General features: G+C 41.6%; 1 non-coding gene and 2 pseudogenes across 1 annotated transcript; 1 reads left to right on the forward strand and 2 right to left on the reverse strand.

The window, feature by feature from the left end:
- Nucleotides 1-37,279: 37,279 nt before the first annotated feature.
- Nucleotides 37,280-37,398, reverse strand: LOC149582474 (5S ribosomal RNA; annotated as a pseudogene).
- A 361-nt stretch (nt 37,399-37,759) lies between these two features.
- On the reverse strand, nt 37,760-37,877 carry LOC149582475 (5S ribosomal RNA; annotated as a pseudogene).
- Nucleotides 37,878-39,681: 1,804 nt separating this feature from the next.
- Nucleotides 39,682-39,754, forward strand: TRNAS-GCU (transfer RNA serine (anticodon GCU)). The gene has a single exon. It is a non-coding gene; the product is annotated as a tRNA-Ser (tRNA).
- The last annotated feature ends 32,335 nt before the right edge of the window (nt 39,755-72,089 follow it).

Raw genomic sequence — 72,089 nt, forward strand, 5'->3', positions numbered from 1 at the left:
TGGACTATAACATATCCTAAGGACATCCCGGTATCTCTAGTAGACACAGAGTTATGGGCCTTGCAAAGTAAAGTCTAATGCATTTTCTATGGAGGGGTTTGTTTGTTCACGTATTGCTTAATTACTTGACCCTGTTCTTTCGATTAAAAATAATAACATATCTTTAGTGTAGCGGTTATCGCATCCGCCTCACTTCCGGAAGGCCACAGGTTCGAAACCGCGAAGCTTTTTTTTTTGCTTGGAACATGCAAAGACCTTTATAATTATCCGAACATTTGTGTCAAGGTCACATTATTTACATCCCCGTATCTCTGGTAGAACCAGAGTTACGAGCCTCCAGAATTTAGTCTAATGTATTTCCTATGGAGGGGTTTGTTTGTTTACGATTAGCTTAATTACTCGACTACTGTTTGTCGTAGCCCTAATTCTTAGTGTGGCTAGATGGGGGACAAATTGGTCTATAACATACTCTAAGGACATCCCCGTATCTCTGGTAGAACCAGAGTTACAAGCCTGCAAAGTATATTTTCAAAAATCAAAAGTAACCTTCTAACAATAAGTGAGACAAAAAGTAAGTTGACGACGATATTGAGGTAGCCTCAAGTTTAAAGTATCCTTGTATGGGGAGCAAAGAGTACTATAACATTTCCAAAGGAGATCCCAGTATCTCTTGTAGAACAAGAGTTATGAGCCTCCAAAGTTTAGTGCAAAAATCATAAGTAACATAATAAAAATAAGTGAGACGATACCAAAGTTGACGAACATTTTGCTTAATATCTCGGCCCTTGTTTGTCGTAGCTCAATGTTTTTAGTATGGTTAGATGGGGGACAATTTGGACTATAACATATCCTAAGGACATCCCCGTATCTCTAGTAGACACAGAGTTATGGGCCTGCAAAGTATAGTCTAATGCATTTCCTATGCAGGGGTTTGTTTGTTTACGATTAGCTTAATTACTCGACTACTGTTTGTCGTAGCTCAATGTTTTTAGTATGGTTAGATGGGGGACAAATTGGACTATAACATACTCAAAGGACATCCCCGTATCTCCAGTGGAAACAGAGTTACGAGCCTGCAAAGTATAGTCTAACTCATTTCCTATGGAGGGGGTTTGTTTCTTTACGTTTCGCTTAAGTACTCGGCCCCTGTTTGTCGTAGCCCAAAGTTTTTAGTATGGTTAGATGAATGACAAATTGGACTATAACATATCCTAAGGACATCCCGGTATCTCTAGTAGACACAGAGTTATGGGCCTTGCAAAGTATAGTCTAATGCATTTTCTATGGAGGGGTTTGTTTGTTCACGTATTGCTTAATTACTTGACCCTGTTCTTTCGATTAAAAATAATAACATATCTTTAGTGTAGCGGTTATCGCATCCGCCTCACTTCCGGAAGGCCACAGGTTCGAAACCGCGAAGCTTTTTTTTTTGCTTGGAACATGCAAAGACCTTTATAATTATCCGAACATTTGTGTCAAGGTCACATTATTTACATCCCCGTATCTCTGGTAGAACCAGAGTTACGAGCCTGCAAAGTTTATTTTCAAAAATCAAAAGTAACCTTCTAACAATAAGTGAGACAAAAAATAAGTTGACGACGATATTGAGGTAGCCTCAAGTTTAAAGTATCCTTGTATGGGGAGCAAAGAGTACTATAACATATCCAAAGGAGATCCCAGTATCTCTTGTAGAACAAGAGTTATGAGCCTCCAAAGTTTAGTGCAAAAATCATAAGTAACATAATAAAAATAAGTGAGACGATACCAAAGTTGACGAACATTTTGCTTAATATCTCGGCCCTTGTTTGTCGTAGCTCAATGTTTTTAATATAATTAGATGGGCACAATTTGGACTATAACATATCCTAAGGACATCCCCGTATCTCTAGTAGACACAGAGTTATGGGCCTGCAAAGTATAGTCTAATGCATTTCCTAAGGACGGGTGTTTGTTTACGTTTGGCTTAATTATTCGGCCCCTGTTTGTCGTAGCTCAATGTTTTTAGTATAATTAGATGGGTTACAAATTGCACTATAACATACTCAAAGGACATCCCCGTATCTTCAGTGGAAACAGAGTTACGAGCCTGCAAAGTATAGTCTAACTCATTTCCTATGGAGGGGGTTTGTTTCTTTACGTTTTGCTTAAGTACTCGGCCCCTGTTTGTCGTAGCCCAAAGTTTTTAGTATGGTTAGATGAAGGACAAATTGGACCATAACATATCCTAAGGACATCCCGGTATCTCTAGTAGACACAGAGTTATGGGCCTTGCAAAGTATAGTCTAATGCATTTTCTATGGAGGGGTTGTTTGTTTACGTTTAGCTTAATTTTTTCGGCCCCTGTTTGTCGTAGCTCAATGTTTTTAGTATGGTTGGATGGGGGACAAATTGGACTATAACATACTCAAAGAACATCCCCGTATCTCCAGTAGAAACAGAGTTACGAGCCTGCAAAGTATAGTCTAATGCATTTTCTATGGAGGGGTTTGTTTGTTCACGTATTGCTTAATTACTTGACCCTGTTCTTTCGATTAAAAATAATAACATATCTTTAGTGTAGCGGTTATCGCATCCGCCTCACTCTCGGAAGGCCACACGTTCGAAACCGCGAAGTTTTTTTTTGCTTGGAACATGCAAAGACCTTTATAATTATCCGAACATTTGTGTCAAGGTCACATTATTTACATCCCCGTATCTCTGGTAGAACCAGAGTTACGAGCCTCCAGAATTTAGTCTAATGTATTTCCTATGGAGGGGTTTGTTTGTTTACGATTAGCTTAATTACTCGACTACTGTTTGTCGTAGCCCTAATTCTTAGTATGGCTAGATGGGGGACAAATTGGTCTATAACATACTCAAAGGACATCCCCGTATCTCCAGTAGAACCAGAGTTACGAGCCTGCAAAGTTTATTTTCAAAAATCAAAAGTAACCTTCTAACAATAAGTGAGACAAAATATAAGTTGACGACGATATTGAGGTAGCCTCAAGTTTAAAGTATCCTTGTATGGGAAGCAAAGAGTACTATAACCATAAGTGGATCATATTACAGCTCCCCATAAGTACTGGACGTAGGTTGTGCTTTTGTAAACAGCGTTTTCTTCCAAGACATCCAAGCCCGCCATCTATAGCTCAGTTTTACAAGTTTAGTTTGCCCGTTAACCCGGATCTGGAGTTACGTTAGCCTACGGAAGTTCCGGTTGATGGTAATGGCTGTCAGACCGCCGCCAGTGTCGTGATTAGTGTGAAGCTTGTTATCGCGTTATAATTTTGTTTAGAATGGCTTGCTAATTAGGAAAACGCCTAGGATCAATGTAACTAATTACAATCGTCGCATGCCCAAATGAAAGACACATCTGAACACGATTTGTATGATATTAAAAACTACTAAAACGTTTTGTAAAACTGAATAATATTGACCAGCGTCTTTCACAAACGGAAAACATTAAAGCATTGAAAAAAATTGTCAGACTTAAATCAAATTTCTATGTCGACGCACATAACCTATTATTAGTAATAAGACGGTCCAACTATCCCCGCTAAAACCTTTAAATCGGTGGAAACTCAGTGCTGTATAGGATGCTTTAAAAATGTTCTAGCATGATGAAGGCTATTAATATTGAAATAAAAACTACTTTCATTACGCAATAAATATTTTAAAACGTTTTTTATTTAAAAACGGAGACGACTAGTTTCGCTACTTTGTTACAAAGGCATCATCAGGTCTGATCTGTCGCTCGCTAAAATTCAATTTAGGAAACCGCATGATTCGGGTCACGTGTCGTCCGTTGCGGGAACTTTGTATTCACCCCTATGCCACAATTCAGCTAAAAAACTCGCGGGGCCGTTATCTCGATTTAGACATTTTTTAGTTTTTCTTTTTTTAAGGATATTCATAGATTCATGAAGGTTAAGTTTAAAATATTGGTCTAACATTATTAGGTTTTTAGCATTGTTAAACAGTATAGAATGGCCAGGGTTTAAGTCGATGTGTTCTGCCAGTGCTGACGAATCACATCTTTTGTTTTTTATATCATTTTTATGTTCATTGAACCTAAATTTAAAATTACGGATAGATTGGCCGATATAAACCATTCCACATGAACATGGGATTTCATATACTCCAAATTTTTCTAACGTTTTGATTTTGTCCTTTAAGGGGGTGATTGTAGATTGGATTTTGTTTAGAGGTCGAAAGATGGGTTTTATCCCATTGGTACTAAAAAGATTACCTATACTTTCACTTATACCTTTGATATACGGTAACACTACTATTGGTTTATCTTTAAATTCGTTAATTAATTTTGTGTTATTCCTAATTTGGTGTCTGTTGACAATTTTATCAAAACCTCGTTTTAGTATATTGGGATGAAATCCCCTGTTCATGGCTATTGTTTTTATCATATTAATTTCGTTCTCTAAATCCGATTTTTCTGTACAGATATTCAGTGCTCTTGTGAGGAAGGCATAGAATGCCGAATATCTGTACAGAAAAATCGGATTTAGAGAACGAAATTAATATGATAAAAACAATAGCCATGAACAGGGGATTTCATCCCAATATACTAAAACGAGGTTTTGATAAAATTGTCAACAGACACCAAATTAGGAATAACACAAAATTAATTAACGAATTTAAAGATAAACCAATAGTAGTGTTACCGTATATCAAAGGTATAAGTGAAAGTATAGGTAATCTTTTTAGTACCAATGGGATAAAACCCATCTTTCGACCTCTAAACAAAATCCAATCTACAATCACCCCCTTAAAGGACAAAATCAAAACGTTAGAAAAATTTGGAGTATATGAAATCCCATGTTCATGTGGAATGGTTTATATCGGCCAATCTATCCGTAATTTTAAATTTAGGTTCAATGAACATAAAAATGATATAAAAAACAAAAGATGTGATTCGTCAGCACTGGCAGAACACATCGACTTAAACCCTGGCCATTCTATACTGTTTAACAATGCTAAAAACCTAATAATGTTAGACCAATATTTTAAACTTAACCTTCATGAATCTATGAATATCCTTAAAAAAAGAAAAACTAAAAAATGTCTAAATCGAGATAACGGCCCCGCGAGTTTTTTAGCTGAATTGTGGCATAGGGGTGAATACAAAGTTCCCGCAACGGACGACACGTGACCCGAATCATGCGGTTTCCTAAATTGAATTTTAGCGAGCGACAGATCAGACCTGATGATGCCTTTGTAACAAAGTAGCGAAACTAGTCGTCTCCGTTTTTAAATAAAAAACGTTTTAAAATATTTATTGCGTAATGAAAGTAGTTTTTATTTCAATATTAATAGCCTTCATCATGCTAGAACATTTTTAAAGCATCCTATACAGCACTGAGTTTCCACCGATTTAAAGGTTTTAGCGGGGATAGTTGGACCGTCTTATTACTAATAATAGGTTATGTGCGTCGACATAGAAATTTGATTTAAGTCTGACAACTTTTTTCAATGCTTTAATGTTTTCCGTTTGTGAAAGACGCTGGTCAATATTATTCAGTTTTACAAAACGTTTTAGTAGTTTTTAATATCATACAAATCGTGTTCAGATGTGTCTTTCATTTGGGCATGCGACGATTGTAATTAGTTACATTGATCCTAGGCGTTTTCCTAATTAGCAAGCCATTCTAAACAAAATTATAACGCGATAACAAGCTTCACACTAATCACGACACTGGCGGCGGTCTGACAGCCATTACCATCAACCGGAACTTCCGTAGGCTAACGTAACTCCAGATCCGGGTTAACGGGCAAACTAAACTTGTAAAACTGAGCTATAGATGGCGGGCTTGGATGTCTTGGAAGAAAACGCTGTTTACAAAAGCACAACCTACGTCCAGTACTTATGGGGAGCTGTAATATGATCCACTTATGGTTATAGTACTCTTTGCTTCCCATACAAGGATACTTTAAACTTGAGGCTACCTCAATATCGTCGTCAACTTATATTTTGTCTCACTTATTGTTAGAAGGTTACTTTTGATTTTTGAAAATAAACTTTGCAGGCTCGTAACTCTGGTTCTACTGGAGATACGGGGATGTCCTTTGAGTATGTTATAGACCAATTTGTCCCCCATCTAGCCATACTAAGAATTAGGGCTACGACAAACAGTAGTCGAGTAATTAAGCTAATCGTAAACAAACAAACCCCTCCATAGGAAATACATTAGACTAAATTCTGGAGGCTCGTAACTCTGGTTCTACCAGAGATACGGGGATGTAAATAATGTGACCTTGACACAAATGTTCGGATAATTATAAAGGTCTTTGCATGTTCCAAGCAAAAAAAAACTTCGCGGTTTCGAACGTGTGGCCTTCCGAGAGTGAGGCGGATGCGATAACCGCTACACTAAAGATATGTTATTATTTTTAATCGAAAGAACAGGGTCAAGTAATTAAGCAATACGTGAACAAACAAACCCCTCCATAGAAAATGCATTAGACTATACTTTGCAGGCTCGTAACTCTGTTTCTACTGGAGATACGGGGATGTTCTTTGAGTATGTTGTAGTCCAATTTGTCCCCCATCCAACCATACTAAAAACATTGAGCTACGACAAACAGGGGCCGAAAAAATTAAGCTAAACGTAAACAAACAACCCCTCCATAGAAAATGCATTAGACTATACTTTGCAAGGCCAATAACTCTGTGTCTACTAGAGATACCGGGATGTCCTTAGGATATGTTATGGTCCAATTTGTCCTTCATCTAACCATACTAAAAACTTTGGGCTACGACAAACAGGGGCCGAGTACTTAAGCAAAACGTAAAGAAACAAACCCCCTCCATAGGAAATGAGTTAGACTATACTTTGCAGGCTCGTAACTCTGTTTCCACTGAAGATACGGGGATGTCCTTTGAGTATGTTATAGTGCAATTTGTCACCCATCTAATTATACTAAAAACATTGAGCTACGACAAACAGGGGCCGAATAATTAAGCCAAACGTAAACAAACACCCGTCCTTAGGAAATGCATTAGACTATACTTTGCAGGCCCATAACTCTGTGTCTACTAGAGATACGGGGATGTCCTTAGGAAATGTTATAGTCCAAATTGTCCCCCATCTAATTATATTAAAAACATTGAGCTACGACAAACAAGGGCCGAGATATTAAGCAAAATGTTCGTCAACTTTGGTATCGTCTCACTTATTTTTATTATGTTACTTATGATTTTTGCACTAAACTTTGGAGGCTCATAACTCTTGTTCTACAAGAGATACTGGGATCTCCTTTGGATATGTTATAGTACTCTTTGCTCCCCATACAAGGATACTTTAAACTTGAGGCTACCTCAATATCGTCGTCAACTTATTTTTTGTCTCACTTATTGTTAGAAGGTTACTTTTGATTTTTGAAAATAAACTTTGCAGGCTCGTAACTCTGGTTCTACCAGAGATACGGGGATGTAAATAATGTGACCTTGACACAAATGTTCGGATAATTATAAAGGTCTTTGCATGTTCCAAGCAAAAAAAAAAGCTTCGCGGTTTCGAACCTGTGGCCTTCCGGAAGTGAGGCGGATGCGATAACCGCTACACTAAAGATATGTTATTATTTTTAATCGAAAGAACAGGGTCAAGTAATTAAGCAATACGTGAACAAACAAACCCCTCCATAGAAAATGCATTAGACTATACTTTGCAAGGCCCATAACTCTGTGTCTACTAGAGATACCGGGATGTCCTTAGGATATGTTATAGTCCAATTTGTCATTCATCTAACCATACTAAAAACTTTGGGCTACGACAAACAGGGGCCGAGTACTTAAGCGAAACGTAAAGAAACAAACCCCCTCCATAGGAAATGAGTTAGACTATACTTTGCAGGCTCGTAACTCTGTTTCCACTGGAGATACGGGGATGTCCTTTGAGTATGTTATAGTCCAATTTGTCCCCCATCTAACCATACTAAAAACATTGAGCTACGACAAACAGTAGTCGAGTAATTAAGCTAATCGTAAACAAACAAACCCCTGCATAGGAAATGCATTAGACTATACTTTGCAGGCCCATAACTCTGTGTCTACTAGAGATACGGGGATGTCCTTAGGATATGTTATAGTCCAAATTGTCCCCCATCTAACCATACTAAAAACATTGAGCTACGACAAACAAGGGCCGAGATATTAAGCAAAATGTTCGTCAACTTTGGTATCGTCTCACTTATTTTTATTATGTTACTTATGATTTTTGCACTAAACTTTGGAGGCTCATAACTCTTGTTCTACAAGAGATACTGGGATCTCCTTTGGAAATGTTATAGTACTCTTTGCTCCCCATACAAGGATACTTTAAACTTGAGGCTACCTCAATATCGTCGTCAACTTACTTTTTGTCTCACTTATTGTTAGAAGGTTACTTTTGATTTTTGAAAATATACTTTGCAGGCTTGTAACTCTGGTTCTACCAGAGATACGGGGATGTCCTTAGAGTATGTTATAGACCAATTTGTCCCCCATCTAGCCACACTAAGAATTAGGGCTACGACAAACAGTAGTCGAGTAATTAAGCTAATCGTAAACAAACAAACCCCTCCATAGGAAATACATTAGACTAAATTCTGGAGGCTCGTAACTCTGGTTCTACCAGAGATACGGGGATGTAAATAATGTGACCTTGACACAAATGTTCGGATAATTATAAAGGTCTTTGCATGTTCCAAGCAAAAAAAAACTTCGCGGTTTCGAACCTGTGGCCTTCCGAGAGTGAGGCGGATGAAATAACCGCTACACTAAAGATATGTTATCATTTTTAATCGAAAGAACAGGGTCAAGTAATTAAGCAATACGTGAACAAACAAACCCCTCCATAGAAAATGCATTAGACTATACTTTGCAGGCTCGTAACTCTGTATCTACTGGAGATACGGGGATGTCCTTTGAGTATGTTATAGTCCAATTTGTCCCCCATCTAACCATACTAAAAACATTGAGCTACGACAAACAGTAGTCGAGTAATTAAGCTAATCGTAAACAAACAAACCCCTGCATAGGAAATGCATTAGACTATAATTTGCAGGCCCATAACTCTGTGTCTACTAGAGATACGGGGATGTCCTTAGGATATGTTATAGTCCAAATTGTCCCCCATCTAATCATACTAAAAACATTGAGCTACGACAAACAAGGGCCGAGATATTAAGCAAAATGTTCGTCAACTTTGGTATCGTCTTACTTATTTTTATTATGTTACTTATGATTTTTGCACTAAACTTTGGAGGCTCATAACTCTTGTTCTACAAGAGATACTGGGATCTCCTTTGGATATGTTATAGTACTCTTTGCTCCCCATACAAGGATACTTTAAACTTGAGGCTACCTCAATATCGTCGTCAACTTATTTTTTGTCTCACTTATTGTTAGAAGGTTACTTTTGATTTTTGAAAATAAACTTTGCAGGCTCGTAACTCTGGTTCTACCAGAGATACGGGGATGTAAATAATGTGACCTTGACACAAATGTTCGGATAATTATAAAGGTCTTTGCATGTTCCAAGCAAAAAAAAAAGCTTCGCGGTTTCGAACCTGTGGCCTTCCGGAAGTGAGGCGGATGCGATAACCGCTACACTAAAGATATGTTATTATTTTTAATCGAAAGAACAGGGTCAAGTAATTAAGCAATACGTGAACAAACAAACCCCTCCATAGAAAATGCATTAGACTATACTTTGCAAGGCCCATAACTCTGTGTCTACTAGAGATACCGGGATGTCCTTAGGATATGTTATAGTCCAATTTGTCATTCATCTAACCATACTAAAAACTTTGGGCTACGACAAACAGGGGCCGAGTACTTAAGCGAAACGTAAAGAAACAAACCCCCTCCATAGGAAATGAGTTAGACTATACTTTGCAGGCTCGTAACTCTGTTTCCACTGGAGATACGGGGATGTCCTTTGAGTATGTTATAGTCCAATTTGTCCCCCATCTAACCATACTAAAAACATTGAGCTACGACAAACAGTAGTCGAGTAATTAAGCTAATCGTAAACAATCAAACCCCTCCATAGGAAATGCATTAGACTATACTTTGCAGGCCCATAACTCTGTGTGTACTAGAGATACGGGGATGTCCTTAGGATATGTTATAGTCCAAATTGTCCCCCATCTAACCATACTAAAACTTTGAGCTACGACAAACAGGGGCCGAGTAATTAAGCTAAACGTAAACAAACAACCCGTCCTTAGGAAATGCATTAGACTATACTTTGCAGGCCCATAACTCTGTGTCTACTAGAGATACGGGGATGTCCTTAGGATATGTTATAGTGCAAATTGTCCCCCATCTAACCATACTAAAAACATTGAGCTACGAAAAACAGGGGCCGAGTAATTAAGCTAAACGTAAACAAACAAACCGTCCATAGGAAATGCATTAGACTATACTTTGCAGGCCCATAACTCTGTGTCTATTAGAGATACGGGGATGTCCTTAGGATATGATATAGTCCAAATTGTCCCCCATCTAACCATACTAAAAACTTTGGGCTACGACAAACAGGGGCCGAATAATTAAGCTAAACGTAAACAAACAACCCGTCCATAGGAAATGCATTAGACTATATTTTGCAGGCCCATAACTCTGTGTCTACTAGAGATACGGAGATGTCCTTAGGATATGATATAGTCCAAATTGTGCCCCATCTAACCATACTAAAAACATTGAGCTACGACAAACAGATGCCGAGATATTAAGCAAAATGTTCGTCAACTTTGGTATCGTCTCACTTATTTTTATTATGTTACTTATGATTTTTGCACTAAACTTTGGAGGCTCATAACTCTTGTTCTACAAGAGATACTGGGATCTCCTTTGGATATGTTATAGTACTCTTTGCTCCCCATACAAGGACACTTTAAACTTGAGGCTACCTCAATATCGTCGTCAACTTATTTTTTGTCTCACTTATTGTTAGAAGGTTACTTTTGATTTTTGAAAATAAAGTTTGCAGGCTCGTAACTCTGGTTCAACCAGAGATACGGGGATGTAAATAATGTGACCTTGACACAAATGTTCGGATAATTATAAAGGTCTTTGCATGTTCCAAGCAAAAAAAAAAACTTCGCGGTTTCGAACCTGTGGCCTTCCGGGAGTGAGGCGGATGCGATAACCGCTACACTAAAGATATGTTATTATTTTTTATCGAAAGAACAGGGTCAAGTAATTAAGCAATACGTGAACAAACAAACCCCTCCATAGAAAATGCATTAGACTATACTTTGCAGGCTCGTAACTCTGTTTCTACTGTAGATACGGGGATGTCCTTTGAGTATGTTATAGTGCAATTTGTCACCCATCTAATTATACTAAAAACATTGAGCTACGACAAACAGGGGCCGAATAATTAAGCCAAACGTAAACAAACACCCGTCCTTAGGAAATGCATTAGACTATACTTTGCAGGCCCATAACTCTGTGTCTACTAGAGATACGGGGATGTCCTTAGGAAATGTTATAGTCCAAATTGTCCCCCATCTAATTATATTAAAAACATTGAGCTACGACAAACAAGGGCCGAGATATTAAGCAAAATGTTCGTCAACTTTGGTATCGTCTCACTTATTTTTATTATGTTACTTATGATTTTTGCACTAAACTTTGGAGGCTCATAACTCTTGTTCTACAAGAGATACTGGGATCTCCTTTGGATATGTTATAGTACTCTTTGCTCCCCATACAAGGATACTTTAAACTTGAGGCTACCTCAATATCGTCGTCAACTTATTTTTTGTCTCACTTATTGTTAGAAGGTTACTTTTGATTTTTGAAAATAAACTTTGCAGGCTCGTAACTCTGGTTCTACCAGAGATACGGGGATGTAAATAATGTGACCTTGACACAAATGTTCGGATAATTATAAAGGTCTTTGCATGTTCCAAGCAAAAAAAAAAGCTTCGCGGTTTCGAACCTGTGGCCTTCCGGAAGTGAGGCGGATGCGATAACCGCTACACTAAAGATATGTTATTATTTTTAATCGAAAGAACAGGGTCAAGTAATTAAGCAATACGTGAACAAACAAACCCCTCCATAGAAAATGCATTAGACTATACTTTGCAAGGCCCATAACTCTGTGTCTACTAGAGATACCGGGATGTCCTTAGGATATGTTATAGTCCAATTTGTCATTCATCTAACCATACTAAAAACTTTGGGCTACGACAAACAGGGGCCGAGTACTTAAGCGAAACGTAAAGAAACAAACCCCCTCCATAGGAAATGAGTTAGACTATACTTTGCAGGCTCGTAACTCTGTTTCCACTGGAGATACGGGGATGTCCTTTGAGTATGTTATAGTCCAATTTGTCCCCCATCTAACCATACTAAAAACATTGAGCTACGACAAACAGTAGTCGAGTAATTAAGCTAATCGTAAACAAACAAACCCCTGCATAGGAAATGCATTAGACTATACTTTGCAGGCCCATAACTCTGTGTCTACTAGAGATACGGGGATGTCCTTAGGATATGTTATAGTCCAAATTGTCCCCCATCTAACCATACTAAAAACATTGAGCTACGACAAACAAGGGCCGAGATATTAAGCAAAATGTTCGTCAACTTTGGTATCGTCTCACTTATTTTTATTATGTTACTTATGATTTTTGCACTAAACTTTGGAGGCTCATAACTCTTGTTCTACAAGAGATACTGGGATCTCCTTTGGAAATGTTATAGTACTCTTTGCTCCCCATACAAGGATACTTTAAACTTGAGGCTACCTCAATATCGTCGTCAACTTACTTTTTGTCTCACTTATTGTTAGAAGGTTACTTTTGATTTTTGAAAATATACTTTGCAGGCTTGTAACTCTGGTTCTACCAGAGATACGGGGATGTCCTTAGAGTATGTTATAGACCAATTTGTCCCCCATCTAGCCACACTAAGAATTAGGGCTACGACAAACAGTAGTCGAGTAATTAAGCTAATCGTAAACAAACAAACCCCTCCATAGGAAATACATTAGACTAAATTCTGGAGGCTCGTAACTCTGGTTCTACCAGAGTTACGGGGATGTAAATAATGTGACCTTGACACAAATGTTCGGATAATTATAAAGGTCTTTGCATGTTCCAAGCAAAAAAAAACTTCGCGGTTTCGAACCTGTGGCCTTCCGAGAGTGAGGCGGATGAAATAACCGCTACACTAAAGATATGTTATCATTTTTAATCGAAAGAACAGGGTCAAGTAATTAAGCAATACGTGAACAAACAAACCCCTGCATAGGAAATGCATTAGACTATAATTTGCAGGCCCATAACTCTGTGTCTACTAGAGATACGGGGATGTCCTTAGGATATGTTATAGTCCAAATTGTCCCCCATCTAATCATACTAAAAACATTGAGCTACGACAAACAAGGGCCGAGATATTAAGCAAAATGTTCGTCAACTTTGGTATCGTCTTACTTATTTTTATTATGTTACTTATGATTTTTGCACTAAACTTTGGAGGCTCATAACTCTTGTTCTACAAGAGATACTGGGATCTCCTTTGGATATGTTATAGTACTCTTTGCTCCCCATACAAGGATACTTTAAACTTGAGGCTACCTCAATATCGTCGTCAACTTATTTTTTGTCTCACTTATTGTTAGAAGGTTACTTTTGATTTTTGAAAATAAACTTTGCAGGCTCGTAACTCTGGTTCTACCAGAGATACGGGGATGTAAATAATGTGACCTTGACACAAATGTTCGGATAATTATAAAGGTCTTTGCATGTTCCAAGCAAAAAAAAAAGCTTCGCGGTTTCGAACCTGTGGCCTTCCGGAAGTGAGGCGGATGCGATAACCGCTACACTAAAGATATGTTATTATTTTTAATCGAAAGAACAGGGTCAAGTAATTAAGCAATACGTGAACAAACAAACCCCTCCATAGAAAATGCATTAGACTATACTTTGCAAGGCCCATAACTCTGTGTCTACTAGAGATACCGGGATGTCCTTAGGATATGTTATAGTCCAATTTGTCATTCATCTAACCATACTAAAAACTTTGGGCTACGACAAACAGGGGCCGAGTACTTAAGCGAAACGTAAAGAAACAAACCCCCTCCATAGGAAATGAGTTAGACTATACTTTGCAGGCTCGTAACTCTGTTTCCACTGGAGATACGGGGATGTCCTTTGAGTATGTTATAGTCCAATTTGTCCCCCATCTAACCATACTAAAAACATTGAGCTACGACAAACAGTAGTCGAGTAATTAAGCTAATCGTAAACAATCAAACCCCTCCATAGGAAATGCATTAGACTATACTTTGCAGGCCCATAACTCTGTGTGTACTAGAGATACGGGGATGTCCTTAGGATATGTTATAGTCCAAATTGTCCCCCATCTAACCATACTAAACACTTTGAGCTACGACAAACAGGGGCCGAGTAATTAAGCTAAACGTAAACAAACAATCCGTCCTTAGGAAATGCATTAGACTATACTTTGCAGGCCCATAACTCTGTGTCTACTAGAGATACGGGGATGTCCTTAGGATATGTTATAGTGCAAATTGTCCCCCATCTAACCATACTAAAAACATTGAGCTACGAAAAACAGGGGCCGAGTAATTAAGCTAAACGTAAACAAACAAACCGTCCATAGGAAATGCATTAGACTATACTTTGCAGGCCCATAACTCTGTGTCTATTAGAGATACGGGGATGTCCTTAGGATATGATATAGTCCAAATTGTCCCCCATCTAACCATACTAAAAACTTTGGGCTACGACAAACAGGGGCCGAGTAATTAAGCTAAACGTAAACAAACAACCCGTCCATAGGAAATGCATTAGACTATATTTTGCAGGCCCATAACTCTGTGTCTACTAGAGATACGGAGATGTCCTTAGGATATGATATAGTCCAAATTGTGCCCCATCTAACCATACTAAAAACATTGAGCTACGACAAACAGATGCCGAGATATTAAGCAAAATGTTCGTCAACTTTGGTATCGTCTCACTTATTTTTATTATGTTACTTATGATTTTTGCACTAAACTTTGGAGGCTCATAACTCTTGTTCTACAAGAGATACTGGGATCTCCTTTGGATATGTTATAGTACTCTTTGCTCCCCATACAAGGACACTTTAAACTTGAGGCTACCTCAATATCGTCGTCAACTTATTTTTTGTCTCACTTATTGTTAGAAGGTTACTTTTGATTTTTGAAAATAAAGTTTGCAGGCTCGTAACTCTGGTTCAACCAGAGATACGGGGATGTAAATAATGTGACCTTGACACAAATGTTCGGATAATTATAAAGGTCTTTGCATGTTCCAAGCAAAAAAAAAAACTTCGCGGTTTCGAACCTGTGGCCTTCCGGGAGTGAGGCGGATGCGATAACCGCTACACTAAAGATATGTTATTATTTTTTATCGAAAGAACAGGGTCAAGTAATTAAGCAATACGTGAACAAACAAACCCCTCCATAGAAAATGCATTAGACTATACTTTGCAGGCTCGTAACTCTGTTTCTACTGTAGATACGGGGATGTCCTTTGAGTATGTTACAGTCCAATTTGTCCCCCATCTAACCATACTAAAAACATTGAGCTACGACAAACAGTAGTCGAGTAATTAAGCTAATCGTAAACAAACAACCCGTCCATAGGAAATGCATTAGACTATACTTTGCAAGGCCCATAACTCTGTGTCTACTAGAGATACCGGGATGTCCTTAGGATATGTTATAGTCCAATTTGTCATTCATCTAACCATACTAAAAACTTTGGGCTACGACAAACAGGGGCCGAGTACTTAAGCGAAACGTAAAGAAACAAACCCCCTCCATAGGAAATGAGTTAGACTATACTTTGCAGGCTCGTAACTCTGTTTCCACTGGAGATACGGGGATGTCCTTTGAGTATGTTATAGTCCAATTTGTCCCCCATCTAACCATACTAAAAACATTGAGCTACGACAAACAGTAGTCGAGTAATTAAGCTAATCGTAAACAATCAAACCCCTCCATAGGAAATGCATTAGACTATACTTTGCAGGCCCATAACTCTGTGTGTACTAGAGATACGGGGATGTCCTTAGGATATGTTATAGTCCAAATTGTCCCCCATCTAACCATACTAAACACTTTGAGCTACGACAAACAGGGGCCGAGTAATTAAGCTAAACGTAAACAAACAACCCGTCCTTAGGAAATGCATTAGACTATACTTTGCAGGCCCATAACTCTGTGTCTACTAGAGATACGGGGATGTCCTTAGGATATGTTATAGTGCAAATTGTCCCCCATCTAACCATACTAAAAACATTGAGCTACGAAAAACAGGGGCCGAGTAATTAAGCTAAACGTAAACAAACAAACCGTCCATAGGAAATGCATTAGACTATACTTTGCAGGCCCATAACTCTGTGTCTATTAGAGATACGGGGATGTCCTTAGGATATGATATAGTCCAAATTGTCCCCCATCTAACCATACTAAAAACTTTGGGCTACGACAAACAGGGGCCGAGTAATTAAGCTAAACGTAAACAAACAACCCGTCCATAGGAAATGCATTAGACTATATTTTGCAGGCCCATAACTCTGTGTCTACTAGAGATACGGAGATGTCCTTAGGATATGATGTAGTCCAAATTGTGCCCCATCTAACCATACTAAAAACATTGAGCTACGACAAACAGATGCCGAGATATTAAGCAAAATGTTCGTCAACTTTGGTATCGTCTCACTTATTTTTATTATGTTACTTATGATTTTTGCACTAAACTTTGGAGGCTCATAACTCTTGTTCTACAAGAGATACTGGGATCTCCTTTGGATATGTTATAGTACTCTTTGCTCCCCATACAAGGACACTTTAAACTTGAGGCTACCTCAATATCGTCGTCAACTTATTTTTTGTCTCACTTATTGTTAGAAGGTTACTTTTGATTTTTGAAAATAAAGTTTGCAGGCTCGTAACTCTGGTTCAACCAGAGATACGGGGATGTAAATAATGTGACCTTGACACAAATGTTCGGATAATTATAAAGGTCTTTGCATGTTCCAAGCAAAAAAAAAAACTTCGCGGTTTCGAACCTGTGGCCTTCCGGGAGTGAGGCGGATGCGATAACCGCTACACTAAAGATATGTTATTATTTTTTATCGAAAGAACAGGGTCAAGTAATTAAGCAATACGTGAACAAACAAACCCCTCCATAGAAAATGCATTAGACTATACTTTGCAGGCTCGTAACTCTGTTTCTACTGTAGATACGGGGATGTCCTTTGAGTATGTTACAGTCCAATTTGTCCCCCATCTAACCATACTAAAAACATTGAGCTACGACAAACAGTAGTCGAGTAATTAAGCTAATCGTAAACAAACAACCCGTCCATAGGAAATGCATTAGACTATACTTTGCAGGCCCATAACTCTGTGTCTATTAGAGATACGGGGATGTCCTTAGGATATGATATAGTCCAAATTGTCCCCCATCTAACCATACTAAAAACTTTGGGCTACGACAAACAGGGGCCGAGTAATTAAGCTAACGTAAACAAACAACCCCTCCATAGGAAATGCATTAGATTATACTTTGCAGGCTCGTAACTCTGTTTCTACTGGAGATACGGGGATGTCCTTTGAGTATGTTATAGTCCAATTTGTCCCGCATCTAACCATACTAAAAACATTGAGCTACGACAAACAGTAGTCGAGTAATTAAGCTAATCGTAAACAAACAAACCCCTCCATAGGAAATGCATTAGATTATACTTTGCAGGCCCATAACTCTGTGTCTACTAGAGATACGGGGATGTCGTTAGGATATGTTATAGTCCAAATTGTCCCCCATCTAACCATACTAAAAACTTTGGGCTACGACAAACAGGGGCCGAGTACTTAAGCAAAACGTAACGAAACAAACCCCCTCCTTAGGAAATGCATTAGACTATACTTTGCAGGCTCGTAACTCTGTTTCTACTGGAGATACGGGGATGTCCTTTGAGTATGTTATAGTCCAATTTGTCCCCCATCTAACCATACTAAAAATATTGAGCTACGACAAACAGGGGCCGAGTAATTAAGCTAAACGTAAACAAACAACCCGTCCATAGGAAATGCATTAGACTATATTTTGCAGGCCCATAACTCTGTGTCTACTAGAGATACGGAGATGTCCTTAGGATATGATATAGTCCAAATTGTGCCCCATCTAACCATACTAAAAACATTGAGCTACGACAAACAGGATCCGAGATATTAAGCAAAATGTTCGTCAACTTTGGTATCGTCTCACTTATTTTTATTATGTTACTTATGATTTTTGCACTAAACTTTGGAGGCTCATAACTCTTGTTCTACAAGAGATACTGGGATCTCCTTTGGATATGTTATAGTACTCTTTGCTCCCCATACAAGGATACTTTAAACTTGAGGCTACCTCAATATCGTCGTCAACTTATTTTTTGTCTCACTTATTGTTAGAAGGTTACTTTTGATTTTTGAAAATAAAGTTTGCAGGCTCGTAACTCTGGTTCAACCAGAGATACGGGGATGTAAATAATGTGACCTTGACACAAATGTTCGGATAATTATAAAGGTCTTTGCATGTTCCAAGCAAAAAAAAAAAACTTCGCGGTTTCGAACCTGTGGCCTTCCGGGAGTGAGGCGGATGCGATAACCGCTACACTAAAGATATGTTATTATTTTTTATCGAAAGAACAGGGTCAAGTAATTAAGCAATACGTGAACAAACAAACCCCTCCATAGAAAATGCATTAGACTATACTTTGCAGGCTCGTAACTCTGTTTCTACTGTAGATACGGGGATGTCCTTTGAGTATGTTACAGTCCAATTTGTCCCCCATCTAACCATACTAAAAACATTGAGCTACGACAAACAGTAGTCGAGTAATTAAGCTAATCGTAAACAAACAACCCGTCCATAGGAAATGCATTAGACTATACTTTGCAGGCCCATAACTCTGTGTCTATTAGAGATACGGGGATGTCCTTAGGATATGATATAGTCCAAATTGTCCCCCATCTAACCATACTAAAAACTTTGGGCTACGACAAACAGGGGCCGAGTAATTAAGCTAACGTAAACAAACAACCCCTCCATAGGAAATGCATTAGATTATACTTTGCAGGCTCGTAACTCTGTTTCTACTGGAGATACGGGGATGTCCTTTGAGTATGTTATAGTCCAATTTGTCCCGCATCTAACCATACTAAAAACATTGAGCTACGACAAACAGTAGTCGAGTAATTAAGCTAATCGTAAACAAACAAACCCCTCCATAGGAAATGCATTAGACTATACTTTGCAGGCCCATAACTCTGTGTCTACTAGAGATACGGGGATGTCGTTAGGATATGTTATAGTCCAAATTGTCCCCCATCTAACCATACTAAAAACTTTGGGCTACGACAAACAGGGGCCGAGTACTTAAGCAAAACGTAACGAAACAAACCCCCTCCTTAGGAAATGCATTAGACTATACTTTGCAGGCTCGTAACTCTGTTTCTACTGGAGATACGGGGATGTCCTTTGAGTATGTTATAGTCCAATTTGTCCCCCATCTAACCATACTAAAAATATTGAGCTACGACAAACAGGGGCCGAGTAATTAAGCTAAACGTAAACAAACAACCCGTCCATAGGAAATGCATTAGACTATATTTTGCAGGCCCATAACTCTGTGTCTACTAGAGATACGGAGATGTCCTTAGGATATGATATAGTCCAAATTGTGCCCCATCTAACCATACTAAAAACATTGAGCTACGACAAACAGGGGCCGAGATATTAAGCAAAATGTTCGTCAACTTTGGTATCGTCTCACTTATTTTTATTATGTTACTTATGATTTTTGCACTAAACTTTGGAGGCTCATAACTCTTGTTCTACAAGAGATACTGGGATCTCCTTTGGATATGTTATAGTACTCTTTGCTCCCCATACAAGGATACTTTAAACTTGAGGCTACCTCAATATCGTCGTCAACTTATTTTTTGTCTCACTTATTGTTAGAAGGTTACTTTTGATTTTTGAAAATAAAGTTTGCAGGCTCGTAACTCTGGTTCAACCAGAGATACGGGGATGTAAATAATGTGACCTTGACACAAATGTTCGGATAATTATAAAGGTCTTTGCATGTTCCAAGCAAAAAAAAAAACTTCGCGGTTTCGAACCTGTGGCCTTCCGGGAGTGAGGCGGATGCGATAACCGCTACACTAAAGATATGTTATTATTTTTTATCGAAAGAACAGGGTCAAGTAATTAAGCAATACGTGAACAAACAAACCCCTCCATAGAAAATGCATTAGACTATACTTTGCAGGCTCGTAACTCTGTTTCTACTGTAGATACGGGGATGTCCTTTGAGTATGTTACAGTCCAATTTGTCCCCCATCTAACCATACTAAAAACATTGAGCTACGACAAACAGTAGTCGAGTAATTAAGCTAATCGTAAACAAACAACCCGTCCATAGGAAATGCATTAGACTATACTTTGCAGGCCCATAACTCTGTGTCTATTAGAGATACGGGGATGTCCTTAGGATATGATATAGTCCAAATTGTCCCCCATCTAACCATACTAAAAACTTTGGGCTACGACAAACAGGGGCCGAGTAATTAAGCTAACGTAAACAAACAACCCCTCCATAGGAAATGCATTAGATTATACTTTGCAGGCTCGTAACTCTGTTTCTACTGGAGATACGGGGATGTCCTTTGAGTATGTTATAGTCCAATTTGTCCCGCATCTAACCATACTAAAAACATTGAGCTACGACAAACAGTAGTCGAGTAATTAAGCTAATCGTAAACAAACAAACCCCTCCATAGGAAATGCATTAGACTATACTTTGCAGGCCCATAACTCTGTGTCTACTAGAGATACGGGGATGTCGTTAGGATATGTTATAGTCCAAATTGTCCCCCATCTAACCATACTAAAAACTTTGGGCTACGACAAACAGGGGCCGAGTACTTAAGCAAAACGTAACGAAACAAACCCCCTCCTTAGGAAATGCATTAGACTATACTTTGCAGGCTCGTAACTCTGTTTCTACTGGAGATACGGGGATGTCCTTTGAGTATGTTATAGTCCAATTTGTCCCCCATCTAACCATACTAAAAATATTGAGCTACGACAAACAGGGGCCGAGTAATTAAGCTAAACGTAAACAAACAACCCGTCCATAGGAAATGCATTAGACTATATTTTGCAGGCCCATAACTCTGTGTCTACTAGAGATACGGAGATGTCCTTAGGATATGATATAGTCCAAATTGTGCCCCATCTAACCATACTAAAAACATTGAGCTACGACAAACAGGGGCCGAGATATTAAGCAAAATGTTCGTCAACTTTGGTATCGTCTCACTTATTTTTATTATGTTACTTATGATTTTTGCACTAAACTTTGGAGGCTCATAACTCTTGTTCTACAAGAGATACTGGGATCTCCTTTGGATATGTTATAGTACTCTTTGCTCCCCATACAAGGATACTTTAAACTTGAGGCTACCTCAATATCGTCGTCAACTTATTTTTTGTCTCACTTATTGTTAGAAGGTTACTTTTGATTTTTGAAAATAAAGTTTGCAGGCTCGTAACTCTGGTTCAACCAGAGATACGGGGATGTAAATAATGTGACCTTGACACAAATGTTCGGATAATTATAAAGGTCTTTGCATGTTCCAAGCAAAAAAAAAAACTTCGCGGTTTCGAACCTGTGGCCTTCCGGGAGTGAGGCGGATGCGATAACCGCTACACTAAAGATATGTTATTATTTTTTATCGAAAGAACAGGGTCAAGTAATTAAGCAATACGTGAACAAACAAACCCCTCCATAGAAAATGCATTAGACTATACTTTGCAGGCTCGTAACTCTGTTTCTACTGTAGATACGGGGATGTCCTTTGAGTATGTTACAGTCCAATTTGTCCCCCATCTAACCATACTAAAAACATTGAGCTACGACAAACAGTAGTCGAGTAATTAAGCTAATCGTAAACAAACAACCCGTCCATAGGAAATGCATTAGACTATACTTTGCAGGCCCATAACTCTGTGTCTATTAGAGATACGGGGATGTCCTTAGGATATGATATAGTCCAAATTGTCCCCCATCTAACCATACTAAAAACTTTGGGCTACGACAAACAGGGGCCGAGTAATTAAGCTAACGTAAACAAACAACCCCTCCATAGGAAATGCATTAGATTATACTTTGCAGGCTCGTAACTCTGTTTCTACTGGAGATACGGGGATGTCCTTTGAGTATGTTATAGTCCAATTTGTCCCGCATCTAACCATACTAAAAACATTGAGCTACGACAAACAGTAGTCGAGTAATTAAGCTAATCGTAAACAAACAAACCCCTCCATAGGAAATGCATTAGACTATACTTTGCAGGCCCATAACTCTGTGTCTACTAGAGATACGGGGATGTCGTTAGGATATGTTATAGTCCAAATTGTCCCCCATCTAACCATACTAAAAACTTTGGGCTACGACAAACAGGGGCCGAGTACTTAAGCAAAACGTAACGAAACAAACCCCCTCCTTAGGAAATGCATTAGACTATACTTTGCAGGCTCGTAACTCTGTTTCTTCTGGAGATACGGGGATGTCCTTTGAGTATGTTATAGTCCAATTTGTCCCCCATCTAACCATACTAAAAATATTGAGCTACGACAAACAGGGGCCGAGTAATTAAGCTAAACGTAAACAAACAACCCGTCCATAGGAAATGCATTAGACTATATTTTGCAGGCCCATAACTCTGTGTCTACTAGAGATACGGAGATGTCCTTAGGATATGATATAGTCCAAATTGTGCCCCATCTAACCATACTAAAAACATTGAGCTACGACAAACAGGGGCCGAGATATTAAGCAAAATGTTCGTCAACTTTGGTATCGTCTCACTTATTTTTATTATGTTACTTATGATTTTTGCACTAAACTTTGGAGGCTCATAACTCTTGTTCTACAAGAGGTACTGGGATCTCCTTTGGATATGTTATAGTACTCTTTGCTCCCCATACAAGGATACTTTAAACTTGAGGCTACCTCAATATCGTCGTCAACTTATTTTTTGTCTCACTTATTGTTAGAAGGTTACTTTTGATTTTTGAAAATAAACTTTGCAGGCTCGTAACTCTGGTTCTACCAGAGATACGGGGATGTAAATAATGTGACCTTGACACAAATGTTCGGATAATTATAAAGGTCTTTGCATGTTCCAAGCAAAAAAAAAAGCTTCGCGGTTTCGAGCCTGTGGCCTTCCGGGAGTGAGGCGGATGCGATAACCGCTACACTAAAGAAATGTTATTATTTTTAATCGAAAGAACAGGGTCAAGTAATTAAGCAATACGTGAACAAACAAACCCCTCCATAGAAAATGCATTAGACTATACTTTGCAGGCTCGTAACTCTGTTTCTACTGTAGATACGGGGATGTCCTTTGAGTATGTTACAGTCCAATTTGTCCCCCATCTAACCATACTAAAAACATTGAGCTACGACAAACAGTAGTCGAGTAATTAAGCTAATCGTAAACAAACAACCCGTCCATAGGAAATGCATTAGACTATACTTTGCAGGCCCATAACTCTGTGTCTATTAGAGATACGGGGATGTCCTTAGGATATGATATAGTCCAAATTGTCCCCCATCTAACCATACTAAAAACTTTGGGCTACGACAAACAGGGGCCGAGTAATTAAGCTAACGTAAACAAACAACCCCTCCATAGGAAATGCATTAGATTATACTTTGCAGGCTCGTAACTCTGTTTCTACTGGAGATACGGGGATGTCCTTTGAGTATGTTATAGTCCAATTTGTCCCGCATCTAACCATACTAAAAACATTGAGCTACGACAAACAGTAGTCGAGTAATTAAGCTAATCGTAAACAAACAAACCCCTCCATAGGAAATGCATTAGACTATACTTTGCAGGCCCATAACTCTGTGTCTACTAGAGATACGGGGATGTCGTTAGGATATGTTATAGTCCAAATTGTCCCCCATCTAACCATACTAAAAACTTTGGGCTACGACAAACAGGGGCCGAGTACTTAAGCAAAACGTAACGAAACAAACCCCCTCCTTAGGAAATGCATTAGACTATACTTTGCAGGCTCGTAACTCTGTTTCTACTGGAGATACGGGGATGTCCTTTGAGTATGTTATAGTCCAATTTGTCCCCCATCTAACCATACTAAAAATATTGAGCTACGACAAACAGGGGCCGAGTAATTAAGCTAAACGTAAACAAACAACCCGTCCATAGGAAATGCATTAGACTATATTTTGCAGGCCCATAACTCTGTGTCTACTAGAGATACGGAGATGTCCTTAGGATATGATATAGTCCAAATTGTGCCCCATCTAACCATACTAAAAACATTGAGCTACGACAAACAGGGGCCGAGATATTAAGCAAAATGTTCGTCAACTTTGGTATCGTCTCACTTATTTTTATTATGTTACTTATGATTTTTGCACTAAACTTTGGAGGCTCATAACTCTTGTTCTACAAGAGATACTGGGATCTCCTTTGGATATGTTATAGTACTCTTTGCTCCCCATACAAGGATACTTTAAACTTGAGGCTACCTCAATATCGTCGTCAACTTATTTTTTGTCTCACTTATTGTTAGAAGGTTACTTTTGATTTTTGAAAATAAAGTTTGCAGGCTCGTAACTCTGGTTCAACCAGAGATACGGGGATGTAAATAATGTGACCTTGACACAAATGTTCGGATAATTATAAAGGTCTTTGCATGTTCCAAGCAAAAAAAAAAACTTCGCGGTTTCGAACCTGTGGCCTTCCGGGAGTGAGGCGGATGCGATAACCGCTACACTAAAGATATGTTATTATTTTTTATCGAAAGAACAGGGTCAAGTAATTAAGCAATACGTGAACAAACAAACCCCTCCATAGAAAATGCATTAGACTATACTTTGCAGGCTCGTAACTCTGTTTCTACTGTAGATACGGGGATGTCCTTTGAGTATGTTACAGTCCAATTTGTCCCCCATCTAACCATACTAAAAACATTGAGCTACGACAAACAGTAGTCGAGTAATTAAGCTAATCGTAAACAAACAACCCGTCCATAGGAAATGCATTAGACTATACTTTGCAGGCCCATAACTCTGTGTCTATTAGAGATACGGGGATGTCCTTAGGATATGATATAGTCCAAATTGTCCCCCATCTAACCATACTAAAAACTTTGGGCTACGACAAACAGGGGCCGAGTAATTAAGCTAACGTAAACAAACAACCCCTCCATAGGAAATGCATTAGATTATACTTTGCAGGCTCGTAACTCTGTTTCTACTGGAGATACGGGGATGTCCTTTGAGTATGTTATAGTCCAATTTGTCCCGCATCTAACCATACTAAAAACATTGAGCTACGACAAACAGTAGTCGAGTAATTAAGCTAATCGTAAACAAACAAACCCCTCCATAGGAAATGCATTAGACTATACTTTGCAGGCCCATAACTCTGTGTCTACTAGAGATACGGGGATGTCGTTAGGATATGTTATAGTCCAAATTGTCCCCCATCTAACCATACTAAAAACTTTGGGCTACGACAAACAGGGGCCGAGTACTTAAGCAAAACGTAACGAAACAAACCCCCTCCTTAGGAAATGCATTAGACTATACTTTGCAGGCTCGTAACTCTGTTTCTTCTGGAGATACGGGGATGTCCTTTGAGTATGTTATAGTCCAATTTGTCCCCCATCTAACCATACTAAAAATATTGAGCTACGACAAACAGGGGCCGAGTAATTAAGCTAAACGTAAACAAACAACCCGTCCATAGGAAATGCATTAGACTATATTTTGCAGGCCCATAACTCTGTGTCTACTAGAGATACGGAGATGTCCTTAGGATATGATATAGTCCAAATTGTGCCCCATCTAACCATACTAAAAACATTGAGCTACGACAAACAGGGGCCGAGATATTAAGCAAAATGTTCGTCAACTTTGGTATCGTCTCACTTATTTTTATTATGTTACTTATGATTTTTGCACTAAACTTTGGAGGCTCATAACTCTTGTTCTACAAGAGGTACTGGGATCTCCTTTGGATATGTTATAGTACTCTTTGCTCCCCATACAAGGATACTTTAAACTTGAGGCTACCTCAATATCGTCGTCAACTTATTTTTTGTCTCACTTATTGTTAGAAGGTTACTTTTGATTTTTGAAAATAAACTTTGCAGGCTCGTAACTCTGGTTCTACCAGAGATACGGGGATGTAAATAATGTGACCTTGACACAAATGTTCGGATAATTATAAAGGTCTTTGCATGTTCCAAGCAAAAAAAAAAGCTTCGCGGTTTCGAGCCTGTGGCCTTCCGGGAGTGAGGCGGATGCGATAACCGCTACACTAAAGAAATGTTATTATTTTTAATCGAAAGAACAGGGTCAAGTAATTAAGCAATACGTGAACAAACAAACCCCTCCATAGAAAATGCATTAGACTATACTTTGCAAGGCCCATAACTCTGTGTCTACTAGAGATACCGTTATGTCCTTAGGATATGTTATAGTCCAATTTGTCCTTCATCTAAATATACTAAAAACTTTGGGCTACGACAAACAGGGGCCGAGTACTTAAGCAAAACGTAAAGAAACAAACCCCCTCCATAGGAAATGAGTTAGACTATACTTTGCAGGCTCGTAACTCTGTTTCTACTGGAGATACGGGGATGTCCTTTGAGTATTTTATAGTCCAATTTGTCCACCATCTAACCATACTAAAAACATTGAGCTACAAAAAACAGGGGCCGAGTAATTAAGCTAAACGTAAACAAACAACCCGTCCAAAGGAAATGCATTAGACTATGCTTTGCAGGCCCATAACTCTGTGTTTACTAGAGATACGGGGATGTCCTTAGGATATGTTATAGTCCAAATTGTCCCCCATCTAACCATACTAAATACATTGAGCTACGACAAACAGGGGCCTAGATATTAAGCAAAATGTTCGTCAACTTTGGTATCGTCTCACTTATTTTTATTATGTTACTTATGATTTTTGCACTAAACTTTGGAGGCTCATAACTCTTGTTCTACAAGAGATACTGGGATCTCCTTTGGATATGTTATAGTACTCTTTGCTCCCCATACAAGGATACTTTAAACTTGAGGCTACCTCAATATCGTCGTCAACTTATTTTTTGTCTCACTTATTGTTAGAAGGTTACTTTTGATTTTTGAAAATAAAGTTTGCAGGCTCGTAACTCTGGTTCTACCAGAGATACGGGGATGTAAATAATGTGACCTTGACACAAATGTTCGGATAATTATAAAGGTCTTTGCATGTTCCAAGCAAAAAAAAAAGCTTCGCGGTTTCGAACCTGTGGCCTTCCGGGAGTGAGGCGGATGCGATAACCGCTACACTAAAGATATGTTATTATTTTTAATCGAAAGAACAGGGTCAAGTAATTAAGCAATACGTGAACAAACAAACCCCTCCATAGAAAATGCATTAGACTATACTTTGCAAGGCCCATAACTCTGTGTCTACTAGAGATACCGTTATGTCCTTAGGATATGTTATAGTCCAATTTGTCCTTCATCTAAATATACTAAAAACTTTGGGCTACGACAAACAGGGGCCGAGTACTTAAGCAAAACGTAAAGAAACAAACCCCCTCCATAGGAAATGAGTTAGACTATACTTTGCAGGCTCGTAACTCTGTTTCTACTGGAGATACGGGGATGTCCTTTGAGTATTTTATAGTCCAATTTGTCCACCATCTAACCATACTAAAAACATTGAGCTACAAAAAACAGGGGCCGAGTAATTAAGCTAAACGTAAACAAACAACCCGTCCAAAGGAAATGCATTAGACTATGCTTTGCAGGCCCATAACTCTGTGCTTACTAGAGATACGGGGATGTCCTTAGGATATGTTATAGTCCAAATTGTCCCCCATCTAACCATACTAAATACATTGAGCTACGACAAACAGGGGCCTAGATATTAAGCAAAATGTTCGTCAACTTTGGTATCGTCTCACTTATTTTTATTATGTTACTTATGATTTTTGCACTAAACTTTGGAGGCTCATAACTCTTGTTCTACAAGAGATACTGGGATCTCCTTTGGATATGTTATAGTACTCTTTGCTCCCCATACAAGGATACTTTAAACTTGAGGCTACCTCAATATCGTCGTCAACTTATTTTTTGTCTCACTTATTGTTAGAAGGTTACTTTTGATTTTTGAAAATAAAGTTTGCAGGCTCGTAACTCTGGTTCTACCAGAGATACGGGGATGTAAATAATGTGACCTTGACACAAATGTTCGGATAATTATAAAGGTCTTTGCATGTTCCAAGCAAAAAAAAAAGCTTCGCGGTTTCGAACCTGTGGCCTTCCGGGAGTGAGGCGGATGCGATAACCGCTACACTAAAGATATGTTATTATTTTTAATCGAAAGAACAGGGTCAAGTAATTAAGCAATACGTGAACAAACAAACCCCTCCATAGAAAATGCATTAGACTATACTTTGCAAGGCCCATAACTCTGTGTCTACTAGAGATACCGTTATGTCCTTAGGATATGTTATAGTCCAATTTGTCCTTCATCTAAATATACTAAAAACTTTGGGCTACGACAAACAGGGGCCGAGTACTTAAGCAAAACGTAAAGAAACAAACCCCCTCCATAGGAAATGAGTTAGACTATACTTTGCAGGCTCGTAACTCTGTTTCTACTGGAGATACGGGGATGTCCTTTGAGTATTTTATAGTCCAATTTGTCCACCATCTAACCATACTAAAAACATTGAGCTACAAAAAACAGGGGCCGAGTAATTAAGCTAAACGTAAACAAACAACCCGTCCAAAGGAAATGCATTAGACTATGCTTTGCAGGCCCATAACTCTGTGCTTACTAGAGATACGGGGATGTCCTTAGGATATGTTATAGTCCAAATTGTCCCCCATCTAACCATACTAAAAACATTGAGCTACGACAAACAGGGGCCTAGATATTAAGCAAAATGTTCGTCAACTTTGGTATCGTCTCACTTATTTTTATTATGTTACTTATGATTTTTGCACTAAACTTTGGAGGCTCATAACTCTTGTTCTACAAGAGATACTGGGATCTCCTTTGGATATGTTATAGTACTCTTTGCTCCCCATACAAGGATACTTTAAACTTGAGGCTACCTCAATATCGTCGTCAACTTATTTTTTGTCTCACTTATTGTTAGAAGGTTACTTTTGATTTTTGAAAATAAACTTTGCAGGCTCGTAACTCTGGTTCTACCAGAGATACGGGGATGTAAATAATGTGACCTTGACACAAATGTTCGGATAATTATAAAGGTCTTTGCATGTTCCAAGCAAAAAAAAACTTCGCGGTTTCGAACCTGTGGCCTTCCGAGAGTGAGGCGGATGAAATAACCGCTACACTAAAGATATGTTATCATTTTTAATCGAAAGAACAGGGTCAAGTAATTAAGCAATACGTGAACAAACAAACCCCTCCATAGAAAATGCATTAGACTATACTTTGCAGGCTCGTAACTCTGTATCTACTGGAGATACGGGGATGTCCTTTGAGTATGTTATAGTCCAATTTGTCCCCCATCTAACCATACTAAAAACATTGAGCTACGACAAACAGTAGTCGAGTAATTAAGCTAATCGTAAACAAACAAACCCCTGCATAGGAAATGCATTAGACTATAATTTGCAGGCCCATAACTCTGTGTCTACTAGAGATACGGGGATGTCCTTAGGATATGTTATAGTCCAAATTGTCCCCCATCTAACCATACTAAGAACTTTGGGCTACGACAAACAGGGGCCGAGTAATTAAGCTAAACGTAAACAAACAACCCGTCCATAGGAAATGCATTAGACTATATTTTGCAGGCCCATAACTCTGTGTCTACTAGAGATACGGGGATGTCCTTAGGATATGTTATAGTCCAAATTGTCCCCCATCTAACCATACTAAAAACATTGAGCTACGACAAACAAGGGCCGAGATATTAAGCAAAATGTTCGTCAACTTTGGTATCGTCTTACTTATTTTTATTATGTTACTTATGATTTTTGCACTAAACTTTGGAGGCTCATAACTCTTGTTCTACAAGAGATACTGGGATCTCCTTTGGATATGTTATAGTACTCTTTGCTCCCCATACAAGGATACTTTAAACTTGAGGCTACCTCAATATCGTCGTCAACTTATTTTTTGTCTCACTTATTGTTAGAAGGTTACTTTTGATTTTTGAAAATAAACTTTGCAGGCTCGTAACTCTGGTTCTACCAGAGATACGGGGATGTAAATAATGTGACCTTGACACAAATGTTCGGATAATTATAAAGGTCTTTGCATGTTCCAAGCAAAAAAAAAAGCTTCGCGGTTTCGAACCTGTGGCCTTCCGGAAGTGAGGCGGATGCGATAACCGCTACACTAAAGATATGTTATTATTTTTAATCGAAAGAACAGGGTCAAGTAATTAAGCAATACGTGAACAAACAAACCCCTCCATAGAAAATGCATTAGACTATACTTTGCAAGGCCCATAACTCTGTGTCTACTAGAGATACCGGGATGTCCTTAGGATATGTTATAGTCCAATTTGTCATTCATCTAACCATACTAAAAACTTTGGGCTACGACAAACAGGGGCCGAGTACTTAAGCGAAACGTAAAGAAACAAACCCCCTCCATAGGAAATGAGTTGGACTATACTTTGCAGGCTCGTAACTCTGTTTCCACTGGAGATACGGGGATGTCCTTTGAGTATGTTATAGTCCAATTTGTCCCCCATCTAACCATACTAAAAACATTGAGCTACGACAAACAGTAGTCGAGTAATTAAGCTAATCGTAAACAATCAAACCCCTCCATAGGAAATGCATTAGACTATACTTTGCAGGCCCATAACTCTGTGTCTACTAGAGATACGGGGATGTCCTTAGGATATGTTTTAGTCCAAATTGTCCCCCATCTAACCATACTAAAAACTTTGAGCTACGACAAACAGGGGCCGAGTAATTAAGCTAAACGTAAACAAACAACCCGTCCTTAGGAAATGCATTAGACTATACTTTGCAGGCCCATAACTCTGTGTCTACTAGAGATACGGGAATGTCCTTAGGATATGTTATAGTGCAAATTGTCCCCCATCTAACCATACTAAAAACATTGAGCTACGAAAAACAGGGGCCGAGTAATTAAGCTAAACGTAAACAAACAAACCGTCCATAGGAAATGCATTAGACTATACTTTGCAGGCCCATAACTCTGTGTCTATTAGAGATACGGGGATGTCCTTAGGATATGATATAGTCCAAATTGTCCCCCATCTAACCATACTAAGAACTTTGGGCTACGACAAACAGGGGCCGAGTAATTAAGCTAAACGTAAACAAACAACCCGTCCATAGGAAATGCATTAGACTATATTTTGCAGGCCCATAACTCTGTGTCTACTAGAGATACGGGGATGTCCTTAGGATATGTTATAGTCCAAATTGTCCCCCATCTAACCATACTAAAAACATTGAGCTACGACAAACAAGGGCCGAGATATTAAGCAAAATGTTCGTCAACTTTGGTATCGTCTTACTTATTTTTATTATGTTACTTATGATTTTTGCACTAAACTTTGGAGGCTCATAACTCTTGTTCTACAAGAGATACTGGGATCTCCTTTGGATATGTTATAGTACTCTTTGCTCCCCATACAAGGATACTTTAAACTTGAGGCTACCTCAATATCGTCGTCAACTTATTTTTTGTCTCACTTATTGTTAGAAGGTTACTTTTGATTTTTGAAAATAAACTTTGCAGGCTCGTAACTCTGGTTCTACCAGAGATACGGGGATGTAAATAATGTGACCTTGACACAAATGTTCGGATAATTATAAAGGTCTTTGCATGTTCCAAGCAAAAAAAAAAGCTTCGCGGTTTCGAACCTGTGGCCTTCCGGAAGTGAGGCGGATGCGATAACCGCTACACTAAAGATATGTTATTATTTTTAATCGAAAGAACAGGGTCAAGTAATTAAGCAATACGTGAACAAACAAACCCCTCCATAGAAAATGCATTAGACTATACTTTGCAAGGCCCATAACTCTGTGTCTACTAGAGATACCGGGATGTCCTTAGGATATGTTATAGTTCAATTTGTCATTCATCTAACCATACTAAAAACTTTGGGCTACGACAAACAGGGGCCGAGTACTTAAGCGAAACGTAAAGAAACAAACCCCCTCCATAGGAAATGAGTTGGACTATACTTTGCAGGCTCGTAACTCTGTTTCCACTGGAGATACGGGGATGTCCTTTGAGTATGTTATAGTCCAATTTGTCCCCCATCTAACCATACTAAAAACATTGAGCTACGACAAACAGTAGTCGAGTAATTAAGCTAATCGTAAACAATCAACCCCTCCATAGGAAATGCATTAGACTATACTTTGCAGGCCCATAACTCTGTGTCTACTAGAGATACGGGGATGTCCTTAGGATATGTTATAGTCCAAATTGTCCCCCATCTAACCATACTAAAAACTTTGAGCTACGACAAACAGGGGCCGAGTAATTAAGCTAAACGTAAACAAACAACCCGTCCTTAGGAAATGCATTAGACTATACTTTGCAGGCCCATAACTCTGTGTCTACTAGAGATACGGGAATGTCCTTAGGATATGTTATAGTGCAAATTGTCCCCCATCTAACCATACTAAAAACATTGAGCTACGAAAAACAGGGGCCGAGTAATTAAGCTAAACGTAAACAAACAAACCGTCCATAGGAAATGCATTAGACTATACTTTGCAGGCCCATAACTCTGTGTCTATTAGAGATACGGGGATGTCCTTAGGATATGATATAGTCCAAATTGTCCCCCATCTAACCATACTAAAAACTTTGGGCTACGACAAACAGGGGCCGAGTAATTAAGCTAAACGTAAACAAACAACCCCTCCATAGGAAATGCATTAGACTATATTTTGCAGGCCCATAACTCTGTGTCTACTAGAGATACGGGGATGTCCTTAGGATATGTTATAGTCCAAATTTTCCCCCATCTAACCATACTAAAAACATTGAGCTACGACAAACAAGGGCCGAGATATTAAGCAAAATGTTCGTCAACTTTGGTATCGTCTTACTTATTTTTATTATGTTACTTATGATTTTTGCACTAAACTTTGGAGGCTCATAACTCTTGTTCTACAAGAGATACTGGGATCTCCTTTGGATATGTTATAGTACTCTTTGCTCCCCATACAAGGATACTTTAAACTTGAGGCTACCTCAATATCGTCGTCAACTTATTTTTTGTCTCACTTATTGTTAGAAGGTTACTTTTGATTTTTGAAAATAAAGTTTGCAGGCTCGTAACTCTGGTTCTACCAGAGATACGGGGATGTAAATAATGTGACCTTGACACAAATGTTCGGATAATTATAAAGGTCTTTGCATGTTCCAAGCAAAAAAAAAAGCTTCGCGGTTTCGAACCTGTGGCCTTCCGGGAGTGAGGCGGATGCGATAACCGCTACACTAAAGATATGTTATTATTTTTAATCGAAAGAACAGGGTCAAGTAATTAAGCAATACGTGAACAAACAAACCCCTCCATAGAAAATGCATTAGAATATACTTTGCAAGGCCCGTAACTCTGTGTCTACTAGAGATACCGGGATGTCCTTAGGATATGTTATAGTCCAATTTGTCATTCATCTAACCATACTAAAAACTTTGGGCTACGACAAACAGGGGCCGAGTACTTAAGCGAAACGTAAAGAAACAAACCCCCTCCATAGGAAATGAGTTAGACTATACTTTGCAGTCTCGTAACTCTGTTTCCACTGGAGATACGGGGATGTCCTTTGAGTATATTATAGTCCAATTTGTCCCCCATCTAACCATACTAAAAACATTGAGCTACGACAAACAGGGGCCGAGTAATTAAGCTAAACGTAAACAAACAACCCGTCCTTAGGAAATGCATTAGACTATACTTTGCAGGCCCATAACTCTGTGTCTACTAGAGATACGGGGATGTCCTTAGGATATGTTATAGTGCAAATTGTCCCCCATCTAACCATACTAAAAACATTGAGCTACGACAAACAGGGGCCGAGTAATTAAGCTAAACGTAAACAAACAACCCGTCCATAGGAAATGCATTAGACTATACTTTGCAGGCCCATAACTCTGTGTCTATTAGAGATACGGGGATGTCCTTAGGATATGATATAGTCCAAATTGTCCCCCATCTAACCATACTAAAAACATTGAGCTACGACAAACAGGGGCCGAGATATTAAGCAAAATGTTCGTCAACTTTGGTATCGTCTCACTTATTTTTATCATGTTACTTATGGTTTTTGCACTAAACTTTGGAGGCTCATAACTCTTGTTCTACAAGAGGTACTGGGATCTCCTTTGGATATGTTATAGTACTCTTTGCTCCCCATACAAGGATACTTTAAACTTGAGGCTACCTCAATATCGTCGTCAACTTACTTTTTGTCTCACTTATTGTTAGAAGGTTACTTTTGATTTTTGAAAATATACTTTGCAGGCTCGTAACTCTGGTTCTACCAGAGATACGGGGATGTCCTTAGAGTATGTTATAGACCAATTTGTCCCCCATCTAGCCACACTAAGAATTAGGGCTACGACAAACAGTAGTCGAGTAATTAAGCTAATCGTAAACAAACAAACCCCTCCATAGGAAATACATTAGACTAAATTCTGGAGGCTCGTAACTCTGGTTCTACCAGAGATACGGGGATGTAAATAATGTGACCTTGACACAAATGTTCGGATAATTATAAAGGTCTTTGCATGTTCCAAGCAAAAAAAACTTCGCGGTTTCGAACCTGTGGCCTTCCGAGAGTGAGGCGGATGCGATAACCGCTACACTAAAGATATGTTATTATTTTTAATCGAAAGAACAGGGTCAAGTAATTAAGCAATACGTGAACAAACAAACCCCTCCATAGAAAATGCATTAGACTATACTTTGCAGGCTCGTAACTCTGTATCTACTGGAGATACGGGGATGTCCTTTGAGTATGTTATAGTCCAATTTGTCCCCCATCTAACCATACTAAAAACATTGAGCTACGACAAACAGGGGCCGAGTAATTAAGCTAAACGTAAACAAACAACCCGTCCTTAGGAAATGCATTAGACTATACTTTGCAGGCCCATAACTCTGTGTCTACTAGAGATACGGGGATGTCCTTAGGATCTGTTATAGTCCAAATTGTCCCCCATCTAACCATACTAAAAACATTGAGCTACGACAAACAGGGGCCGAGTAATTAAGCTAAACGTAAACAAACAACCCGTCCATAGGAAATGCATTAGACTATATTTTGCAGGCCCATAACTCTGTGTCTACTAGAGATACGGGGATGTCCTTAGGATATGTTATAGTCCAAATTGTCCCCCATCTAACCATACTAAAAACATTGAGCTACGACAAACAGGGGCCGAGTAATTAAGCTAAACGTAAACAAACAACCCGTCCATAGGAAATGCATTAGACTATATTTTGCAGGCCCATAACTCTGTGTCTACTAGAGATACGGGGATGTCCTTATGATATGATATAGTCCAAATTGTCCCCCATCTAACCATACTAAAAACATTGAGCTACGACAAACAGGGGCCGAGATATTAAGCAAAATGTTCGTCAACTTTGGTATCGTCTCACTTATTTTTATAATGTTACTTATGATTTTTGCACTAAACTTTGGAGGCTCATAACTCTTGTTCTACAAGAGGTACTGGGATCTCCTTTGGATATGTTATAGTACTCTTTGCTCCCCATACAAGGATACTTTAAACTTGAGGCTACCTCAATATCGTCGTCAACTTACTTTTTGTCTCACTTATTGTTAGAAGGTTACTTTTGATTTTTGAAAATATACTTTGCAGGCTCGTAACTCTGGTTCTACCAGAGATACGGGGATGTCCTTAGAGTATGTTATAGACCAATTTGTCCCCCATCTAGCCACACTAAGAATTAGGGCTACGACAAACAGTAGTCGAGTAATTAAGCTAATCGTAAACAAACAAACCCCTCCATAGGAAATACATTAGACTAAATTCTGGAGGCTCGTAACTCTGGTTCTACCAGAGATACGGGGATGTAAATAATGTGACCTTGACACAAATGTTCGGATAATTATAAAGGTCTTTGCATGTTCCAAGCAAAAAAAAACTTCGCGGTTTCGAACCTGTGGCCTTCCGAGAGTGAGGCGGATGCGATAACCGCTACACTAAAGATATGTTATTATTTTTAATCGAAAGAACAGGGTCAAGTAATTGAGCAATACGTGAACAAACAAACCCCTCCATAGAAAATGCATTAGACTATACTTTGCAAGGCCCATAACTCTGTGTCTACTAGAGATACCGGGATGTCCTTAGGATATGTTATAGTCCAATTTGTCATTCATCTAACCATACTAAAAACTTTGGGCTACGACAAACAGGGGCCGAGTACTTAAGCGAAACGTAAAGAAACAAACCCCCTCCATAGGAAATGAGTTAGACTATACTTTGCAGGCTCGTAACTCTGTTTCCACTGGAGATACGGGGATGTCCTTTGAGTATGTTATAGTCCAATTTGTCCCCCATCTAACCATACTAAAAACATTGAGCTACGACAAACAGTAGTCGAGTAATTAAGCTAATCGTAAACAAACAAACCCCTGCATAGGAAATGCATTAGACTATACTTTGCAGGCCCATAACTCTGTGTCTACTAGAGATACGGGGATGTCCTTAGGATATGTTATAGTCCAAATTGTCCCCCATCTAACCATACTAAAAACATTGAGCTACGACAAACAAGGGCCGAGATATTAAGCAAAATGTTCGTCAACTTTGGTATCGTCTCACTTATTTTTATTATGTTACTTATGATTTTTGCACTAAACTTTGGAGGCTCATAACTCTTGTTCTACAAGAGATACTGGGATCTCCTTTGGAAATGTTATAGTACTCTTTGCTCCCCATACAAGGATACTTTAAACTTGAGGCTACCTCAATATCGTCGTCAACTTATTTTTTACTTCGGTGATCGGACAAGAACCGGTGTATTCAGTGTGATATGGCCGTTGCCGAGAGTGCTAGTTAATAAATTGAATTTAATTCACCTTCAACTTTATAAAACAATAACAAAATGAAGATGTGTTTGCTTTTTTCATTTCAATTGGAATTTAAAAGAGGAAAAAAAAGTGAAAAACCAACGGCACGCAGTGTTCCTAAATGGTCTACCTCCCAAGTACTGACTGCGCTCGACGCTTCTTATCTTCGGTGATCGGACGAGAACCGGTGTTTTCAGCGTGATATGGCCGTTGCCGAGAGTGCTATTTAATAATTTGAATTTAATTAACCTTCATATTTATAAAAAAATATCAAAAAGAATATATGTTTGCTTTTTTCATATCTGGTGGAATTTAAAAGAGGAAACAAAAAGGAAGAAGCCAACGGCACGCAGTGTTCCCAAGTACTGACTGCGCTCGACGCTGCTTAACTTTGGTGATCGGACGAGAACCGGTATTTTCAGCGTGATATGGCGATTGTCGAGAGTGCTAGTTAATTATTCGAATTTAAATTGAGTGAGACAAATTAACCTTCATCTTTTTAAAACAATAACAAAAAGAAAACATGTTTGCTTTTTTCATATCTTTTATAATTTAAAAGAGGAAAGAAAGTGAAAAAGCCAACGGCACGCAGTGTTCCTAAGTGGTCTCCCTCCCAAGTACTGACTGCGCTCGACGCTGCTAACGTCGGCGATCGGACGAGAACCGGTGTTCTCAGCGTGATATGGCCGTTGCCGAGAGGTCTAGTTAATAATTCGAATTTAAATTTAGTGAGACAAATTAACCTTCATCTTTTAAACAATGGCTTTTTAATTTTTTTTCCTCTTTTAAATTCCAATAGATATGAAAAAACAAACATATCTTCTTTTTGTTATTGTTCGATAAAGATGAAAAGCTTTGACTTTTTACGTTACTTCTAAAACTTCACACCATCGTTCCCGGATGGGCTCGAACCACCGACCTTTCAGTTAACAGCTGAACGCGCTAACTATTGCGCCCCGGAAGCCCAAAAATTAAATGTTCTTCAGGTATTGTGGAAAAACTTTGACATTTTACGTTACATCTGAGACCTGAAATGGTCGTCAGGTATTGTGGAAAAACTTTGGCTTTTTACGTTATATCTGATACCTCAAAACACCGCTCCCGGGTGTGCTCGATCCACCAACCTTTCTGATAACAGCCGAACGCGCTAAAAGGCGCCACGGAAGCCCAGAAATTAAATGGTCGTCAGGTATTGTGGAAAAGCTTTGACTTTTTACGTTACATCTGAGACCTCACAACACCGCTCCCGGGCGTGCTCGATCCACAAACCTTTCGGTTAACAGCCGAACGCGTTAACCATTGCGCAAAGGAATCCCAAAATATAAATGGTCGTCAGGTATTGTGGAAAAGCTTTGACTTTTTACGTTACCGATATATTTGCTTGAATTAAAGAAAAAAGTACAAAAATAATGGTGTCAGTGGTTATACTTGAAAAGAGCGAAAAAAAACTCAAAATGTTCTTCTCTGGTCGAGAAACGTCGATTTTGAAAATGGTATTAAAAATCGAGGTACATTTTTATTTATTGATCAATCGAGATGAAATCACTTTTAATGAGTATTTAATAGGTATTTAAGCTAAATTCGGTCCAAAATTTAACAGAAAATAATGCATTCAAAAGTGTACCGAAAAAATCGCATGTTTTTTTATTCAAGGTAGAAAGTCCGTGACAACGATTTATTTTTGAAAATTGAATTTGAACAGTTTTTTGAATGAATATCGTTACATTTGCTTGAATTAAAGCAAAAAGTACAAAAATAATGGTTTCAGTGGTTATATTTGAAAATAGTGAAGAAATACTCAAAATATGCTTCTATGGCCGAGAAACGTCGATTTTGAAAATGTTATTAAAAATCTAGGTACATTTTTATTTATTGATCAATCGAGATGAAATCACTTTTAATGAGTATTTTATAGGTAATTAAGCTGAATTCGGTCAAAAAATTGTCCAGAAAAAATGCATTCAAAAGTCTATCGAAAAAATCGCATATTTTTTGTCTTCAAGATACAAAATCCGTGACAACGATTTCTTATTGAAAATTCAATTTGAAGTTTTTTGAATGAATATCGTTACATTTGCTTGAATTAAAGCAAAAAGTACAAAAAAATGGTTTCAGTGGTTATATTTGAAAATAGTGAAAAAATTCTCAGATATAATGTAAATAGAAAGGTTTTTCCACAATACCTGTCGAACATTTAATTCTTGGGCTTCCGTGGCGCAATGGTAAGCGCGTTCAGCTGTTAACCGAAAGGTTTGTGGTTCGAGACGACCCGGGAGCGTAGGTGTGAAGTTTTATAAGTAATGTAAAAAGGCAAACTTTTCCACAATACTTGACAACCATTTATTTTCTAAGCTTCCATGGCGCAATGCTTTACGCGTTCGGCTGTTAACTGAAATGTTGGTGCTTGGAGCCCACCCTGGAGCGGTGTTGTGGGGTCTCAGATGTAGCGTAAAAAGTCATAATTTTTCAACAATATCTGAAGACCATGTAATTTTTGGGCTTCCGTGGCTCAATGGTAAGCGCGTTCGGCTGCTAACCGAAAGGTTGGTGGTTCGAGCCCACCCGGGAGCGGTGTTGTGAGTTATCAGATGTAACGTAAAAAGTCAAAGTTTTTCCACAATACCTGACGAAAGTTTAATTTTAGGGCTTCCGTGGCGCGATGGTTAGCGCGTTCAGCTGTTAACCGAAAGGTTGGTGGATGGAGCACACCCGGGAGCAGTGTTGTGAGGTCTCAGATGTAACGTAAAAAGTCAAAGTTTTTCCACAATAGCTGAAGAACATTTAATTTTTGGGCTTCCGTTGCGCAATGGTTAGCGCGTTTGGCTGTTAACCGAAAGGTTGGTGGTTCGAGCACACCCGGAACGTAAAAAGCTAAAGTTTTTCTACAATACCTGACGACCATTTCAGGTCTCAGATGTAAGGTAAAAAGTCCAAGTTTTTCCACAATAGCTGAAGAACATTTAATTTTTGGGCTTCCGTGGCGCAATGGTTAGCGCGTTCAGCTGTTAACCGTAAGGTTGGTGGTTCGAGCCCACCTGGGAGCGGTGTTGTGAGGTATCAGATGTAACGTAAAAAGTCAAAGCTTTTCCACAATACCTGACGACCATTTAATTTCTGAATTTCCGAGGCTCAATGGTTAGCGCGTTCGGCTGTTAACCGAAAGGTTGATGCTTGGAGCCCACCCGGGAGCGGTGTTGTGGGGTCTCATATGTAACGTAAAAAGACAAAGATTTTCCACAATACCTGACGACAATTTAACTTATAGGCTTTCGTAGCGCAATGGTTAGCTTGTTTAGCTCTTAAGCAAAAGGTTGGTGGATCGAGCACAAACGATAGCGGTGTTGAGAGGTCTCAGATGTAACGTAAAAAGTCAAAATGTTTCCACAACACCTGACGAACATTTAATTTTTGGGCTTCCGTTGCGCAATGGTTAGCGCGTTCGGCTGTTAACCGAAAGGTTGGTGGTTCGAGCACACCCGGAAGCGGTGTTGTGAGGTATCAGATGTAACGTAAAAAGCCAAAGTTTTTCTGCAATACCTGACGACCATTTCAGGTCTCAGATGTAAGGTAAAAAGTCAAAGTTTTTCCACAATAGCTGAAGAACATTTAATTTTTGGGCTTCCGTGGCGCAATGGTTGGCGCGTTCAGCTGTTAACCGAAAGGTTGGTGGTTCGAGCCCACCTGGGAGCGGTGTTGTGAGGTATCAGATGTAACGTAAAAAGTCAAAGCTTTTCCACAATACCTGACGACCATTTAATTTCTGAATTTCCGTGGCTCAATGGTTAGCGTGTTCGGCTGTTAACCGAAAGGTTGATGCTTGGAGCCCACCCGGGAGCGGTGTTGTGGGGTCTCATATGTAACGTAAAAAGACAAAGATTTTCCACAATACCTGACGACAATTTAACTTATAGGCTTTCGTAGCGCAATGGTTAGCTTGTTTAGCTCTTAAGCAAAAGGTTGGTGGATCGAGCACAAACGGGAGCGGTGTTGAGAGGTCTCAGATGTAACGTAAAAAGTCAAAATGTTTCCACAACACCTGACGAACATTTAATTTTTGGGCTTTCGTAGCGCAATGGTTAGCGCGTTTAGCTCTTAATCAAATGTTTGGTGGTTCGAGCACACCCGGGAGCGGTGTTGTGAGGTATCAGATGTAACGTAAAAAGCCAAAGTTTTTCTACAATACCTGACGACCATTTCAGGTCTCAGATGTAAGGTAAAAAGTCCAAGTTTTTCCACAATAGCTGAAGAACATTTAATTTTTGGGCTTCCGTGGCGCAATGGTTGGCGCGTTCAGCTGTTAACCGAAAGGTTGGTGGTTCGAGCCCACCTGGGAGCGGTGTTGTGAGGTATCAGATGTAACGTAAAAAGTCAAAGCTTTTCCACAATACCTGACGACCATTTAATTTCTGAATTTCCGTGGCTCAATGGTTAGCGCGTTCGGCTGTTAACCGAAAGGTTGATGCTTGGAGCCCACCCGGGAGCGGTGTTGTGGGGTCTCATATGTAACGTAAAAAGACAAAGATTTTCCACAATACCTGACGACAATTTAACTTATAGGCTTTCGTAGCGCAATGGTTAGCTTGTTTAGCTCTTAAGCAAAAGGTTGGTGGATCGAGCACAAACGGGAGCGGTGTTGAGAGGTCTCAGATGTAACGTAAAAAGTCAAAATGTTTCCACAACACCTGACGAACATTTAATTTTTGGGCTTCCGTTGCGCAATGGTTAGCGCGTTCGGCTGTTAACCGAAAGGTTGGTGGTTCGAGCACACGCGGAAGCGGTGTTGTGAGGTATCAGATGTAACGTAAAAAGCTAAAGTTTTTCTGCAATACCTGACGACCATTTCAGGTCTCAGATGTAAGGTAAAAAGTCCAAGTTTTTCCACAATAGCTGAAGAACATTTAATTTTTGGGCTTCCTTGGCGCAATGGTTGGCGCGTTCAGCTGTTAACCGAAAGGTTGGTGGTTCGAGCCCACCTGGGAGCGGTGTTGTGAGGTATCAGATGTAACGTAAAAAGTCAAAGCTTTTCCACAATACCTGACGACCATTTAATTTCTGAATTTCCGTGGCTCAATGGTTAGCGCGTTCGGCTGTTAACCGAAAGGTTGATGCTTGGAGCCCACCCGGGAGCGGTGTTGTGGGGTCTCATATGTAACGTAAAAAGACAAAGATTTTCCACAATACCTGACGACAATTTTACTTATAGGCTTTCGTAGCGCAATGGTTAGTTTCTTGGCATAAAACCCCAGTTAAATCCCAATCAATTTGATGGTCGTTGTTTTGTTTTATTTGGGTCGCCAGTCCATTGGTTTCGTCATATTTTTTTACAGCATATTTATGTTCTGTTTGTCTTTTCTTTAGTTGTCGTTTTGTTTGTCCTATGTATTTTTTATCACATTTACATCTAATTTCATATATTATACCTGTTTTTTTCATTTCATCTATTCTAGGTTTATTTTTAATTAATTCTGATTTTAATGTGTTCGTTGTTTTGTTAACTAAGGTAATAGTGTGTTTTTTAATTGTCTGTTTGTCTTTTCAGAGATTCCTTTAACATAGGGTAATGATATAATGTGTTCTGGTTTTTCCTTGGTTTTAATATTCTCGACATCATGATTGTTAAATATTTGATCAATTAAGTGGTTCGGGTATCCACTATTTATAAATTGTTCTTTGAACTTATTTTTATCGCTAAGTGGTTTATCTCATAAATATTCTATTCGTTTTTTAAATGTTTGAAGTAGCAGTTCTTATTAAATAAACAACATTCGAAATGTTCAAATTCAATTTTCAATTATAAATCGTTGTCACGGATTTTGTATCTTGGAGAAAAAACATACGATTTTTTCGGTACACTTTTGAATGCATTTTTTTCTGGACAAATGTTTGACCGAATTCAAATTAATTACCTATAAAATACTCATTAAAAGTGATTTCATCTCGATTGATCAATAAATAAAAATGAACCTCGATTTTTAATAACATTTTCAAAATCGACGTTTCTTGGCCAGAGAAGCCATTTTTGAGTATTTCTTCACTATTTTCAAATATAACCACTGAAACCATTAAATGTAACGTAAAAAGCCAAAGTTTTCCCACAATACCTGACGACCGTTTAATTTTTGGGCTTCCGTGGAGCAATGGTTAGCGCGTTCGGCTGTTAACCGAAAGGTTGGTGGTTCGAGCCCACCCGGGAGCGGTGTTGTGAAATCTCACATGTAACGTAAAAATGCAAAGTTTTTCCACAATACCTGACGAACACTGAATCTTTGGGCTTCCGTTGCGCAATGGTTAACGCCGTCGGCTGTTAACCGAAAGGTTGGTGGTTCAAGCCCACCCGGGAGCGGTGTTGTGGGATCTCAAATGTATCGTAAAAAGCCATAGTTTCTCCACAATACCTGACGACCATTTAATTCTTGTTTTTCCGTGGCGCAATGGTTAGCGCGTTCGGCTGTTAACCGAAAGGATGGTGGTTCGAGCCCATCCGGGAGCGGTGTTGTGAAGTCTCAAATGTAACGTAAAAAGCCAAAGTTTTTCCACAATACCTGACGACCATTTCATTTCTGAGCTTCCTTGGCTCCATGGTTTGCGCGTTCGGATGTTAACGAAAAGGTTCGTGGTTCGAGCCAACCCGGGAGCGGTGTTGTGAAGTCTCAAATGTAACGTAAAAAGTCAAGGTTTTTACACAATACCTGACGAGCATTTAACTTTTGGGCTTCCGTGGCGCAATGGTTAGCGCGTTCGGCTGTTAACCAATAGGTTGGTGGTTCGAGCCCATCCGGGAGCGGTGTTGTGGGATCTCAAATGTAACGTAGAAAGCCAAAGTTTTTGCACAATAAATGACGACCATTTAATTTTTGGGCTTCCGTGGCGCAATGGTTAGCGCGTTCGGCTGTTAACCAGTAGGTTGGTGGTTCGACCCCATCCGGGAGCGGTGTTGTGAGGTCTCAGATGTGACGTAAAAAGTCAAGGTTTTTACACAATACCTGACGAGCATTTAACTTTTGGGCTTCCGTGGCGCAATGGTTAGCGCGTTCGGCTGTTAACCAATAGGTTGGTGGTTCGAGCCCATCCGGGAGCGGTGTTGTGAGGTCTCAGATGTGACGTAACAAGTTGGGAAAACCAAAATATTACCTCTCCGAGTCAAGAGAAGGACTACCTTAAAACTTATTTACCCAGTTATGGAAATGTTTCTTTTTTTTTATGAACAAATACTGAAGTTAAAATTTATGAAATATTAAAGCAGTATACAAAGCATAGAAAATATACTGTAAATCAGACGACATTTTACATCCAATAAGGATATACTTGTACACATTAAAATCATCCGATGGGGGAAAAACGGGAAATGAAGAGATAAAACTTTGGAGGGATATTACCTTTACGTGTTTGTAAAGGCCCAATTTGCTACTCCTCAACTGTATACCCTCTATGTTCAAAGCCATATTCACAACAGGGTTGCCATGTAAACACTATCCTCTCTTTTCACCTCAACAATTTTCTTAGTTTGTCAACATGACGATTAAAGTTACATAACACCAAAGCTAATTTGTGGCTACACACACTGAAAGTAAACGTGCACCATTAAAATCATGATAACACGAAGCTATAATCCGATTACGATCAGTCCTTTCACTGATCTGGGCTGCGTTCAGCAGAGCTCACCAAAAAAGACAGCGGATTTTGGAAAACGTTTACCGGTGAGATCTGTCGTCATAGCTTTTCTCCGGTCATCGGTGTTTTAAAAATGAAGCTAGCGCAATAAAGCGTGCAAGGTACAAAGGCTTAACAAAAATTGTTTGATAACATATTTATGGAGATAGATAAGAACAACTTTTATAATTAAACATAGAAACTAACATATCTCTTAAAATTCTCGCGTGATCAACTGGTTTCACGTCAAATAAATAGCTATAGTCCCATCAGAACATAGAGACTAGAAACCCCAAGGAGTGGCAGGTCCCCCGCTCTACAAGCGCAAATAATATGTTGCTCATAAATTGGTACATGAGAGCTTCCGGCCCGTTTAGTTTTGCTTAGCGGAAGTCGCCGTGTACCCATTGCGTGTACCATGAAAAAGGGCAACAAGTTGAGGCATTCCTGCCACTCCTTGGGGTTTCTAGTCTCTATGATCAGAATCAGCAAGAGCTATTTGTATTAATTCCTCCATGTTTTTTTCGCCAAGCTGAGAACTACGCGTTTAACGTCACGTTATCCAAAAACCTGACTATTTTCATTGGTGACCGAGCTGGCTCAACGCTGAGCACCGTGCCGTCAAAATTCATAACCAAAATCCCGTTCTGTAGGACACTGCTAACAGCGCTGAGCTCTGCTCAACGCGGCCCAGACTTCCACCATGATTATAAAATCTTAGCCTGATTATTTAAAAGTGTAATTAACTTTCGGCTCACTCTGAACCGTTAATGTCTCTGCATTACAGAAACGAAAACCTAGCGTTTACTTTATGGTTCACTAGGCCTATTGACAGATGAAAGTTCATTTGACCAATATAGTGGCGTTCTTCTTGAAATCACTTTAGAAAGGATTATGCTATAAACAGATGTAGTATAGCTTAAGTAATATATAAACATCGATTTCAAATAATAATATTAAAAAAAGTTCTTGGGATATCAAAATGAAACAGAGCTTTATAGCTACAAAACCACTAAAGGCATCGAAATTACGAAAAATATTTCCATATATTAATTATACATTATGAGAAAACCAAATATTAAGGTTTTGTAGGATTTCTTTCCACAAAACAAAGCGAACTGCTAACGCGATGCACTAACGGACGGACATACACAGACTAAAACATAGACTGCTTTTTAACTCTTTCCGTTTTAATTTTGAGTTGAGAAACAAGATTATCTTAAATATTAAAATAAATATAATTAATATTAAATATTTTCTTCGTTAGTTGTTCGCCTTATTGAGCGTTACATCGCGTTGATAAAGAACAATTAGACATTCTTGAGAGACTTGACTAATATTGGCGTTTGAAATGAAGCATACGCCGGTTGCATTACCTTACTCAAATATATAAGGGTGTCGAACTACAGCTACAAGCAAGAACAACCGCAATTGCGAAAACCTTTGGTGGACAACCCACCCTAGGGAGGCTAGACGTTTCTCGTAACCCTAGCTGATCGCCGCGGATGTCTTAAACCCAACGATGACGATGGAGTAGAAGCCAGGTGTACAGACTGGTGTCCAAGTGGAATGGACGAAGACCAGAAGATGGTGGTGATTAGAAGCCAGTATGTACAGACTGGTGTCCATGTGGGATGGACGAAGACCAGAAGATGGTGGTGATTAGAAGCCAGTATGTACAGACTGGTGTCCATGTGGGATGGACGAAGACCAAAAGATGGTGGTGATTAGAAGCCAGTATGTACAGACTGGTGTCCATGTGGGATGGACGAAGACCAAAAGATGGTGGTGATTAGAAGCCAGTATGTACAGACTGGTGTCCAAGTGGAATGGACGAAGACGAGAAGATGGTGGTGTGAGAACTCAAGTAAAGGAGCCATTTCCGTGACTGTGAAAGCAGTTCGGAAATGGCGAACACGTTTGCTCCGATTTGGAAACTGCGAACGCGGTCACGTGGGTGTAACAAAAGACACACACACACACAGACACACACACACGTCGAAATTAGAACCTCTCCGTGACATACGTCACTCGGAGAGGTAAAAAGTCAAGGTTTTTACACAATACCTGACGAGCATTTAACTTTTGGGCTTCCGTGGCGCAATGGTTAGCGCGTTCGGCTGTTAACCAATAGGTTGGTGGTTCGAGCCCATCCGGGAGCGGTGTTGTGAGGTCTCAGATGTGACGTAAAAAGTCATGGTTTTTGCACAATACCTGACGGGCATTTAGCTTTTGGGCTTCCGTGGCGCAATGGTTAGCGCGTTCGGCTGTTAACCAATAGGTTGGTGGTTCGAGCCCATCCGGGAGCGGTGTTGTGAGGTCTCAGATGTGACGTAAAAAGTCAAGGTTTTTACACAATACCTGACGGGCATTTAACTTTTGGGCTTCCGTGGCGCAATGGTTAGCGCGTTCGGCTGTTAACCAATAGGTTGGTGGTTCGAGCCCATCCGGGAGCGGTGTTGTGAGGTCTCAGATGTGACGTAAAAAGTCAAGGTTTTTACACAATACCTGACGGGCATTTAGCTTTTGGGCTTCCGTGGCGCAATGGTTAGCGCGTTCGGCTGTTAACCAATAGGTTGGTGGTTCGAGCCCACCCGGGAGCGGTGTTGTGGGATCTCAAATGTAACGTAGAAAGCCAAAGTTTTTCCACAATACCTGACGACCATTTATTTTTTGGGCTTCCTTGGCGCAATCGTTAGCGCGTTCGGCTGTTAACCGAAAGGTTGGTGGTTCGAGCCCAACCGAGAGAGGTGTTGTAGGGTCTCAGATGTAACGTAATAAGTCATAACTTATCCACAATACCTGACAACCATTTAATTTCTGAGCTTCCGTGGCTGAATGGTTAGCGCGTTCGGCTCTTAGCCAATAGGTTGGTGGTTCGAGCCCATCCGGGAGCGGTGATGTGAGGTCTCAGATGTGACGTAAAAAGCCAAGGTTTTTACACAATACCTGACGAGCATTTAATTTTTGGGCTTCCGTGGCGCAATGGTTAGCGCGTTCGGCTGTTAACCAATAGGCTGGTGGTTCGAGCCCATCCGGGAGCGGTGTTGTGAGGTCTCAGATGTGACGTAAAAAGTCAAGCTTTTTACACAATACCTGACGGGCATTTAGCTTTTGGGCTTCCGTGGCGCAATGGTTAGCGCGTTCGGCTGTTAACCAATAGGTTGGTGGTTCGAGCCCACCCGGGAGCGGTGTTGTGGGATCTCAAATGTAACGTAGAAAGCCAAAGTTTTTCCACAATACCTGACGACCATTTATTTTTTGGGCTTCCTTGGCGCAATCGTTAGCGCGTTCGGCTGTTAACCGAAAGGTTGGTGGTTCGAGCCCAACCGAGAGAGGTGTTGTAGGGTCTCAGATGTAACGTAATAAGTCATAACTTATCCACAATACCTGACAACCATTTAATTTCTGAGCTTCCGTGGCTGAATGGTTAGCGCGTTCGGCTCTTAGCCAATAGGTTGGTGGTTCGAGCCCATCCGGGAGCGGTGTTGTGAGGTCTCAGATGTGACGTAAAAAGCCAAGGTTTTTACACAATACCTGACGAGCAATTAATTTTTGGGCTTCCGTGGTGCAATGGTTAGCGCGTTCGGCTGTTAACCAATAGGTTGGTTGTTCGAGCCCATCCGGGAGCGGTGTTGTGAGGTCTCAGATGTGACGTAAAAAGTCAAGGTTTTTACACAATACCTGACGAGCATTTAACTTTTGGGCTTCCGTGGCGCATTGGTTTGCGCGTTCGGCTGTTAACCAATAGGTTGGTTGTTCGAGCCCATCCGGGAGCGGTGTTGTGAGGTCTCAGATGTGACGCAAAAAGTCAAGGTTTTTACACAATACCTGACGAGCATTTAATTTTTGGGCTTCCGTGGCTCAATGGTTAGCGCGTTCGGCTGTTAACCTAAAGGTTGGTGGTTCGAGCCCATCCGGGAGCGGTGTTGTGACGTCTCAGATGTAACGTAATATGTCAGAGTTTTTCCACAATACCTGACGAACATTTAATTTTTGGGCTTCCTTGGCGCAATTATTAGCGCGTTCAACTGTTAATCGAAAGGCTGGTGGTTCAAGCGCACCCGGAAGAGGTGTTGTGGGGTCTCAGATGTAGCGTAAAAAGTCAAAACTTATCCACAGTACGTGACAACCATTTAATTTCTGAGCTTCCGTGGCTCAATGGTTAGCGCGTTCGGCTGTTAACCAATAGGTTGGTGGTTCGAGCCCACCCGGGAGCGGTGGTGTGGGATCTCAAATGTAACGTAGAAAGACAAAGTTTTGCCACAATACCTGACGACCATTAAATTTTTGGGCTTCCTTGGCGCAATGGTTAGCGCGTTCGGCTGTTAACCGAAAGGTTGGTGGTTCGAGCCCAACCGGGAGAGGTGTTGTGGGGTCTCAGATGTAGCGTAAAAAGTCAAAACTTTTCCACAATACGTGACAACCATTTAATTTCCGAGCTTCCGTGGCTGAATGGTTAGCGCGTTCGGCTGTTAACCAATAGGTTGGTGGTTCGAGCCCATCCGGGAGCGGTGTTGTGAGGTCTCAGATGTGACGTAAAAAGCCAAGGTTTTTACACAATACCTGACGAGCATTTAATTTTTGGGCTTCCGTGGCGCAATGGTTAGCGCGTTCAGCTTTTAACCAATAGGGTGGTGGTTCGAGCCCACCCGGGAGCGGTGTTGTGGGATCTCAAATGTAACGTAGAAAGCCAAAGTTTTTCCACAATACCTGACGACCATTTATTTTTTGGGCTTCCTTGGCGCAATGGTTAGCGCGTTCGGCTGTTAACCAATAGGTTGGTGGTTCGAGCCCACCCGGGAGCGGTGTTGTGGGATCTCAAATGTAACGTAGAAAGCCAAAGTTTTTCCACAATACCTGACGACCATTTATTTTTTGGGCTTCCTTGGCGCAATCGTTAGCGCGTTCGGCTGTTAACCGAAAGGTTGGTGGTTCGAGCCCAACCGAGAGAGGTGTTGTAGGGTCTCAGATGTAACGTAATAAGTCATAACTTATCCACAATACCTGACAACCATTTAATTTCTGAGCTTCCGTGGCTGAATGGTTAGCGCGTTCGGCTCTTAGCCAATAGGTTGGTGGTTCGAGCCCATCCGGGAGCGGTGATGTGAGGTCTCAGATGTGACGTAAAAAGCCAAGGTTTTTACACAATACCTGACGAGCATTTAATTTTTGGGCTTCCGTGGCGCAATGGTTAGCGCGTTCGGCTGTTAACCAATAGGCTGGTGGTTCGAGCCCATCCGGGAGCGGTGTTGTGAGGTCTCAGATGTGACGTAAAAAGTCAAGGTTTTTACACAATACCTGACGGGCATTTAGCTTTTGGGCTTCCGTGGCGCAATGGTTAGCGCGTTCGGCTGTTAACCAATAGGTTGGTGGTTCGAGCCCACCCGGGAGCGGTGTTGTGGGATCTCAAATGTAACGTAGAAAGCCAAAGTTTTTCCACAATACCTGACGACCATTTATTTTTTGGGCTTCCTTGGCGCAATCGTTAGCGCGTTCGGCTGTTAACCGAAAGGTTGGTGGTTCGAGCCCAACCGAGAGAGGTGTTGTAGGGTCTCAGATGTAACGTAATAAGTCATAACTTATCCACAATACCTGACAACCATTTAATTTCTGAGCTTCCGTGGCTGAATGGTTAGCGCGTTCGGCTCTTAGCCAATAGGTTGGTGGTTCGAGCCCATCCGGGAGCGGTGTTGTGAGGTCTCAGATGTGACGTAAAAAGCCAAGGTTTTTACACAATACCTGACGAGCAATTAATTTTTGGGCTTCCGTGGTGCAATGGTTAGCGCGTTCGGCTGTTAACCAATAGGTTGGTTGTTCGAGCCCATCCGGGAGCGGTGTTGTGAGGTCTCAGATGTGACGTAAAAAGTCAAGGTTTTTACACAATACCTGACGAGCATTTAACTTTTGGGCTTCCGTGGCGCATTGGTTTGCGCGTTCGGCTGTTAACCAATAGGTTGGTTGTTCGAGCCCATCCGGGAGCGGTGTTGTGAGGTCTCAGATGTGACGCAAAAAGTCAAGGTTTTTACACAATACCTGACGAGCATTTAATTTTTGGGCTTCCGTGGCTCAATGGTTAGCGCGTTCGGCTGTTAACCTAAAGGTTGGTGGTTCGAGCCCATCCGGGAGCGGTGTTGTGACGTCTCAGATGTAACGTAATATGTCAGAGTTTTTCCACAATACCTGACGAACATTTAATTTTTGGGCTTCCTTGGCGCAATTATTAGCGCGTTCAACTGTTAATCGAAAGGCTGGTGGTTCAAGCGCACCCGGAAGAGGTGTTGTGGGGTCTCAGATGTAGCGTAAAAAGTCAAAACTTATCCACAGTACGTGACAACCATTTAATTTCTGAGCTTCCGTGGCTCAATGGTTAGCGCGTTCGGCTGTTAACCAATAGGTTGGTGGTTCGAGCCCACCCGGGAGCGGTGGTGTGGGATCTCAAATGTAACGTAGAAAGACAAAGTTTTGCCACAATACCTGACGACCATTAAATTTTTGGGCTTCCTTGGCGCAATGGTTAGCGCGTTCGGCTGTTAACCGAAAGGTTGGTGGTTCGAGCCCAACCGGGAGAGGTGTTGTGGGGTCTCAGATGTAGCGTAAAAAGTCAAAACTTTTCCACAATACGTGACAACCATTTAATTTCCGAGCTTCCGTGGCTGAATGGTTAGCGCGTTCGGCTGTTAACCAATAGGTTGGTGGTTCGAGCCCATCCGGGAGCGGTGTTGTGAGGTCTCAGATGTGACGTAAAAAGCCAAGGTTTTTACACAATACCTGACGAGCATTTAATTTTTGGGCTTCCGTGGCGCAATGGTTAGCGCGTTCAGCTTTTAACCAATAGGGTGGTGGTTCGAGCCCACCCGGGAGCGGTGTTGTGGGATCTCAAATGTAACGTAGAAAGCCAAAGTTTTTCCACAATACCTGACGACCATTTATTTTTTGGGCTTCCTTGGCGCAATGGTTAGCGCGTTCGGCTGTTAACCAATAGGTTGGTGGTTCAAGCCCACCCGGGAGCGGTGTTGTGGGATCTCAAAGGTAACGTAGAAAGCCAAAGTTTTTCCACAATACCTGACGACCATTTATTTTTTGGGCTTCCTTGGCGCAATCGTTAGCGCGTTCGGCTGTTAACCGAAAGGTTGGTGGTTCGAGCCCAACCGAGAGAGGTGTTGTAGGGTCTCAGATGTAACGTAATAAGTCATAACTTATCCACAATACCTGACAACCATTTAATTTCGGAGCTTCCGTGGCTGAATGGTTAGCGCGTTCGGCTCTTAGCCAATAGGTTGGTGGTTCGAGCCCATCCGGGAGCGGTGTTGTGAGGTCTCAGATGTGACGTAAAAAGCCAAGGTTTTTACACAATACCTGACGAGCATTTAATTTTTGGGCTTCCGTGGCGCAATGGTTAGCGCGTTCGGCTGTTAACCAATAGGTTGGTTGTTCGAGCCCATCCGGGAGCGGTGTTGTGAGGTCTCAGATGTGACGTAAAAAGTCAAAGTTTTTACACAATACCTGACGAGCATTTAACTTTTGGGCTTCCGTGGCGCATTGGTTTGCGCGTTCGGCTGTTAACCAATAGGTTGGTTGTTCGAGCCCATCCGGGAGCGGTGTTGTGAGGTCTCAGATGTGACGCAAAAAGTCAAGGTTTTTACACAATACCTGACGAGCATTTAATTTTTGGGCTTCCGTGGCTCAATGGTTAGCGCGTTCGGCTGTTAACCTAAAGGTTGGTGGTTCGAGCCCATCCGGGAGCGGTGTTGTGACGTCTCAGATGTAACGTAATATGTCAGAGTTTTTCCACAATACCTGACGAACATTTAATTTTTGGGCTTCCTTGGCGCAATTATTAGCGCGTTCAACTGTTAATCGAAAGGCTGGTGGTTCAAGCGCACCCGGAAGAGGTGTTGTGGGGTCTCAGATGTAGCGTAAAAAGTCAAAACTTATCCACAGTACGTGACAACCATTTAATTTCTGAGCTTCCGTGGCTCAATGGTTAGCGCGTTCGGCTGTTAACCAATAGGTTGGTGGTTCGAGCCCACCCGGGAGCGGTGGTGTGGGATCTCAAATGTAACGTAGAAAGACAAAGTTTTGCCACAATACCTGACGACCATTAAATTTTTGGGCTTCCTTGGCGCAATGGTTAGCGCGTTCGGCTGTTAACCGAAAGGTTGGTGGTTCGAGCCCAACCGGGAGAGGTGTTGTGGGGTCTCAGATGTAGCGTAAAAAGTCAAAACTTTTCCACAATACGTGACAACCATTTAATTTCTGAGCTTCCGTGGCTGAATGGTTAGCGCGTTCGGCTGTTAACCAATAGGTTGGTGGTTCGAGCCCATCCGGGAGCGGTGTTGTGAGGTCTCAGATGTGACGTAAAAAGCCAAGGTTTTTACACAATACCTGACGAGCATTTAATTTTTGGGCTTCCGTGGCGCAATGGTTAGCGCGTTCAGCTTTTAACCAATAGGGTGGTGGTTCGAGCCCACCCGGGAGCGGTGTTGTGGGATCTCAAATGTAACGTAGAAAGCCAAAGTTTTTCCACAATACCTGACGACCATTTATTTTTTGGGCTTCCTTGGCGCAATGGTTAGCGCGTTCGGCTGTTAACCGAAAGGTTGGTGGTTCGAGCCCAACCGAGAGAGGTGTTGTAGGGTCTCAGATGTAACGTAATAAGTCATAACTTATCCACAATACCTGACAACCATTTAATTTCTGAGCTTCCGTGGCTGAATGGTTAGCGCGTTCGGCTGTTAGCCAATAGGTTGGTGGTTCGAGCCCATCCGGGAGCGGTGTTGTGAGGTCTCAGATGTGACGTAAAAAGCCAAGGTTTTTACACAATACCTGACGAACATTTAATTTTTGGGCTTCCGTGGCGCAATGGTTAGCGCGTTCGGCTGTTAACCAATAGGTTGGTTGTTCGAGCCCATCCGGGAGCGGTGTTGTGAGGTCTCAGATGTGACGTAAAAAGTCAAGGTTTTTACACAATACCTGACGAGCATTTAATTTTTGGGCTTCCGTGGCGCAATGGTTAGCGCGTTCGGCTGTTAACCAATAGGTTGGTTGTTCGAGCCCATCCGGGAGCGGTGTTGTGAGGTCTCAGATGTGACGTAAAAAGTCAAGGTTTTTACACAATACCTGACGAGCATTTAACTTTTGGGCTTCCGTGGCGCATTGGTTTGCGCGTTCGGCTGTTAACCAATAGGTTGGTTGTTCGAGCCCATTCGGGAGCGGTGTTGTGAGGTCTCAGATGTGACGCAAAAAGTCAAGGTTTTTACACAATACCTGACGAGCATTTAATTTTTGGGCTTCCGTGGCTCAATGGTTAGCGCGTTCGGCTGTTAACCTAAAGGTTGGTGGTTCGAGCCCATCCGGGAGCGGTGTTGTGACGTCTCAGATGTAACGTAATATGTCAGAGTTTTTCCACAATACCTGACGAACATTTAATTTTTGGGCTTCCTTGGCGCAATTATTAGCGCGTTCAACTGTTAATCGAAAGGCTGGTGGTTCAAGCGCACCCGGAAGAGGTGTTGTGGGGTCTCAGATGTAGCGTAAAAAGTCAAAACTTATCCACAGTACGTGACAACCATTTAATTTCTGAGCTTCCGTGGCTCAATGGTTAGCGCGTTCGGCTGTTAACCAATAGGTTGGTGGTTCGAGCCCACCCGGGAGCGGTGGTGTGGGATCTCAAATGTAACGTAGAAAGACAAAGTTTTGCCACAATACCTGACGACCATTAAATTTTTGGGCTTCCTTGGCGCAATGGTTAGCGCGTTCGGCTGTTAACCGAAAGGTTGGTGGTTCGAGCCCAACCGGGAGAGGTGTTGTGGGGTCTCAGTTGTAGCGTAAAAAGTCAAAACTTTTCCACAATACGTGACAACCATTTATTTTCTGAGCTTCCGTGGCTGAATGGTTAGCGCGTTCGGCTGTTAAGCAATAGGTTGGTGGTTCGAGCCCATCCGGGAGCGGTGTTGTGAGGTCTCAGATGTGACGTAAAAAGCCAAGGTTTTTACACAATACCTGACGAGCATTTAATTTTTGGGCTTCCGTGGCGCAATGGTTAGCGCGTTCAGCTTTTAACCAATAGGGTGGTGGTTCGAGCCCACCCGGGAGCGGTGTTGTGGGATCTCAAATGTAACGTGGAAAGCCAAAGTTTTTCCACAATACCTGACGACCATTTATTTTTTGGGCTTCCTTGGCGCAATCGTTAGCGCGTTCGGCTGTTAACCGAAAGGTTGGTGGTTCGAGCCCAACCGAGAGAGGTGTTGTAGGGTCTCAGATGTAACGTAATAAGTCATAACTTATCCACAATACCTGACAACCATTTAATTTCTGAGCTTCCGTGGCTGAATGGTTAGCGCGTTCGGCTCTTAGCCAATAGGTTGGTGGTTCGAGCCCATCCGGGAGCGGTGATGTGAGGTCTCAGATGTGACGTAAAAAGCCAAGGTTTTTACACAATACCTGACGAGCATTTAATTTTTGGGCTTCCGTGGCGCAATGGTTAGCGCGTTCGGCTGTTAACCAATAGGCTGGTGGTTCGAGCCCATCCGGGAGCGGTGTTGTGAGGTCTCAGATGTGACGTAAAAAGTCAAGCTTTTTACACAATACCTGACGGGCATTTAGCTTTTGGGCTTCCGTGGCGCAATGGTTAGCGCGTTCGGCTGTTAACCAATAGGTTGGTGGTTCGAGCCCACCCGGGAGCGGTGTTGTGGGATCTCAAATGTAACGTAGAAAGCCAAAGTTTTTCCACAATACCTGACGACCATTTATTTTTTGGGCTTCCTTGGCGCAATCGTTAGCGCGTTCGGCTGTTAACCGAAAGGTTGGTGGTTCGAGCCCAACCGAGAGAGGTGTTGTAGGGTCTCAGATGTAACGTAATAAGTCATAACTTATCCACAATACCTGACAACCATTTAATTTCTGAGCTTCCGTGGCTGAATGGTTAGCGCGTTCGGCTCTTAGCCAATAGGTTGGTGGTTCGAGCCCATCCGGGAGCGGTGTTGTGAGGTCTCAGATGTGACGTAAAAAGCCAAGGTTTTTACACAATACCTGACGAGCAATTAATTTTTGGGCTTCCGTGGTGCAATGGTTAGCGCGTTCGGCTGTTAACCAATAGGTTGGTTGTTCGAGCCCATCCGGGAGCGGTGTTGTGAGGTCTCAGATGTGACGTAAAAAGTCAAGGTTTTTACACAATACCTGACGAGCATTTAACTTTTGGGCTTCCGTGGCGCATTGGTTTGCGCGTTCGGCTGTTAACCAATAGGTTGGTTGTTCGAGCCCATCCGGGAGCGGTGTTGTGAGGTCTCAGATGTGACGCAAAAAGTCAAGGTTTTTACACAATACCTGACGAGCATTTAATTTTTGGGCTTCCGTGGCTCAATGGTTAGCGCGTTCGGCTGTTAACCTAAAGGTTGGTGGTTCGAGCCCATCCGGGAGCGGTGTTGTGACGTCTCAGATGTAACGTAATATGTCAGAGTTTTTCCACAATACCTGACGAACATTTAATTTTTGGGCTTCCTTGGCGCAATTATTAGCGCGTTCAACTGTTAATCGAAAGGCTGGTGGTTCAAGCGCACCCGGAAGAGGTGTTGTGGGGTCTCAGATGTAGCGTAAAAAGTCAAAACTTATCCACAGTACGTGACAACCATTTAATTTCTGAGCTTCCGTGGCTCAATGGTTAGCGCGTTCGGCTGTTAACCAATAGGTTGGTGGTTCGAGCCCACCCGGGAGCGGTGGTGTGGGATCTCAAATGTAACGTAGAAAGACAAAGTTTTGCCACAATACCTGACGACCATTAAATTTTTGGGCTTCCTTGGCGCAATGGTTAGCGCGTTCGGCTGTTAACCGAAAGGTTGGTGGTTCGAGCCCAACCGGGAGAGGTGTTGTGGGGTCTCAGATGTAGCGTAAAAAGTCAAAACTTTTCCACAATACGTGACAACCATTTAATTTCCGAGCTTCCGTGGCTGAATGGTTAGCGCGTTCGGCTGTTAACCAATAGGTTGGTGGTTCGAGCCCATCCGGGAGCGGTGTTGTGAGGTCTCAGATGTGACGTAAAAAGCCAAGGTTTTTACACAATACCTGACGAGCATTTAATTTTTGGGCTTCCGTGGCGCAATGGTTAGCGCGTTCAGCTTTTAACCAATAGGGTGGTGGTTCGAGCCCACCCGGGAGCGGTGTTGTGGGATCTCAAATGTAACGTAGAAAGCCAAAGTTTTTCCACAATACCTGACGACCATTTATTTTTTGGGCTTCCTTGGCGCAATGGTTAGCGCGTTCGGCTGTTAACCAATAGGTTGGTGGTTCGAGCCCACCCGGGAGCGGTGTTGTGGGATCTCAAATGTAACGTAGAAAGCCAAAGTTTTTCCACAATACCTGACGACCATTTATTTTTTGGGCTTCCTTGGCGCAATCGTTAGCGCGTTCGGCTGTTAACCGAAAGGTTGGTGGTTCGAGCCCAACCGAGAGAGGTGTTGTAGGGTCTCAGATGTAACGTAATAAGTCATAACTTATCCACAATACCTGACAACCATTTAATTTCTGAGCTTCCGTGGCTGAATGGTTAGCGCGTTCGGCTCTTAGCCAATAGGTTGGTGGTTCGAGCCCATCCGGGAGCGGTGATGTGAGGTCTCAGATGTGACGTAAAAAGCCAAGGTTTTTACACAATACCTGACGAGCATTTAATTTTTGGGCTTCCGTGGCGCAATGGTTAGCGCGTTCGGCTGTTAACCAATAGGCTGGTGGTTCGAGCCCATCCGGGAGCGGTGTTGTGAGGTCTCAGATGTGACGTAAAAAGTCAAGGTTTTTACACAATACCTGACGGGCATTTAGCTTTTGGGCTTCCGTGGCGCAATGGTTAGCGCGTTCGGCTGTTAACCAATAGGTTGGTGGTTCGAGCCCACCCGGGAGCGGTGTTGTGGGATCTCAAATGTAACGTAGAAAGCCAAAGTTTTTCCACAATACCTGACGACCATTTATTTTTTGGGCTTCCTTGGCGCAATCGTTAGCGCGTTCGGCTGTTAACCGAAAGGTTGGTGGTTCGAGCCCAACCGAGAGAGGTGTTGTAGGGTCTCAGATGTAACGTAATAAGTCATAACTTATCCACAATACCTGACAACCATTTAATTTCTGAGCTTCCGTGGCTGAATGGTTAGCGCGTTCGGCTCTTAGCCAATAGGTTGGTGGTTCGAGCCCATCCGGGAGCGGTGTTGTGAGGTCTCAGATGTGACGTAAAAAGCCAAGGTTTTTACACAATACCTGACGAGCAATTAATTTTTGGGCTTCCGTGGTGCAATGGTTAGCGCGTTCGGCTGTTAACCAATAGGTTGGTTGTTCGAGCCCATCCGGGAGCGGTGTTGTGAGGTCTCAGATGTGACGTAAAAAGTCAAGGTTTTTACACAATACCTGACGAGCATTTAACTTTTGGGCTTCCGTGGCGCATTGGTTTGCGCGTTCGGCTGTTAACCAATAGGTTGGTTGTTCGAGCCCATCCGGGAGCGGTGTTGTGAGGTCTCAGATGTGACGCAAAAAGTCAAGGTTTTTACACAATACCTGACGAGCATTTAATTTTTGGGCTTCCGTGGCTCAATGGTTAGCGCGTTCGGCTGTTAACCTAAAGGTTGGTGGTTCGAGCCCATCCGGGAGCGGTGTTGTGACGTCTCAGATGTAACGTAATATGTCAGAGTTTTTCCACAATACCTGACGAACATTTAATTTTTGGGCTTCCTTGGCGCAATTATTAGCGCGTTCAACTGTTAATCGAAAGGCTGGTGGTTCAAGCGCACCCGGAAGAGGTGTTGTGGGGTCTCAGATGTAGCGTAAAAAGTCAAAACTTATCCACAGTACGTGACAACCATTTAATTTCTGAGCTTCCGTGGCTCAATGGTTAGCGCGTTCGGCTGTTAACCAATAGGTTGGTGGTTCGAGCCCACCCGGGAGCGGTGGTGTGGGATCTCAAATGTAACGTAGAAAGACAAAGTTTTGCCACAATACCTGACGACCATTAAATTTTTGGGCTTCCTTGGCGCAATGGTTAGCGCGTTCGGCTGTTAACCGAAAGGTTGGTGGTTCGAGCCCAACCGGGAGAGGTGTTGTGGGGTCTCAGATGTAGCGTAAAAAGTCAAAACTTTTCCACAATACGTGACAACCATTTAATTTCCGAGCTTCCGTGGCTGAATGGTTAGCGCGTTCGGCTGTTAACCAATAGGTTGGTGGTTCGAGCCCATCCGGGAGCGGTGTTGTGAGGTCTCAGATGTGACGTAAAAAGCCAAGGTTTTTACACAATACCTGACGAGCATTTAATTTTTGGGCTTCCGTGGCGCAATGGTTAGCGCGTTCAGCTTTTAACCAATAGGGTGGTGGTTCGAGCCCACCCGGGAGCGGTGTTGTGGGATCTCAAATGTAACGTAGAAAGCCAAAGTTTTTCCACAATACCTGACGACCATTTATTTTTTGGGCTTCCTTGGCGCAATGGTTAGCGCGTTCGGCTGTTAACCAATAGGTTGGTGGTTCAAGCCCACCCGGGAGCGGTGTTGTGGGATCTCAAAGGTAACGTAGAAAGCCAAAGTTTTTCCACAATACCTGACGACCATTTATTTTTTGGGCTTCCTTGGCGCAATCGTTAGCGCGTTCGGCTGTTAACCGAAAGGTTGGTGGTTCGAGCCCAACCGAGAGAGGTGTTGTAGGGTCTCAGATGTAACGTAATAAGTCATAACTTATCCACAATACCTGACAACCATTTAATTTCGGAGCTTCCGTGGCTGAATGGTTAGCGCGTTCGGCTCTTAGCCAATAGGTTGGTGGTTCGAGCCCATCCGGGAGCGGTGTTGTGAGGTCTCAGATGTGACGTAAAAAGCCAAGGTTTTTACACAATACCTGACGAGCATTTAATTTTTGGGCTTCCGTGGCGCAATGGTTAGCGCGTTCGGCTGTTAACCAATAGGTTGGTTGTTCGAGCCCATCCGGGAGCGGTGTTGTGAGGTCTCAGATGTGACGTAAAAAGTCAAAGTTTTTACACAATACCTGACGAGCATTTAACTTTTGGGCTTCCGTGGCGCATTGGTTTGCGCGTTCGGCTGTTAACCAATAGGTTGGTTGTTCGAGCCCATCCGGGAGCGGTGTTGTGAGGTCTCAGATGTGACGCAAAAAGTCAAGGTTTTTACACAATACCTGACGAGCATTTAATTTTTGGGCTTCCGTGGCTCAATGGTTAGCGCGTTCGGCTGTTAACCTAAAGGTTGGTGGTTCGAGCCCATCCGGGAGCGGTGTTGTGACGTCTCAGATGTAACGTAATATGTCAGAGTTTTTCCACAATACCTGACGAACATTTAATTTTTGGGCTTCCTTGGCGCAATTATTAGCGCGTTCAACTGTTAATCGAAAGGCTGGTGGTTCAAGCGCACCCGGAAGAGGTGTTGTGGGGTCTCAGATGTAGCGTAAAAAGTCAAAACTTATCCACAGTACGTGACAACCATTTAATTTCTGAGCTTCCGTGGCTCAATGGTTAGCGCGTTCGGCTGTTAACCAATAGGTTGGTGGTTCGAGCCCACCCGGGAGCGGTGGTGTGGGATCTCAAATGTAACGTAGAAAGACAAAGTTTTGCCACAATACCTGACGACCATTAAATTTTTGGGCTTCCTTGGCGCAATGGTTAGCGCGTTCGGCTGTTAACCGAAAGGTTGGTGGTTCGAGCCCAACCGGGAGAGGTGTTGTGGGGTCTCAGATGTAGCGTAAAAAGTCAAAACTTTTCCACAATACGTGACAACCATTTAATTTCTGAGCTTCCGTGGCTGAATGGTTAGCGCGTTCGGCTGTTAACCAATAGGTTGGTGGTTCGAGCCCATCCGGGAGCGGTGTTGTGAGGTCTCAGATGTGACGTAAAAAGCCAAGGTTTTTACACAATACCTGACGAGCATTTAATTTTTGGGCTTCCGTGGCGCAATGGTTAGCGCGTTCAGCTTTTAACCAATAGGGTGGTGGTTCGAGCCCACCCGGGAGCGGTGTTGTGGGATCTCAAATGTAACGTAGAAAGCCAAAGTTTTTCCACAATACCTGACGACCATTTATTTTTTGGGCTTCCTTGGCGCAATGGTTAGCGCGTTCGGCTGTTAACCGAAAGGTTGGTGGTTCGAGCCCAACCGAGAGAGGTGTTGTAGGGTCTCAGATGTAACGTAATAAGTCATAACTTATCCACAATACCTGACAACCATTTAATTTCTGAGCTTCCGTGGCTGAATGGTTAGCGCGTTCGGCTGTTAGCCAATAGGTTGGTGGTTCGAGCCCATCCGGGAGCGGTGTTGTGAGGTCTCAGATGTGACGTAAAAAGCCAAGGTTTTTACACAATACCTGACGAACATTTAATTTTTGGGCTTCCGTGGCGCAATGGTTAGCGCGTTCGGCTGTTAACCAATAGGTTGGTTGTTCGAGCCCATCCGGGAGCGGTGTTGTGAGGTCTCAGATGTGACGTAAAAAGTCAAGGTTTTTACACAATACCTGACGAGCATTTAATTTTTGGGCTTCCGTGGCGCAATGGTTAGCGCGTTCGGCTGTTAACCAATAGGTTGGTTGTTCGAGCCCATCCGGGAGCGGTGTTGTGAGGTCTCAGATGTGACGTAAAAAGTCAAGGTTTTTACACAATACCTGACGAGCATTTAACTTTTGGGCTTCCGTGGCGCATTGGTTTGCGCGTTCGGCTGTTAACCAATAGGTTGGTTGTTCGAGCCCATTCGGGAGCGGTGTTGTGAGGTCTCAGATGTGACGCAAAAAGTCAAGGTTTTTACATAATACCTGACGAGCATTTAATTTTTGGGCTTCCGTGGCTCAATGGTTAGCGCGTTCGGCTGTTAACCTAAAGGTTGGTGGTTCGAGCCCATCCGGGAGCGGTGTTGTGACGTCTCAGATGTAACGTAATATGTCAGAGTTTTTCCACAATACCTGACGAACATTTAATTTTTGGGCTTCCTTGGCGCAATTATTAGCGCGTTCAACTGTTAATCGAAAGGCTGGTGGTTCAAGCGCACCCGGAAGAGGTGTTGTGGGGTCTCAGATGTAGCGTAAAAAGTCAAAACTTATCCACAGTACGTGACAACCATTTAATTTCTGAGCTTCCGTGGCTCAATGGTTAGCGCGTTCGGCTGTTAACCAATAGGTTGGTGGTTCGAGCCCACCCGGGAGCGGTGGTGTGGGATCTCAAATGTAACGTAGAAAGACAAAGTTTTGCCACAATACCTGACGACCATTAAATTTTTGGGCTTCCTTGGCGCAATGGTTAGCGCGTTCGGCTGTTAACCGAAAGGTTGGTGGTTCGAGCCCAACCGGGAGAGGTGTTGTGGGGTCTCAGTTGTAGCGTAAAAAGTCAAAACTTTTCCACAATACGTGACAACCATTTATTTTCTGAGCTTCCGTGGCTGAATGGTTAGCGCGTTCGGCTGTTAAGCAATAGGTTGGTGGTTCGAGCCCATCCGGGAGCGGTGTTGTGAGGTCTCAGATGTGACGTAAAAAGCCAAGGTTTTTACACAATACCTGACGAGCATTTAATTTTTGGGCTTCCGTGGCGCAATGGTTAGCGCGTTCAGCTTTTAACCAATAGGGTGGTGGTTCGAGCCCACCCGGGAGCGGTGTTGTGGGATCTCAAATGTAACGTAGAAAGCCAAAGTTTTTCCACAATACCTGACGACCATTTATTTTTTGGGCTTCCTTGGCGCAATGGTTAGCGCGTTCGGCTGTTAACCGAAAGGTTGGTGGTTCGAGCCCAACCGAGAGAGGTGTTGTAGGGTCTCAGATGTAACGTAATAAGTCATAACTTATCCACAATACCTGACAACCATTTAATTTCTGAGCTTCCGTGGCTGAATGGTTAGCGCGTTCGGCTGTTAGCCAATAGGTTGGTGGTTCGAGCCCATCCGGGAGCGGTGTTGTGAGGTCTCAGATGTGACGTAAAAAGCCAAGGTTTTTACACAATACCTGACGAACATTTAATTTTTGGGCTTCCGTGGTGCAATGGTTAGCGCGTTCGGCTGTTAACCAATAGGTTGGTTGTTCGAGCCCATCCGGGAGCGGTGTTGTGAGGTCTCAGATGTGACGTAAAAAGTCAAGGTTTTTACACAATACCTGACGAGCATTTAACTTTTGGGCTTCCGTGGCGCATTGGTTAGCGCGTTCGGCTGTTAACCAATAGGTTGGTTGTTCGAGCCCATCCGGGAGCGGTGTTGTGAGGTCTCAGATGTGAGGCAAAAAGTCAAGGTTTTTACACAATACCTGACGAGCATTTAATTTTTGGGCTTCCGTGGCGCAATGGTTAGCGCGTTCGGCTGTTAACCAATAGGTTGGTTGTTCGAGCCCATCCGGGAGCGGTGTTGTGAGGTCTCAGATGTGACGTAAAAAGTCAAGGTTTTTACACAATACCTGACGAGCATTTAACTTTTGGGCTTCCGTGGCGCATTGGTTTGCGCGTTCGGCTGTTAACCAATAGGTTGGTTGTTCGAGCCCATCCGGGAGCGGTGTTGTGAGGTCTCAGATGTGACGCAAAAAGTCAAGGTTTTTACACAATACCTGACGAGCATTTAATTTTTGGGCTTCCGTGGCTCAATGGTTAGCGCGTTCGGCTGTTAACCTAAAGGTTGGTGGTTCGAGCCCATCCGGGAGCGGTGTTGTGACGTCTCAGATGTAACGTAATATGTCAGAGTTTTTCCACAATACCTGACGAACATTTAATTTTTGGGCTTCCTTGGCGCAATTATTAGCGCGTTCAACTGTTAATCGAAAGGCTGGTGGTTCAAGCGCACCCGGAAGAGGTGTTGTGGGGTCTCAGATGTAGCGTAAAAAGTCAAAACTTATCCACAGTACGTGACAACCATTTAATTTCTGAGCTTCCGTGGCTCAATGGTTAGCGCGTTCGGCTGTTAACCAATAGGTTGGTGGTTCGAGCCCACCCGGGAGCGGTGGTGTGGGATCTCAAATGTAACGTAGAAAGACAAAGTTTTGCCACAATACCTGACGACCATTAAATTTTTGGGCTTCCTTGGCGCAATGGTTAGCGCGTTCGGCTGTTAACCGAAAGGTTGGTGGTTCGAGCCCAACCGGGAGAGGTGTTGTGGGGTCTCAGATGTAGCGTAAAAAGCCAAGGTTTTTACACAATACCTGACGAGCATTTAATTTCTGGGCTTCCGTGGCGCAATGGTTAGCGCGTTCAGCTTTTAACCAATAGGGTGGTGGTTCGAGCCCACCCGGGAGCGGTGTTGTGGGATCTCAAATGTAACGTGGAAAGCCAAAGTTTTTCCACAATACCTGACGACCATTTATTTTTTGGGCTTCCTTGGCGCAATGGTTAGCGCGTTCGTCTGTTAACCGAAAGGTTGGTGGTTCGAGCCCAACCGAGAGAGGTGTTGTAGGGTCTCAGATGTAACGTAATAAGTCATAACTTATCCACAATACCTGACAACCATTTAATTTCTGAGCTTCCGTGGCTGAATGGTTAGCGCGTTCGGCTGTTAGCCAATAGGTTGGTGGTTCGAGCCCATCCGGGAGCGGTGTTGTGAGGTCTCAGATGTGACGTAAAAAGTCAAGGTTTTTACACAATACCTGACGAGCATTTAATTTTTGGGCTTCCGTGGAGCAATGGTTAGCGCGTTCGGCTGTTAACCAATAGGTTGGTTGTTCGAGCCCATCCGGGAGCGGTGTTGTGAGGTCTCAGATGTGACGTAAAAAGTCAAGGTTTTTACACAATACCTGACGAGCATTTAATTTTTGGGCTTCCGTGGCGCAATGGTTAGCGCGTTCGGCTGTTAACCAATAGGTTGGTTGTTCGAGCCCATCCGGGAGCGGTGTTGTGAGGTCTCAGATGTGACGTAAAAAGTCAAGGTTTTTACACAATACCTGACGAGCATTTAATTTTTGGGCTTCCGTGGCGCAATGGTTAGCGCGTTCGGCTGTTAACCAATAGGTTGGTTGTTCGAGCCCATCCTGGAGCGGTGTTGTGACGTCTCAGATGTAACGTAATATGTCAGAGTTTTTCCACAATACCTGACGAACATTTAATTTTTGGGCTTCCTTGGCGCAATTATTAGCGCGTTCAACTGTTAATCGAAAGGCTGGTGGTTCAAGCGCACCCGGAAGAGGTGTTGTGGGGTCTCAGATGTAGCGTAAAAAGTCAAAACTTATCCACAATACGTGACAACCATTTAATTTCTGAGCTTCCGTGGCTCAATGGTTAGCGCGTTCGGCTGTTAACCAATAGGTTGGTGGTTCGAGCCCACCCGGGAGCGGTGGTGTGGGATCTCAAATGTAACGTAGAAAGACAAAGTTTTGCAACAATACCTGACGACCATTAAATTTTTGGGCTTCCTTGGCGCAATGGTTAGCGCGTTCGGCTGTTAACCGAAAGGTTGGTGGTTCGAGCCCAACCGGAAGAGGTGTTGTAGGGTCTCAGATGTAACGTAAAAAGTCATAACTTATACACAATACCTGACAACCATTTAATTTCTGAGCTTCCGTGGCTCAAAGGTTAGCGCGTTCGGCTGTTAACCAATAGGTGTGTGGCTCGAGCCCATCCGGGAGCGGTGTTGTGACGTCTCAGATGTGACGTAAAAAGTCAAGGTTTTTTCCACAACACCTGACGACCATTTAATTTTTGGGCTTCCGTGGCGCAATGGTTAGCGCGTTCGGCTGTTAACCAATAGGTTGGTGGTTCGAGCCCATCCGAGAGTGGTGTTGTGAGGTCTCAGATGTGACGCAAAAAGTCAAGGTTTTTACACAATACCTGACGAGCATTTTATTTTTGGGGTTCCGTGGCGCAATGGTTAGCGCGTTCAGCTGTTAATCGAAAGGATGGTGGTTCGAGCCCACCCGGGAGAGGTGTTGTGGGGTCTCAGATGTAGCGTAAAAGGTCAAAACTTTTCCACAATACGTGACAACCATTTAATTTCTGAGCTTCCGTGGCTCAATGGTTAGCGCGTTCGGCTGTTAACCAATAGGTTAGTGGTTCGAGCATATCCGGGAACGGTGTTGTGAGGTCTCAGATGTGACGTAAAAAGTCAAGGTTTTTACACAATACCTGACGAGCATTTAATTTTTGGGCTTCCGTGGCGCAATGGTTAGCGCGTTCAGCTGTTAATCGAAAGGTTGGTGGTTCGAGCCCATCCGGGAGAGGTGTTGTGGGGTCTCAGATGTAGCGTAAAAAGTCAAAACTTTTCCACAATACCTGACGACCATTTAATTTTTGGGCTTCTGTGGCGCAATGTTTAGCGCGTTCGGCTGTTAAACAATAGGTTAGTGGTTCGAGCCCATCCGGGAACGGTGTTGTGAGGTCTCAGATGTGACGTAAAAAGTCAAGGTTTTTACACAATACCTGACGAGCATTTAATTTTCGGGCTTCCGTGGCGCAATGGTTAGCGCGTTCAGCTGTTATTCGAAAGGTTGGTGGTTCGAGCCCACCCGGGAGAGGTGTTGTAGGGTCTCAGATTGTTGAATCCGGCGATCCACAACGAGCCTGGTCATTTAGACCTAAATAATGATTGAAATTAATGGTTTTCCCCACTGGGGTTTTCCCAGGACCTTTTTTCCCATAAGCAGAAGTTATGGGTTTTTATGGTCCGAATTTAGTTTAGATACAGTTTAGTTAAGATTATTTAAGGTTTACTTATAATGAATACTTATGTTTGATATGTTTTTTATGTAAAGACCTTTAAGATAACATTTAACTCTAAACCAAAATAAGAACTGTCGTATGGCACGGCCTGTAATTGCTAAGAAATACTGTACTATTGTAAAGGCTATAGTAATGCATTTGAAAGGTTCGACGGATGGTTTTTGTTACTAGGATGTTAAAAGGCCCTCTGGCCCTGTAAAGTCATAAAACTTCGGAGTGACGAATATTGGGGATCGCTTTGTAACAATAATAGGGGGTAAAACTTGAACTTTGTGTTAAAACTAGCAAAAGCAAAGCCTGAGTAGAACGTATTGGACTCTTGTTGGAAAAAGAGCGCTTGTTACCATCGGACAATATAGAAAGCAAACCGACTCTGCCGAGAGAGGTTGTAAAAGAAAGATTTAGAACTTTAGATAAACGGACGTGTTTTAAGGAAAATTAATGTAAAGATATGTTAATTTGAGTATGATTTGACAGACAATACAACAATTAAAGAAATTATTGACGATTGCATTTGGAGCTTCTTCGTTTTTGAATAAAGACACACAAATAAGTTAGGGATTTAGATCGGTGTTTCAGTCCGCCAATGTGATATCAGAAGGGTATCACAAACTCTTATGTTGGGATGGAAGTCGCAACATAAAATGGTGCCGAAACCCGGGACTAATTACGTGCTCGGGATTAATTACGCGCCCGGGACAAATTACGTGCTCGGGAAAAATTACGTTAATTGGACAATTTTGTGAAAATTGGACTTGGTTCGAGAACTTCGAAAAATTTTGGAAATCTTCAAGTCTCTAGTCAACTCCACGATGGATGCTTTTTGCCGATGCCTGAGAGAAAGGGAACATGAACGTGCCGCAAGAAGTCCAGCGGCGGAGAGCGACAAGGAGCGGGATAAAGGAGTCCCAGCCCAAAGACATCAGAGTCTACAGAAGCCGAAGGAGTGGTGTTTGTCAAGGTTGGATGCAACTATATGCAGTTTGGAAGCAACGAACAACCGTTACACTTCAGGTTGATAAAATTGATTCGCACTTCGCAATGAAGTTGGGTTCGTAGAAAAATTTGTATTAAGTGAAACGAAGGTTTGACACTAAGACGACGTAAGATAGAAACTTGTGCTCTGGTTGAGCTTGGTTAAAGTTGTGCTCTGGTTGAGCTGAGTTAAAGTTGTGCTCTGATTGAGCTGAGTTAAAGTTGTGCTCTGGTTGAGCTGAGTTAAAGTTGTGCTCTGGTTGAGCTTGGTTAAAGTTGCGCTCTGGTTGAGCTGAGTTAAAGTTGTGCTCTGGTTGAGCTGAGTTAAAGTTGTGCTCTGGTTGAGCTTGGTTAAAGTTGTCCTCTGGTTGAACTTGGTTAAAGTTGTCCTCTGGTTGAGCTTGGTTAAAGTTGTGCTCTGGTTGAGATTGGTTAAAGGTGTTCTGGTTGAGCTTGGTTTAAGTGCTCTGGTTGAGCTTGGTATAAGGGTTTATTACCAATAGGTCGGTCTTGGCTTGTTGTGAAAGAGAGGTTGTATGATGGCGTGGCCACGGTAAGAAATTAGATGCCCCATAAAGAGCGAAAATAAGTAAATAACCTAGCCGGGTATCCCCTCCCATGCCCCAGCACGGGCATTAGACAAAGTCCATGAAAGGACAAAAAGCTCTTAATTGAGCACGAACCTTTTCCTAAAAGGATAAAAGGGTTAGCCAAGATAAAAGAGTTGCACATGGGCATTATTAAGACCTGATCGGGGCGTACCTAAGAAAAAGGCGACGCTTATTAGTTGGCTATTTCGATACACTTAGTAGCGCATTCACGATTCGAGCGGCGCTGTAAGATTTATTTCGAACGGCGTCGACGAGTGATTAACAGGTGTACAGACCGAAGTTTGGATACTCCCTTTTTGGTGGTCCCTTCGCGAGTCCCTGGCTGACTTTGTCCAATCATTATTGCCGTTAACTAGGTTGTTTGGTAAAAGGTAAAATTACTATTTGTAAAAGGTAATGTTGGTATTTGTTAAAAGTATAAAGGGTGTATTGGTTTAAAAGGAACACTTATAAGGTGATTGCATTACATGTATTTGGTGAAATATGGTAAAAAGAAAATTTGGTACAATGACATTGATACTGGTATAAGTAATTGCACTGTAAAAAATGGTTGTTTAAAAGGGAAAGATAAGTTAGTACCCCTGGTGTGAAGGGATGAACGACGTGGATGGTGGCATTCCTACTTTTCTTTGGTGCCTCTATTTTCATGGCACGTCCTTTTCCCACTTCCCTGCCCACCTGACATGATTCGTTCTAGTTGTATCGAGCCCACCCGGGAAAGGTGTTGTGGGGTCTCAGATTTAGCGTAAAAAGTCAAAACTTTTCCACAATACCTGACAACCATTTAATTTCTGAGCTTCCGTGGCTCAATGGTTAGCGCGTTCGGCTGTTAACCAATAGGTTGGAGTATGTTATAGTCCAATTTGTCCCCCATCTAACCATACTAAAAACATTGAGCTACGACAAACAAGGGCCGAGATATTAAGCAAAATGTTCGTCAACTTTGGTATCGTCTCACTTATTTTTATTATGTTACTTATGATTTTTGCACTAAACTTTGGAGGCTCATAACTCTTGTTCTACAAGAGATACTGAGATCTCCTTTTGATATGTTATAGTACTCTTTGCTCCCCATACAAGGATGCTTTAAACTTGAGGCTACCTCAATATCGTCGTCAACTTATTTTTTGTCTCACTTATTGTTAGAAGGTTACTTTTGATTTTTGAAAATAAACTTTGCAGGCTCGTAACTCTGTTTCTACTGGAGATACCGGGATGTCCTTAGGATATGTTATAGTCCAATTTGTCTTTCATCTAACCATACTAAAAACTTTGGAATACGACAAACAGGGGCCGAGTACTTAAGCAAAACGTAAAGACACAAACCCCCTCCATAGGAAATGAGTTAGACTATACTTTGCAGGCTCGTAACTCTGTTTCTACTGTAGATACGGGGATGTCCTTTGAGTATGTTATAGTCCAATTTGTCCCCCATCTAACCATACTAAAAACATTGAGCTACGACAAACGGTAGTCTAGTAATTAAGCTAATCGTAAACAAACAAACCCCTCCATAGGAAATCCATTAGACTAAATTCTGGAGGCTCGTAAATCTGGTTCTACCAGAGATACGGGGATGTAAATAATTTGACCTTGACACAAATGTTCGGATAATTATAAAAAAAACTTCGCGGTTTCGAACCTGTGGCCTTCCGGGAGTGAGGCGGATGCGATAACCGCTACACTAAAGATATGTTATTATTTTTAATCGAAAGAACAGGGTCAAGTAATTAAGCAATACGTGAACAAACAAACCCCTCCATAGAAAATGCATTAGACTATACTTTGCAGGCTCGTAACTCTGTTTCTACACGAGATACGGGGATGTCCTTTGAGTATGTTATAGTCCAATTTGTCCCCCATCTAACCATACTAAAAACATTGAGCTACGACAAACAAGGGCCGAGATATTAAGCAAAATGTTCGTCAACTTTGGTATCGTCTCACTTATTTTTATTATGTTACTTATGATTTTTGCACTAAACTTTGGAGGCTCATTACTCTTGTTCTACAAGAGATACTGGGATCTCCTTTGGATATGTTATAGTACTCTTTGCTCCCCATACAAGGATACTTTAAACTTGAGGCTACCTCAATATCGTCGTCAACTTATTTTTTGTCTCACTCATTGTTAGAAGGTTACTTTTGATTTTTGAAAATAAACTTTGCAGGCTCGTAACTCTGTTTCTACTGGAGATACGGGGATGTAAATAATGTGACCTTGACACAAATGTTCGGATAATTATAAAGGTCTTTGCATGTTCCAAGCAAAAAAAATTTTCGCGGTTTCGAACCTGTGGCCTTCCGGGCTGAGGCGGATGCGATAACCGCTACACTAAAGATATGTTATTATTTTTAATCGAAAGAACAGGGTCAAGTAATTAAGCAATACGTGAACAAACAATCCCCTCCATAGAAAATGCATTAGACTATATTTTGCAGGCTCGTAAATCTGTTTCTACTGTAGATACGGGGATGTCCTTTGAGTATGTTATAGTCCAATTTGTCCCCCATCTAACCATACTAAAAACATTGAGCTACGACAAAAAGTAGTCGAGTAATTAAGCTAATCGTAAACAAACAAACCCCTCCATAGGAAATCCATTAGACTAAATTCTGGAGGCTCGTAACTCTGGTTCTACCAGAGATACGGGGATGTAAATAATGTGACCTTGACACAAATGTTCGGATAACTATAAAAAAAAACTTCGCGGTTTCGAACCTGTGGCCTTCCGGGAGTGAGGCGGATGCGATAACCGCTACACTAAAGATATGTTATCATTTTTAATCGAAAGAACAGGGTCAAGTAATTAAGCAATACATGAACAAACAAACCCCTCCATAGAAAATGCATTAGAGTATACTTTGCAGGCTCGTAACTCTGTTTCTACTGTAGATACGGCGATGTCCTTTGAGTATGTTATATTCCAATTTGTCCCCCATCTAACCATACTAAAAACATTGAGCTACGAAAAACAGGGGCCGAGTAATTAAGCTAAACGTAAACAAACAACCCGTCCAAAGGAAATGCCTTAGACTATGCTTTGCAGGCCCATAACTCTGTGTTTACTAGAGATACGGGGATGTCCTTAGGATATGTTATAGTCCAAATTGTCCCCCATCTAACCATACTAAAAACATTGAGCTAGGACAAACAGGGGCCGAGATATTAAGCAAAATGTTCGTCAACTTGGTATCGTCTCACTTATTTTTATTATGTTACTTATGATTTTTGCACTAAACTTTGGAGGCTCATAACTCTTGTTCTACAAGAGATACTGGGATCTCCTTTGGATATGTTATAGTACTCTTTGCTCCCCATACAAGGATACTTTAAACTTGAGGCTACCTCAATATCGTCGTCAACTTACTTTTTGTCTCACTTATTGTTAGAAGGTTACTTTTGATTTTTGAAAATAAACTTTGCAGGCTCGTAACTCTGTTTCTACTGGAGATACGGGGATGTCCTTTGAGTATGTTATAGACCAATTTGTCCCCCATCTAGCCATACTCAGAATTAGGGCTACGACAAACAGTAGTCGAGTAATTAAGCTAATCGTAAACAAACAAACCCCTCCATAGGAAATACATTAGACTAAATTCTGGAGGCTCGTAACTCTGGTTCTACCAGAGATACGGGGATGTAAATAATGTGACCTTGACACAAATGTTCGGATAATTATAAAGGTCTTTGCATGTTCCAAGCAAAAAAAATTTTCGCGGTTTCGAACCTGTGGCCTTCCGGGGTGAGGCGGATGCGATAACCGCTACACTAAAGATATGTTATTATTTTTAATCGAAAGAACAGGGTCAAGTAATTAAGCAATACATGAACAAACAAACCCCTCCATAGAAAATGCATTAGACTATACTTTGCAGGCTCGTAACTCTGTTTCTACTGTAGATACGGCGATGTCCTTTGAGTATGTTATATTCCAATTTGTCCCCCATCTAACCATACTAAAAACATTGAGCTACGAAAAACAGGGGCCGAGTAATTAAGCTAAACGTAAACAAACAACCCGTCCAAAGGAAATGCATTAGA

This window comes from Phalangium opilio, unplaced genomic scaffold, assembly GCF_054372755.1.
Source record: "Phalangium opilio isolate 3A_F unplaced genomic scaffold, DU_Popi_V2 ptg001675l_1, whole genome shotgun sequence".
NCBI lineage: Eukaryota > Metazoa > Arthropoda > Arachnida > Opiliones > Phalangiidae > Phalangium > Phalangium opilio.